Source organism: Cucurbita pepo, chromosome LG09 (genome assembly GCF_002806865.2).
Source record: "Cucurbita pepo subsp. pepo cultivar mu-cu-16 chromosome LG09, ASM280686v2, whole genome shotgun sequence".
In the NCBI taxonomy this organism is placed as follows: Eukaryota; Viridiplantae; Streptophyta; class Magnoliopsida; order Cucurbitales; family Cucurbitaceae; genus Cucurbita; species Cucurbita pepo.
In genome coordinates, this window is record NC_036646.1 from 8,106,577 (window position 1) to 8,175,991 (window position 69,415).

Consider the following 69,415-nt stretch of genomic DNA (forward strand, 5'->3'; position numbering starts at 1 on the left):
TGAACACAATCTTCCAAAACCAACCCTCGATGCTTTGTCTTGAACCACATAATCTTATATCCAACACTCGTCACCAACCCAACTCTCAAATCCACCTTCCCACACAACCCATTCACACCCAACTCAACCTCATGCACATCAATTCTCTTGCTTTCCAAATAAAATCCCGACATCGAGCTCGACCCGACACTCTCGTTCTTGCAACGTACCGTTACATTAAGCTCATCAAAGAACACACCAACCATTTTGTTGGGGTTTGAGATCGTCACATTCAATGCTAAGGAAGAGCTAGCGCTACCATTTTGATATGGCTTCAAATCCATGTTGGAGATCATGAAGATAGGCTTCTTGGGGATTAGGCTCGCCCATATGGCTAAAGAGGCTAACCCTAGAATTGTTAGAACTTGTAGGAACCATATGTATATAGAAAACTCGCATTTGGAGGCGTTTTTGGCTTCCATTTTGGAGAGAAGGGTAAGGATTATGATGGTATTATATAGAAAGCTTGCAATTTCTTTGTGAAGAAGAAAGGTAAGCCATTTTGGTGTCGTGTTTGAGTTGGTTGGAAAGAGGAGCTTTTAGCTACTTTTGTTTGCTTTATTCGTTTGTTCGTAGGAACATGATTTGTGGGTGTTGTGTTTTTTTAATTTTTACATATCATATGCACTTCATCTATGACATTTAAAGGGGATTTCTTAGGTGTAAAGTTGTAACTTTTGCGTCATTGATCATATTGGAAAAGCTTGAGGTCGGATTCCTTGCTTCAAACTACTAAGAATGTTCCCACTTATCTTGTTACAAAAACATTTTAATTGTATTTAGTTTGTTTTATTTCCTCGAGAAGTGGGCGTAAGTAAGCCGGATTCAACTGTAATGTCGAGGACGAAAGATGCTTTAACCTATAAATCTCGTTTAATTAGGTTCTGGATCATAATTTCGATAGTAGGGCTTTCACCCATCTCAATTGATCAGTTTTTGGTCAGTAATCTCGTACTTTAAATCTCGTTTAATTAGGTTCTGGATCATAATTTCGATAGTAGGGCTTTCACCCATCTCAATTGATCAGTTTTTGGTCAGTAATCTCGTACTTTCGACCAACTCGTTTAATTAGGTTCTGGATCATAATTTCGATAGTAGGGCTTNTATATATATATATATATATATATATATATATATATATTTGTAAAGGGAATATGAATGTCTTGGTTGGGAGTTTTTGAAGAGGAAAGAAAAGAATAAAAAGGTGGGATTGTTTTGGTTAGTTGAGTGGGAACGAAGAAGCAATCGATTTATTCTCGTGTTTGATTTTGAAAAAAGTTGGTGCTTTAAGACCGAGTTTGTGAGAATTAGAATCTCCGACCTTAAATTTGAGATGTGTGTGTGATGTCCCACATTGGTTGGAGAGGAGAACAAACCACCATTTATAAGGGTGTGGAAACCTTTCTCTAGCAGACCCGTTTTAAAGCCTTGAGGGGGAGCCCAAAGAAAACAATATCCGTTAGCGGTGGATCTGGGCTGTTACAAATCGTATTAGAGCCAAACACTGGACGATGTGCCAGCCTTCTCGCTCTTCTCCGAAGGGGGTAGACACGAGGCGGTGTGCCAGTAAGGACAGTAGGCCCCAAAGGAGGTGGATTTGGGGGTGGTCCCATCACATCGATTGGAGGAATGAGAGAGTGTCAGCGTCCCCGAACGGGGGTGGATTGTGATGTCCCACATTGGTTGGGAGGAGAACAANGTGGGATCTCACAATCCACCCACTTTGGAGCCCAGCGTCCTTGTTGGCACTCATCCCCCTCTCCAATCGATGTGGGATCCCCCAATTCACTCCCTTCAGGGCCCATCGTCCTTGCTGACACACTGCCTGGTGTCCACCCCCTTCGATGCTCAGCCTCCTCGCTGGCACATTGCCCGATGTGGGATCTCACAGTTAACTTTCCCCATAAGCAAGCAAGACGAGGTCGACCCTCCCTATCAGTCTCGCTGATTTTCCCCCTCCAAATTTTCAACATATCTACGCATTTGACTAAACCGCCAATACGGTTGATCTTCCAAAAATATAGATAGTTAGACATCAAGTCTTTTACGAGAGAAAAAAGAATATGTAGAAGTTCGTTGTGTTTTTTTTTTTTTTTTTTTTTTCNAAAGAAGGTTAATTTATAATTTTAATTCTCGAACATTTAATTTTTTGGTAATTCATTTATGTTCAATTTCACATCACAATCCGATCCAATAGTTTCAGCAATTTTCCTTCGACTTGAATAGTAAAAATATAAAATTACAATCCGATTTGTCGATGAAAATCATAAAATTATTGAACGTTTAAAATTCTCAAACACACCAACCAATAATTAATCCAACAAATTTACAATCCCAAACTCAAATTGAATAATTAAAATTTAAATAAATAAAAATTAAAAATTAAAAAAAAAAAACATTAAAGTGTTAGGTCAATCAATAGTAAATATGTTATGAAAATCAGGTAAAATAAACCGGGCATCTCACATCCCTGGAAGAAGGCAAAATCATCCCATCGGGGCCCACCGACACGTCACAATTAGCATGCATACCGTGGCGCTTACTATCCCACGTGGATATCCTAAACCGGATAGTGGACGTAATCTCCAACCGGAAAGCCACGGTCCCTTTAGACCGGTCATTATTAAACTCCATCCACCGTTCATTATTGATATTCAACGTCGCGCCGCTCAGCACCGCCGCCAACACCTTAGTAGTCTTCGGCGCCTCATAATACGAATCCAGCAACGGCGTCGACCCAATTTTCTGGTCTCTATAATAAACCGAACCGGTAATCGAACCGTAGTAGATCCCAATATTCAAATTCGAATTTCGAGCCGTGACATTGAACGCAATCTGGGCATTCTCGAACCCGGTCTCCAAACCCAAACCGGGAACCGAAAAGTCGTGGATAAAAAACCTGGGCCGGTGGGGTCGTAAACTGAGCCAGAGAATAAACGTAATGATGCCCACGATTAGCAACAAGCTTAAGAAGATGGCGCATATGAGCTTTGACAAGCGGGTGGTGAGGCTCTCCTTGACACGGTGAACGTAGTAGCGCGCTGTGTGGTGGCGCTTGATTGGGCGGTGTTCGGGCGTGTTGGTGTGGTGCACTGGCAATTGGCTGGGGCTATGCATTTTTTAGGATCAAAGGGTGGCAATTGGGTTGATGGGGATGAACAGAATCACTTCTTTGGGGGAGTTTTGGTGATATATATATATATATATATATATATATATATATATATATAAAGGGAATATGAATGTCTTGGTTGGGAGTTTTTGAAGAGGAAAGAAAAGAATAAAAAGGTGGGATTGTTTTGGTTAGTTGAGTGGGAACGAAGAAGCAATCGATTTATTCTCGTGTTTGATTTTGAAAAAAGTTGGTGCTTTAAGACCGAGTTTGTGAGAATTAGAATCTCCGACCTTAAATTTGAGATGTGTGTGTGATGTCCCACATTGGTTGGAGAGGAGAACAAACCACCATTTATAAGGGTGTGGAAACCTTTCTCTAGCAGACCCGTTTTAAAGCCTTGAGGGGGAGCCCAAAGAAAACAATATCCGTTAGCGGTGGATCTGGGCTGTTACAAATCGTATTAGAGCCAAACACTGGACGATGTGCCAGCCTTCTCGCTCTTCTCCGAAGGGGGTAGACACGAGGCGGTGTGCCAGTAAGGACAGTAGGCCCCAAAGGAGGTGGATTTGGGGGTGGTCCCATCACATCGATTGGAGGAATGAGAGAGTGTCAGCGTCCCCGAACGGGGGTGGATTGTGATGTCCCACATTGGTTGGGAGGAGAACAAACCACTCTTTTGGATGTCTGTAACAGCCCAAGTTCACTGTTAGCAACTATTGTCGTCTTTGTACTTTCACTTTTGGGCTTCGGCTCATGGTTTTTAAAGGGCGTTTGCTAAGAGAGGTTTTCACATTCTATAAAAAATGTTTTGTTTTCTTCTTTTAACTGATGTGAGATTTCACAATATCCAAGTTAATTGATGCACCAATTTTTGATATTTTGAGTATATCAAAGATTCGGGATGTATAAAGTGAGATGCGTCACTTTTGTCTCACTTTTTTCGAAGAGAAATAATGCGAGATTTTAGTTTCTAAAGAACCAGCTTTAGTCAATTGCTCGAAGGCAACTATCAATCATAAAAAATGTCATTGTTGTTATTTTGGTCCCTTATTAACGTGGAAAATGTGCTTGCCAAATGTCGGGTATTGAAGATTGCTAGACTCTTACATTGATTAATTAATGAAAAGGTCATAGATATATAATTTAGAGACATTATTTCTATTAGTATGAGTTTATTTTGAGAAAACTAAAAGTAAAATCATGATAAATTATATTCAAAATAAACAATATCATACGATTATGAAGGGTCATTGCTCCTGTTTTCTTTGACCTTCGGTAATTCACTTTTACTATATATTTTGAAAAATAATCTTCCAAATACTTAAAAATATTTATATTTTTTTAGAGTGGTCGGATAATTAATAATAAAAAAATTAATTATAAAATTCAATAAATTCAATAGTTTAATTCTACCAATCTAGTTTCGAGGTAACTCATAGACCAACTCAATCTACAAAAAATTTCATGTATTTGAATCCAACCCAACCCAACCCAACCCAAACCGTTCGAGTTGGGCTGGGTTGATCGAGGTTTCTGAGCCAAGTTCAAAACAGACTCCATTTAAAAAATCAAATGGTTATCAAACATAAACCAGATTTATGAACTAAAATTGAATTTAAACAAACAAAAAGTTCTATAATTATAACTAATAAGATTATGGACGTTGAAGTATATTCAAATGGTTCGCCATAAAGTTAACTTTTGTTGGATGATGGAAGTCCCACATCGACTAATTTAGGGAATGATCATGGGTTTATAAGTGAGGAATGCTAACTCCATTGACATGAGGCCTTTTGGGGAAGCCCAAAGCAAAGTGGACAATATCATACCATTGTGGAGAGTCGTGTTCGTCTAACAATTTTAACAGCTCAAACATTCAATTATTAATGGAAGAATTACTTGAAATCCACGTATTATAATTAATTTCTTGATTCCTAATCCCAAAATCAATTCAATTCACATTATCCAAATGACTCAAAAAGTCAAACCCATAGCAATGATTAACGTTATAAATCTTTAACTTGATAAATTGCTTGAATAATCAATTTAAAGTTAAATGGAAATTAGGGGATACGACGTCGTATAGTCCCAATACAAGAGAAAAAGGCTAATGAATCTCCATGACATGCGGCTTGATTTCCTACGTTCTCATCCATCATGTGCCCTTCCATGACAGCCTTTCAAATTATATGGGAATTCTCTTTAATCCTAGGTGGGTCGGAGAGGGAATGAAACATTTGTTATTAGATGTGTTTTAAAACTGTGAGGTTGACGACGATACGTAACAGATTAAAGCGAACAATATCTGTTAGTGATGGTATTGGACTATTACAAATGGTATCAAAGCCAAACACCGAGTAGTATGGCAATGAAGACGTTGAGCTTCCAAGGTGTGTGGATTGTGAGATCCCACATCGGTTGAAGAGAGAAACGAAATATTTCTCTGCAGTGGCCTCGACTTTTACAGAACTAGATCAACCCAACCAACTCAACTAATTCGTACCTGAGTTGAATTTAACTCAAATAAATGAAAAATTAGTTTGAATTGAGTATGTCATAACCGAACTCAACTCAACCCACAAACACCTCTAAATTTGAGTCGAAAAATATTTCTAACTCCATTCAACTTAATCCATGAACACTCCTAATTTCTTTCTTTTGTTTGTTTGTTTGAGCTTTCCCTTGCCCAAGTCCACCGCTAGCGTCTACTATGGACAGGGTCTAGCCCTACTTCGATTAGTGTCTCGCACTGTCCCCTGATTGACTCTATACCATTTGTAACAGCTCAAGCTCAACGATTTTATATAATAAAATAGGAATATAACTAAACCTCATGTCTAATTAACTAATTTTTTTTTTCTTAATTGTATTGTTCATTAGAATTATTCAAAGTCAAAACCAATTGCCAATTTTGTAATTCAATTGCAATTAAAGCAATCTCTCTTGAGGAAGCCTACCAAATAAAAGTCAAACTCTATTCCAATTGGACATCCAAGGGTTGACCTTTATGATTATAAGATATTATGAAATTATATATATATATATATATATATATATATATATATATATATATATATANGAATTCTTTTAGTCAATATAGAATTCAAGAACTATTCATTATTGAACCATAATATATTATTCAATCATTATTAAATAATATTAATAGAATATTAAATTTATACCAAATAAAATATTGTGTTTTGATGAACCATACAAAACTAATTTAATAAATACTTTTTTAATTCTAATAGTAATTAGCAATTTTTAAATATTTGTGAATAATTAAGTTATTCTTCTAAATAAATAAATAAATATATATATATATATATATATATATATATATATATATATATAATTATTTGGCATTTCTTGTTATAAATAATAAATTTGATTAATTATTGGAGTTATCATCGTAAGATAATCGAGTTTGTTAGATGTAATGACTCGACCTTTTGATGTCATGACGTTTTGATGGGAACGTTTAAGTCTATGACATTTTAATGCGAACGTTTAAATCTAGTAACTTGTAAAGCTCGATTAAAGTAACCCAAAAAAGCTAGTAACTCGTAAAACTCGTTCTATCGTTCTTTTGAAACTAACATTTTTTATTTTATTTTATCGAATAATTGAGTTAAGTCTAAAAATATCTCAACTCGGTTAAACTAAAACTTTTCTATGCACGGATAATATATATACACATGTCATCCACACATGTCTCTTTCTTTTTAATTATATAATTTAATAATGATTTCAAACTTGACAACTTTGTATTAAAAAAATGGGTGCCAATTGGATGCAAGCCATTATTCAACTTAATTGAATAATGATTATTACCAATAATCAATCGTTTAATCTCGTTTGATATTAATTAATCTCTCTTCGTCTATAAATATGAACAAATCAGTTCTCAAATTCGGCAGTTTCTGATAATTTTTCAACCAAATTCTGCAGTTCCAGGTTGGTTACTCTGTTCTTGTTTGATATTCAGCCATTCTTGTTTCTACCCTGAAACTGATACCCTGTTTTGAAATACCCAGCTGCGGAACTCTTCACGAAGAACAGAGCCTCTTTTTCTCGCCCAATTCGTTTTCTTTCCCGAGAAAGTGATGGAAAATTCCAAATTGGTGGGTGTTCTTCAGCTTTGATTTTGATATCTTTCTTCTTTCATTGACTTTGCTCTGTTTTTTGTTCTGTTTTTTGCTCTGTTTTTTCCCTCTGTTTTGCTTTCAATTTCGTGTCAGAATTCTTCTTCTTTCCTGGAAGTTAATCGATTGGAAGAAACGAAAAATCCCCACAAAAATTTCAGTTTTCTTTATAATTTTGATGAAATTTTTCGAATTCTGAAGAGGATTTTGATTCCCTGAAATGAATTAAAGTTGCAGAGTAATCTATCTCGAAAAGGGTCTCAGCGTGGCGGCGATATGATGATTGCTACCAGTTCCGCTCCTATGGCGGAAAAATCAGCGACGGCGGCGGCGGCGGAGGTGGCATTGGTAGTTGGGTCTGCAAAAGACCATCTGGGTGTTCAACAATTTCATCATCAAATCACTATAACCACCGGCACCACGGCGGCGCCGGATGAACATGCTCTGTTTCGAAGAAACAGTTTCAGGAGGTCTTCTTCTTCCTGGTTTTTGGATCCGAAGAAAGTTCTTCTCTTCTTTGCCACTGTGTAAGTTAAAATCTCCTCTTCAATTACAAACCCATGTCGTCCAAATTCAGGCTGTTAATGGTGTTCGTTCTGTTGCAGGTCATGTATAGGAAGTATGGTGCTGATATGCTTCACTCTGGCCATCGGAAAACCCACCGCCGGCGAACTGGAGTTCCATTAACGGCGAGGAAACCAAGAACTGCCATGGCAACACGATGAAAAATGTTTGTACAAAGCGATAGAAATAACGAGAAAGACAAAAGGGCAGCTTCAAAGTAAAGAGGTACATACAGCACTCATATGCGACAGAAGGAAGAAAGTGACTAACAAAAGGAATCTTTCTCGAGCCCCTCGTATCCTTCAACCGATAACTATATTTCAGCTAATCGAGCTTTTTCGTTTCTCCCAAAGGGTATTAAAAAAAAGTTGATATGAACCAAACTATCAACTTCGAACAAAATGTGAATAAAAATGTTGTTTAAATTATGAGAAGATATTCCAATTCCTTTTAGAGCTTTGTTTATTGTCGGATAATTACAAGTTTCTTTGCAATTTTATGTAATTTAGATGACATGTTTAAAATCATTTAAGCTTGACGTGATCGATCTTTTTTGTGAAGTAATTCGAATCTCAAACAAGTGTCCATTCGAGTAATTCATTATAAAAAAAAAATACTCACTCACTGTCTATTACCTACTAGCCATCGATTTCATTGTAGCGTTTGTTGCTCTGGCTAATTGTATTCCACTTCCCAACGAGATTTTAGAAAATAAAGTCGAGCTCGACCAAAATTTATCCCATAAAATAATTCACCTGTTTGATATAAGATTCTAATACTAATTAATATATATATATATATATATATATATATATATATAAGGGTAAAATTGTCATTAAAAGATGCTCTTACATAAGATTCTAATATATGGATAAATCCAACGTATGATATCATGGTCATGATTTTGACCGAAAATGACGATGTCGAGAAATTAAGTATTTTAAAAACGTGTGATAATTCTTAAGCATTTTAAAAACAATTAAGTTGTCTTAGTCGAGAAATTATGTTCGTGTTGTCTTTAGTTCAACAACACGTGAAGACAAGAATTCAAAAATTTGATATTTTGATCGATGATATATGTCTTAATCGGTTGAGTTATACTACAGTTAGCGAATTATGTTCATGTTAACTATTGTTTTTATTTTGTTAGCCAGTGGACGAACCTTCTAAAAAAATAAAATATATTATAATTATTGAATTATGTACATAATTTTTCAGTTCTTCTTTTGTCGATAATATATTTTAATTTATTGAATTATACTCGGGTAAATATATATTTGAATGGTTGATGAATTAAGAGAAATTAAATTAAAAATAAAAAATATTTGATATAATTAAATGAAATTAGTAAATGTTCCAAACCCTAATTTTGGGCATGGTGCGTGGAATGTCTTCTTAGATCCTATTTTCCCCAGCCGTACAAGCGACCAGATATAATAATGACTGGAAAAGTATGCAAATCGGACGGTTCAAAACGATGGGTTCCAATCCAACGGACCTCCCGTTGCGATGAGCAAATTTGCGCCAGCCTTTGTTCCTCGATCTGAAATTTAATGCTTGAATCATCTTCTACCACAGATCAGTTGACATTTTGTTTCTGTAACAGGAAGGTGATTCTGTAATTTTCAACGGAAACTCGACAATTTCAATTGCGCCAAATCCCTAGCTCGAATTCGGAGCTAGACGGCTGGAGATTATGGCGCCACCGGCAACGACACGGTGGCGCGCAATCGTATCAATTATGGTGATTTTGCTGTTGATCTCACCGTCGATGGCCATCTACTGCGACGAAGACGATTGTTACGATCTCCTCGGGTATGTTGGGGGTAATTTTGATTGTTGTTGCGACAATACCTAATTTTGGTTTTTCTAATCAATTCGATTTTCTACTGGTTTTATCAGAGTATCGCAGAGTGCAACGCAATCGGAGATCAAGAAAGCTTACTACAAATTGTCATTGAAACAGTCTGTATTTTATCTTCTTCTATTCCATTTTTTTTCTATTGTGATTCATTGTCACTCCATTTTAATTTCTATTTTTGGTGTTCGATGAAGCCATCCAGATAAGAATCCGGATCCGGAATCGAAGAAGCAATTTGTTAAGATTGCTAATGCTTACGAGGTACAAAAACATCAAGTTTCTCGATGCTGTTTTCTTAGCCATGCATTTGTTGTTACTTATTGTTGTTTAATTCCTCAATATGTGAACTTATCTATGAATTGCAGATTTTGAAAGATGAATCGACGAGAGAGCAATATGATTATGCAATCGCTCATCCAGAAGAGGTAGTCCATTGCCTTTGCTTTATAATATTGGTTTCACTATCAATCTTTTCATATCTTATGAAACTCAATGCCGGTTAAGACCTATTATTACTATACCTTGCCATTGCCATTATAGTTGGTTTTGTGTGTTTTTTTCTCTAGCTTAGGCTTCCACTGGAAGTGGCAGTGCGCTTCTAGTTTGGTTTGTTAAGCTTCTAATGTGATACCTATTTAACTGGTGTGAAGGGATTGAATTGCATTTCCTAGTACAATTCAGTCGCCTGGAGGCTGGTCGAAACAAAAATGTTAAGTTAAACGTTTGCCATTTGAATATTAGGAAGATAATGCTGAAAAAATGAACAAGATTATATAAGAGGATTACAAATAGATTGTTTGATAGTTTTATAAATGAACTGCAGATCTTCTCTTTTAACCTAGATTTATCGAAACAGTCCACTTTTTATGAAAATCATCCCAGAAAGAGACCTAAAATACTGCTAAATTTGCATCAGTGGACTGCCAAAAGTTCTCTCCCTTAGGATGGATGACATCTTTGTTTTGAAAATGTATGTCTTTGGGCTTGCCTTTAACATATGCGGCTGTACCATCTTGCTTTCAATAGAAAATCCGAAACTCAAGCAAAGAACAAATGATAATTGTGTCATTATTTTGCCAATTAGACGATGGATGCTTGCTGCGTTTTAATTGACTAAACTGTGATGTCTTCATTTTTTTAGGTATTTTACAACACAGCTCGGTACTATCATGCGTATTATGGTCATAAGACGGTAAGAATTTTTATACTTGTCTCATTATACATAATATGTGGTTTATAACTAGGTCTATTTATCACTCTTCATTGGTTTTAGTATTGATTTATTGATTTTCTCCTCTCATTTTAGGATGCCCGTGCTGTGCTGGTTGGCCTTCTCCTGATTGTATCTGGATTTCAGTATTTGAATCAGTGGACAAGATATCATCAGGTACTAGTACCTCTTAAGTTATTTGACCTTGAAAAAGTATGATGATAGGTTAAATTGTTTGATGGATGGTCTGATTAAAATTTTCATAAGACGTGAATTTTAGGTGCTGATATCATTCCTGGTTTTGTCTGAAAAATGAAGCCTTTGCTATTGATTCTAGTCCTGGCTGTTCTATATTTGAGTCATATGATGAGGGCAGTTTTGTCCATTTTTTTTTTCAACGTAATTTCGTGAACTTTGTATATTAAGATTCACTTTTCGTTATCCAAATCTGCAGATAGATGTAGATTTCTTTCTACTGAATCATTTACTTCATGCTATAGGCTATTGACATGGTCAAGAAAACCCCTGCTTACAAAAATAAATTACGGGCTCTTGAACTTGAACGAAGTGGAGGAGCAACAAACAAGAAGAAAGGTCACAAGCAGTTGGATAAGTAAGGAGTTGTTGGTTAATTACTAGAATTATTGTTCTTCTGTTCAGATTTCCCAGTCCTTTTATTACGCATAAATTTCTGGTTAAATTACAAAACTAGTCCTTGAACTTTGAGGCTCGTGTCTAGTAGATCCATTAATTTTACAAATTTTGAATTTGTCAAGCATTTATTAGACACAAAATTGAAGGTTTAGAGACTATTAGACACATAATTGAAAGTTTACTAACATATTAGACACTTTTAAATGTTTAGGGACCAAACACATACAATTCTCAAATCTCAGCGACTAAACTTGTAATATAACCTAAATTTATTTTCACTTATTCTGAATTCTTTTGATCTGTTATTAACTGTTTATTGCCTGTGTTTTTACATTTTCTCATATTGGATTCTCAATCTAACATATCTTTATTTTATCTTTTGTCTGTGTCAGAAAAGTGGATGAAGATCTTGGCAAAGAACTGGAATTGCAAATCAAAGGAGCAGAGAAACCATCTGTATGGGAAATACTTGCGATTCGTTTCATTCTTCTACCTTACACCATTGGCAAGGTTAGGTTTTGTGCTTGCAAGTTTTGGAAATTTTTAAGGAAACCTTTTTGTGCTTACCGAGCGGGGCTTTATCCATTTATCTCATATACCGAGCGGGGCTTTATCCATTTAGCTCATATACCGAGCGGGGATTAACTTTTTTTTTTTCCTTGATCCAGTTATCATTATGGACTGGTTGTTGGTTTTGGAGATACAAGGTTAAAAAAATACCTTACTCTTGGGAAGATGCGGCTTACCTGACGCAAAGATCACTTAGAGTCCCTATTGATGCCTGGAAAAACATCGGTGAGCAATGAACTCTTTAATTGCCCCATTGTTCGTTTCCTTCACCCTTCACTGCTCAATCCCTTTGTTACGCATAAACATCTATGAAGTTCCACATTAACGATGATAGAATTCCCATATTTGTTCAAAGGAATGATTAGCCATTTTGTTTCTTGCTCTCTCAACCTTCCAGAATGCCTAATCTACTCTTGCTTGAATTCTGTAAATCAGATGAATCAACAAAAGAAGACCTCATCCGGCGATGTCTATGGAAGAAATCCAACTTGGAGAGCTACATGTCGGAAATTCGAAAAGAATCGAAACGCCGGAGATAGGTCTATAAGGATTGCCCCACAACCCTGCAACATTTTTTTTGGTAAAACTCAATTCAACCAAAAGAGTTCATTCACCTTGTTTTACCATGCATGCTAGAAAACTAGTTAGATTTTACAGCAAACCATACCATAGCGATCAAATTACTACTGCCTTATAAGCTGATGAGACCATTTAACACCAGTTGAGCCTCCTCACTGTGATTGTCTCTGAAAAATACAAAATTTTGGATTGACCCCTGCGCAAATACTTTCTTTAGGTGGTGGTTACACGAGGTAATTTCATTATGGATCAATTGTATGTCTCTGGAGGAACCACCTTTTGTTTTGAAGTTACTACTCTGCATTGAAAGTTCTGTATGCATTTTCTTATTTTATGAGCTGAACATCCACGGCTGATAATTTATTTTCCTTCTTAACATCCCCTCTGAGATTAGTTCGACGTCGAATAATATATTTTCAATGATAGTTAAATATGAAGATTTGTATCTCTGACCCTTACCTGAGAATATTAGGTGTTAAGCAGTCGAACTGTGTTTAGAACGAACTGTGTTTAGAACGAACTGTGTTTAGAACGACGTTTGACTTTCAATAGTAAACCATGACAAGAATGAAGTTACTCTGCATGAACGACGTTTGACTTTGAATAGTAAACCATGACAAGAATGAAATTATTATGCATGGAAATTATTGTTTTTTTTTTCTAGGGTTTGGCTTGCCTCTAGTTCAACCCTTTAATTTTCATATCATATTTAATAGAAAAAAGATGACATGTAAAAATGGATTTTTTTTTTTTTTTTTTTTTTTTTTTTTTTTTTTTTTTTTTTTTTTNATCTCATTTGATGAAATTGAAAGTTTAAAGGGAAAGTTATAGTTATAAAAATTATTTTTACCCTAAAAAGTATCTTTTAGAAAAAAAATTCACAACTAAAATAAATAATTTGTGTATTTATAGATTAAAAGATATAAATATAAAAATATAGAGTACAAATAATTAGGAAAATCTTATTATGTATATATATATACGATCACTTTCGTTGTATTATAAATAATTAGGAAATTTAACTAAATAATAATTTATTTAATTAAAAAGTTAATGAACTCGACTAAAATAATTTTTTTTAAAAAAAGTCAAAAGATTCCCACATTATTAGAAAATAAAAATAAACATAACTGAGGCATGCCAAGAAAAAAAAAAATTGAAAATATAAATACTAAATTAAAATATATCAAATTGAGTAGTTGAACTTAAAAGAAAAAGTAAAATAAAGTTGTATGGAATAAAATAAAAATCTGTCTAAATTTATAATTTAACAAACAAATAAATTAGGGAAAAGTCTAAATACATTGTACAATAATAAATGATAATATTGCGACGTGTCCGAAATCCAAGTTTGTTCACCCACAAACGGCGCTCATGTGTGCATGTTCAATCATCTACAACTCTAGTCGACTTCCCACTATAGTAGTTTAAGCCATTTGATTCGACCTTGCATCTACTCTAGGCCAAGGTTTCTTATGTGCAACGTTACATTTCGGTTATCATCTTAGTTCCCAACAACATAACTCATGCATCAGGATGCCATTCCATGTCTTAGGACAAGTCAACCATCTTGACTTGCTTGAACATGTCTATCAAGATCAATCTATGTGTCACTCATCTCATTGTGACATCCTAAACATCCATTCATCATGTCATTCATACCTATCAGGGTCATCCAACACTATTTTTGATAGACCCATTTCAAAGAAAGTTGTCCGAGACACTCGTCCACACCGCGACACACATATGTGCCACAAGATAGCCCGCTTAGGCTACATGGCCCAGGAGGAGAAGAGAGCTAACACCATGCCTCTCCTATAATACATTTTGAGCCATTTCTAATCTTTCTGGAGTAGACGTTATTTTGACAAGTAGTCATATTGTAGCATTGAGCGTTGTCGGATATCCAATTGACACAAATTTTGGTGAGTTTCATCTTTTATATAAATGAACTTAACTCTAGAGCCGTATCCCGAAAACTCATATAGAAATTCTGACTTCTAAGGTTATGACCCAGGGATCTACTCGACCCTCTTCGAGATTGTCTTCGACGCTCGTGGTTCTCTCCAACCTTCCTAATTTTTCAATTTGACTTTAATGTATACCCTTGGTATATTAGATGATGCATCGTCCTCTTTTCGTATCATAACGCGTATTGGCCCGGGAAACATAATTTAAAAGTCTCCCCAAGCCTATCTTTGAGTGTGGGGTCACAGCCCATCTAGAGAAAGAAGAATAGTAGATTCAACTCAAAGACGCGCAAAACGTCTAGAATTTTCTTGAGAACCACTAGAACCTAACTCCGTTATAACGACGTTAGTTGTTGTTTTGCGTGCTATTATTGAGTCGGCTTATTGCTTTGAATTTTGGTCCACAGATTCCATTTCTGCCTTCGCCTGCAAGTAACGGCGATTGACAGATAATAAATGCTTACGTGGCGGAAATGTGTGGATAATTCATCGCCTGCCATGACCTAATTCTCCTTACAATTTCCTATAAATTCACCCCTTCCGCCCTGGGTTTCTCCGCAATTGAATCTCTCTTCTTTCATCGACCAATCTACAGCGAATTCTTCCAAGGTATTTTTCTGCTTTCTTTTCTTTTTCGCTTTGATTCTGTTCATCTGTTTCGAGAGTTCTGGATCGGTGTTGTTTTTTTCCCCTTTTGTTGTGGAAATTTTTGAATCGTTTATTCTTCTCGGAGATCTGATGCTTTGTGGTTGGATCCGCTTGGATCGTTTGAAGTTTTATGATATGTATTCGGATTGTAGTGTGTTTTGTGAGAGATTGGCTTGAAACATTGGGATTTTACTGATTTTATCGAAGTGAAATTTAGAATTTAGGTTTTTGACTTGTTCGTGTTATCGTTTTGATAGAAATTGTCCTGATTTTTGTGTTTCCTTCTGTATAGATGCAAATTTTCGTCAAGACACTCACAGGCAAGACCATCACCCTTGAGGTGGAGTCTTCCGATACCATCGACAACGTTAAGGCCAAGATCCAGGATAAGGAAGGTATCCCTCCGGATCAGCAACGTTTGATCTTCGCCGGGAAACAACTTGAGGATGGCCGAACTCTTGCCGACTACAACATCCAGAAGGAGTCTACTCTTCACCTGGTGCTTCGGCTCCGTGGTGGCATGCAAATCTTCGTCAAGACCCTTACAGGAAAGACAATCACCCTTGAGGTGGAGTCTTCCGACACCATCGACAACGTGAAGGCCAAGATTCAGGACAAGGAGGGAATCCCTCCGGACCAGCAACGTTTGATCTTCGCCGGGAAACAACTTGAGGACGGCCGAACTCTTGCCGACTACAACATCCAGAAGGAATCAACTCTCCACCTTGTGCTTCGGCTCCGTGGTGGCATGCAAATCTTCGTCAAGACCCTTACAGGAAAGACCATCACCCTCGAGGTGGAGTCTTCCGACACTATCGATAACGTTAAGGCCAAGATCCAGGATAAGGAAGGTATTCCTCCAGACCAGCAGAGGTTGATTTTCGCTGGAAAGCAGTTGGAAGATGGGCGAACCCTTGCTGACTACAACATCCAGAAGGAATCCACTCTTCATCTTGTCCTCCGTCTCCGTGGTGGAATGCAGATTTTTGTCAAAACTCTCACCGGTAAGACCATCACTCTGGAGGTTGAGTCTTCAGACACCATCGACAACGTGAAGGCCAAGATTCAGGACAAGGAAGGTATCCCCCCAGATCAGCAGAGGCTGATCTTCGCTGGGAAACAATTGGAGGATGGCCGAACTCTTGCTGACTACAACATTCAGAAGGAGTCGACTCTCCATCTTGTCCTGCGTCTACGTGGTGGTATGCAGATCTTCGTGAAGACTTTGACTGGGAAGACCATCACCCTGGAGGTCGAGAGCTCTGATACCATTGACAACGTGAAGGCCAAAATCCAAGACAAGGAGGGCATCCCCCCAGACCAGCAGAGGTTGATTTTTGCTGGAAAACAACTCGAGGATGGAAGGACTCTGGCTGATTACAACATCCAGAAGGAGTCAACCCTTCACCTTGTCCTTCGTTTGAGGGGAGGTATGCAGATCTTCGTTAAGACCCTCACCGGGAAGACCATCACTTTGGAGGTGGAGAGCTCCGACACAATTGACAATGTGAAGGCGAAAATCCAGGACAAGGAGGGAATTCCTCCAGACCAGCAGAGGTTGATCTTTGCTGGTAAGCAGCTGGAGGATGGCAGGACACTGGCTGATTACAACATCCAGAAGGAGTCTACCCTTCACCTTGTCCTTCGTCTCCGTGGTGGCTTCTAAATTGTTCTTCTGAAGATGGATAAATCAGCATGCGGGGTGGGGTGGCCTTGTTGCGGCCATTTGTTATTTTCTTCTGTTCTCTACTTCTGGTGTTATGTTTTTAAATGCTCCCTGAGGGTTACAGTATGGGGAGAATATTAATATAAGATGTCATATTTCAAATAAAAATTTCGTTTCTTGTTTAAGAATCGTGTCCAGACTTCTCTTATCCAGATTCTCCTGGTTGTTTGTCATTGGGGATGATGATGACTAAACATGGTTGAAGCTTTGTCCTTTCTGGATAATTCTTAATTCATGATGGGACGAACACAATCCCCTGGTCGTCCAGAGAATTGAATAGCTAAGGAACTCTTTAGTGGAGTCGAATCAGATCTGAATCAGATATGGCTGCCCTCTCCTTTTCCCCCAAGAACCCGAAATCTAGTTCATCTCCCCCAGGTCCATCCCCGTTCCCTGTGCCTATCTCCAAAAGTCCTCCAGTCTTGGCTACAGCTTAAATTATCATCAGTGCTAGCCATTTTGATCATATCTGCAAAAAGTTGATTTCGGCGGCCATGAGTGCATCTGTTAAAACAAGAATGTGTATTGGGGAAACTCACTTCATCTCCATCTTGGGAAAGTGGGAAGATTTATGGGGTTTCTAGGATACCTAACTTAGAAGACATAATTGAAGACAACATATTATTAGTTTAACGGTGAATTGGAAAGGCTTTCATATTTCTTGTGAGAGGCTTTCATATTTCTTGTGAGATCCCATTTTAGTCAACTCTCTCTAACCAATACAACTTCTCCTTAACCAATTCATTTTAAAATGTGAGACCGACGACAATAACTGTTCAAGCAGCAGCAATGGTGGTATGCAGGTAGGAAGGAACTCTATTATCTTTGACTCTGAGTTTCAACTATTAAGTGCTTTATCTGCTACTCAATCACGGAATCGATTCTGTCTAAGTGGAAAGAAAAAGAAGAGGAAGTTAGTGAGCCCACACCCTCCTTTTATCAAAGTCTTCTGGTTAAAAGTTAAAAGCTTATTTCACTTGCAATTTCAAGCTAACATGTTAAAAACGGGTTGCCACTGTTTGTCCATTGAACTTTGGTTGCTCTGAGTAAACAGTTATTTGACGATAATGCCCAAAAGAAGATCATTGCATAAGGAGGCAGAAGCTAAGCCGACATGGGTATCAATGGAATTCAGAGGAAGCAACTCAGCTGAGTAAAAACCAAAGCATAGGGAACAGAGAGGGTGCAGCCAGGCTGCCACCCATTGGGGGTGCTCTGCATCTCTTTTTCACTTCCTTTTTGGATTTTAGTAATGTTTACCTTGTTCCTTTTGTTCTCTTTGACAGATCAAAGCTGTTCAAGAATTTGAGGAAGATTTTGCGCCATTGATAATCGACCCGTATTCATCTCGACTATAATATTTGTGTATTGATCATTCAAAATGAATTTGAAGTATGCTATTAATGGTTGTATTGAATTAGGTATATGAAGTCAAAGTGGTTTATTTGGCGGAAGCAAAGAATAAATTGCAGACATGAAATGGTTGGAAAGGTGATGGTGTTTATTTTCATACTCTTTTTACTGTCGCCTTTATTCCTCTCTTTGCGTACAGATACAGCGGCTTCGATTTTCCCTATTTCGTCGCTGACCCTTCTTCTCTATTCATTTGTGAAGCGGATGCGATAGGGCATGCCACTGCCTCACTCCTCCATGCACTGATAGCACTCAGCGTTAGCTTACACAAGTAGATAAAGAGATGGAAGAAGATGAGAGGCTGATATAGGAACACGTTTGTGGAACATTATCACCAGATCGAGGATAGTTGGGAGGAAGTTTCACATTGACTAATTAAGTATGGTATGTTTTTTAGAAAAATCAAAAGTAAGATCACGAGGGCTTATGCTGAAAGTGGACAGTTATTATATCATTAGGAGAATCGTGGTCTTTAACAATAATAGATGAGCCTCTATTTCTTGTTTGTACCGACTTGTCTATTCACTTTCGAGGGCCAACAAATCCTAGTCCTTGATCACATCTTTGCAAAGTCTCAACAATTGCCATTTCAACGTTGCTGACGATATGTCAGGAATGTCGATATGCACTCTCCACTGTCTTTAGTTCCATCTTTACCTTCATCACCGCATCCTTGAGTTGCCCCGACAAAGAACAACTCTCTAAGTTAGAGGTATTAAAAAAAAAAAATATATTAGTTGAGTTATAAATTTATTTGAGATAGTTAAATCTAAATAAATGATTTTTTTTTGAATTGATTAGTTCATAGTTCTCCTTACAAAAGTTGAATTGAACCAAATCAGTCTGAACAATTGAGTTGGATCTAAAAGGAATATCTCAACCGAATCGATTCAATACACGAACACTCCTAATAAAAATATAGTCATTGATTTTAATCTCGTTTTATTATGTTTGAGCTTGGGACATTAGTCGATTTGCATGAACCAATCTTTCGCATTAAAGAGCCTCACAAATGGTTAAAAAGGATAGTTGTTTGAGAGGTAGAGATCATGTTGTTTAAGTTCAACAACCATAAGAGTGCAAGATCAATTTGAGATATTAATTGATTTCTTACCTACAAAACTAGCTCACCACAGCGGATACTATTCCTTTTAACATGTTAGGTGTTGCTGTCATTCTTAAGGTTTTAAAACGCGTCTATGTCCATCGCTGACCGATACTATCCATTTTAACCTGTTAGGTATTGTCGTCATCCTCATGGTTTTAAAATGCGTATACTAGGAAGAGGTTTTGGTGGCCTAGCATCCTCGCTAGCACACCATTCGATAACCTGACTCTGATATCACTTGCAACAGCCCAAACCCGTTAGAAGATATTGTCCACCTTGACCCGTTAAATATCGCCGTCAGCCTCATAGTTTTAAAACGCATCTATTATAGAGAAGTTTCCACACTCTCATAAAAAATGCTTCGTTCTCTTCACCAACTATAATGGGATCTCACACTCTATTCCTTACTCGATATTAAATAACATGTGATTCTAGACGTACAAAAATTTAGAATTAAGATTGAAAATAGAAAAGAAAGTGCATGAGAGGAAATGGGTTTGTTTGAAATCAAGAGAGCATTGTGTTGAAGCAAAGGCCAAGACGTTCCTCCAACTACCATCACCTAAATCTAAGCATTAAAAGCAGCTCTGAACCAATTTCACTTCACCAAAACTCATAACCCCACAAAATAAAATTAAAAAAAATTTGATTTTTATAAATTTACAATAAATAAATACGATTCTCTACAATAGTATGATAATGCGATATGGTTCGATCTTGACCTTCCACCCAATTTTATTGGTATTTTGTGTAGGCTTGGTTCCTTGTCCTGTCTTTCAATTACCCTTCATTTTGGAAGCCTTTTCATTCTCAATTTACCCTCTCTCCACCGTCGTCTCTCACTACAATCAATCTGTTCCTCACTCTTTTGGATTTTAATCATTTCTTTTCATTGCTCCCTTTGTTCTTAGCTGTTTTTCCTTAATGGGTTTTCACTTTTAACCTTTTTGAACCCCCAAATGAATGCTTTGGATCGTTCATCATCCATTTGAAGGAATCGAATCCAAGTGCAGAAGCAGAGGAAGAACAGATTGCTGAATCCAACCCCCCCTTCTTTCTGCCATTTTAAGCACCGTCTTTAGGTATCGTATCCTTTAAATTTGGCTTTTACTCGCTTCTCTGTTTAGTTTTCTATGTTTGTTTGAACTTTGTATGAACATAAAGTAATATGGGTTTTGATCTTCGAACCCTTTATTGCATCTGTAGATCATGTTTTCGTCATTATTAGATACCATTCTTCATCCACCGGAAAAAGAGGGGGAAAAAGTTGGTTCTAAATCACATGCAATCAGCCTTCTCTGATACTCTAAGCATTGTTTGATCTTAATATGCATAAAAAATACACGCAATGCTTGTCTGTGCTGAGAATGCCTACTTTTCTGGCAGGATTCAGAGGAAAAAACCATTAATTCCCAACTTATTGGGAGGTTTTTTTGTTTGTCGATTCCCAATCTTATTGTTTGAAGGGGTTGGTTGTCTCAGCTGTTCTTGATTTTGAAACCATGTCAAACAAATTGAAAGGGATCTACAAGAGTTTCAAGTACATTTCCCAAATCTTCGGTAATGCTTCTATTTCTTGTCTCTTAACTTTTCATTTGGTTCTTGATTTTTGGGACTGATGTGAAAACGTTGGGACTGTGTTAGTGATGAAAGAGCGAGAGATGGAGATTGGATACCCAACGGATGTGAAGCATGTAGCACATATTGGATGGGATGGCCCTTCAGCCACAGCTCCCAGTTGGGTATGGTCCATTTTTTTTCACTTTCTATTCAGTTTTGGAGTGATTCTTGCTTCTTTTCACAATTTTATCATCTGGGTTTCTAAAATTTTCCCTACTTTGTTAGATGAATGAGTTCAAATCAGCACCGGAGCATTTCTCGGCGGCGGCCGCGGCGGCGTTCGGCGATATCAGTGATAGAAGAGATTCAAGTTCTACTGCTGTAACAGCTCCTACAACATGGTCTTCTATTGGTACTTTTTGCTACCCTCCATTCTAGCTTCTTGTTTTTCTTAATAGGATTACTTCTTTTTGCAATAAGAACAACAAATTCAGGATTAGAAATGGAACTTTGAACATGTGGTGGACGAGTGAAAACAACAGGGGCTTCTCACGGGTTAACCTCTATGATATGAACAGATTTAGAAGATTCTTTACCTCAATAGAGAGGTTTTGGCTTTTATGTCACGAGACCACTACTCCTTAGAAAGGAACAAAGTTGTTATATTTTATTATACGTGTGGTCCATCACCAGATTGATTGTTTATATTGAAAGCCATTCGAAAAATAAGATGTCATCGATCTGTTCTATAGAAAATGGTTGAATTCACTTAAACCATGATGATATACCAATTTACTCGTTGATTTTATTCGGTTAAGCTCGAAATCGTAGTCTAAATCTGATGTTAGCGGCCTACTGCATCAGAAAATGTTTGGTTCTGGTTGAGATGGCAGTATTATGTTTGACTTTGTACATTTGATTTTCTACGTTTGTTAGGCGTCGTTCGCGTAGTTCTTGGATTTTTGTTGAATGATTGAACTAAATGCTAAATTTCGATAGTTTGTCATCCCAGTTCTGAGTAGTCTTTGTGACTTACTGGATTGTGAAATCTCATATTGGTTGTAGAGGAGAATGAAACATTCCTTATAAGGGTGTGGAAACCTCTCTCTAGTAGATGTGTTTTAAAACTGTAAGGCTGGCTGTGATACGTAACGGGCCAAAGCGGACAATATCAACTAGCGGTGGGTTTGGGCTGTTACAAATGGTATCAGAGCCAGACATCGGGTAGTGTGCCAGCAAGGACGCTGGCCCCCAAGGGGGGTGGATTGTGAGATCCCACATTGGTTGGGGAGGGGAACCAAGTATTCCTTAAAAGGGNTGCGTTTTAAAATCACGAGGCTGACGGCNTAACGGGCCAAAGTGGACAATATCTAATAGCGGTGGGCTTGAGCTGTTACAAATGATGTTAGAGCTAGACACCACCAGCAGGCGGTGTGCTAGTGTCCTCGCTGACCCCAATTGGGGTGGATTGTTAGATCTCACATTGGTTGGAGAGAGGAACGAAATTTTCCTTATAAGGGTGTGGAAACCTCTCCCTAGTAGACGCGTTTTAAAACCGTGAGGTGGACGGGCCAAAGCGGACAATATCTACTAGCGGTGGGCTTGAGCTGTTACAAATGGTATCAGAACCAGATATTAGACGGTATGTCAGCGAGGACGCTGGCCCCCAAGGGGGGTACATTGGTTGGAGAGGGGAACGAAGCATTCCTTATAAGGGTGTGAAAACCTCTTCCTAGTAGACGCGTTTTAAAACTGTGAGGCTGACGGCGATACGTAACGGGCCAAAGCGGACATATCTACTAGGTGAGCTTGGACTGTTACAGTTACTCAGACTTTTGTTTTTTTGTAACTTTTTTTCTTCTTTTTTCGGGTCTCCTGGCTCGATGTTGATAGGTAGTTTATAGCTTTCTGTGAACAATTGATGGTAGTTGCACATGGTCTGTGATTGTTTGATTGCTGTGGTGTGTCTACATCTTCTTCTGGACATCATTGCTTATCAAGGATTCTTAAACTCTTGTGTATCTGCTAACAGATTTTGATCAAGCAATGTTACGCCAACAATCATCGGACTTCTTCGGCGAACTTCCACGTTCCGAACCCAACCTTACAACAAAACCAAAGAAAAAAAGCAGAAACTTCTCTCCAAAATCATCGTCGTCCTCAAAATCATCACGAGCATCAAAGACGAAGCCATCGTCCTTCGGTGAAATCAAGATGATACCAACTTTACGAGCTTAGAACTGCCATCATAACTCTCATACTCGTGCAAAGGAATAGAACAACGAGTCTATATGTGTAGAGAAAAAATTGTGATAGCAGTATCTTTTTTATCATATCAGGAGTGGTGTAATTTTTTTCGACTCGAGTGTAAATCAGCTACTTTTCGCCCCGCGAAGGAAATCTCGATGTATAAAAAGAATGATCTTGATGAAATATCTATGTTGGGTAAAAAAGGCAAGCTGAAAATGGAGGTATTCGTCTATTGATACATCATAGATTATCTACAAACGTTTTAATGTTATTTTAGAGAGTTCATGAGTATTTTTGAAATTTTAAAAAACGTTTAAAGGTATTAATGAAACTTTTGAGACGTAAAACACATTGTCGAGATTTAAATCCCAAATCCGACCTTTATGAACTCACAAATGGATCAAATACAACCCAAAGTTTGTGTGGGCTTAAAAGAATGAGAGTGTTATACAAATTGGGGTAGGTGGGCTTACAATTTGAACGCCAAAGCTGCGGATTGTAATTGAAAGAGCGTTTTGTAGGCACTGTCTTCTCTTCTTCTCTTAACATCTTTCTCTTCATCTCAGTTTGGAGAGGATGGTAACCAGCTTCTGCACCGGGGTTGGCGCTTCTTCTGCTCACATCTGGACCACGTTATCGGCCATTGGCTCCGACGACGTTCGAGTCATGGCTCGAAAGAGTCTCGATGACCCAGGCAGCCCCTCCCTGGTATGTTAATCTCCTTAACAATAAGGTTAAATATATGTTAGTAAAAATGTTCATTTGCTTTCTTCTAAGCTATGACCCCCACACGTTAAGAGCCAAGATTGAGAAGTGTTATGATGTGACTGAGGAAGACGGTGAACGAGATGTCATGTTGCATTATGATGAAGAGTTTTCTAATACACAACCCTAAATGATGTTATTGATGATAAATGTATGAAGACTTATGCATGCATGTTACCTAGGTAACACGTGAAGGATGTATGGGGTTGTGTTACATGAATGATTTAAGATGAAAATTATAGGGACCTCATGCATATTGTATATTCATTTACATCGGGTTACTTCCTATTTTATGATGATGAGTATGATGCATGCACTGTGATGATGATGATCATCATCATGCCTTGCATGATATTTGAGGGTTTGTTGTACCTTTAGACGTCCAACTAAAGCCAACTAGCTCGATTATGATTGCAAACTTCCTGGTGGGCTCATGCTCGCACGTGTGAGTCGTGTGTAGGAAAGTACTACACATTCAATTTTTTCGGACTGGTGGCCAACTCTGTGATGGTTTTAAATGATAGGTCACTAATCATGATTCCATGTGTTTGCATACTCTGACTCCAATAGTATGATCATTTATTGAGTATTTTTTAAAGTACTAAAACAATGTGCTACTTTTATATTCCAAGTAAAGGCAAGACAATCAAGTACGGTTCAAGCAACATCACGACTAAAAATTAAGGCACATGCATAGTGCAGTTGTATTTAATTTAGTAGATCATAGATTAGCATAGGGCATTACTATTCTTGTCATTACTTATATTTATTTTTAATATTGTACTGTTGTAAGACGTTTTCTTAAACATTTAAGTCCATGACATTGTTTTATGAAGACATTTTAATGAATATTTTCGCATAAGAAGTTACGTCATGCAAACGGTAGCAACTTTAGGTTAGTAGAAAACTAGGGCCGTTATATATACCAACAAGTTGCACCTTCCATTTCAGTGGCTCAATCATAGGAACTCCATAGTTAAACATGTTTTGTTTTGAGCAATTCTATGTTAGGTGATTTCTTGGAAATTTTCCTAGGATGCATGTGAGTGAGGACAAAACATGTTGGAAGAACTAATTTTGGTTTGTGGGGTTAGTCTTCACTCTTAGAATCGAGTAGTAAGCAATATGACCATGTCGCAGGGGATGCAGACAAATACCAGGTCCATTAGGTGTTGAATTCAGATTCTGAATACTGGATCCATCAGGAGAATGAGAGAAGTAATACAAATCAAATTACCATTTATCTTTAATTCATCGAGCTATCAATCATATTATAGTGCCGCCTTCAAATAACATAGTGTTGAGATGATAGGACCAAACCTCTATTTGTTGCGTATCTCATATGTTTTTCTTTCTTTCGCATTAAGATCAATCAATTCAGCTGCCACTTTCGCTCTATATAAATAACATATAGTCTCCCAGAACTATTAAGATATAATATTTGTGTTGGATCGGTATGACAACCCTAGAGGGGGGGTGAATAGGGTTTTAACGATAAAAGTGTTTAAACGTGATTAATTTTTCTAATGATGAAACTTTTTACAAATAAGTAGAAGATGATAATTACTATAACAAAGTAATTCAAGTCAAAACAATAATCAAGTAGAACATGCAATAAATCACAATAATAATTTTGAAATTAAATAGAAAAGAGTTAGAGAAAATGACACCGTAGTTTTATAGTGGTTCGGTCAAACTCGACCTACTCCACTCCCCAAGCGCCTCTTGGGAATTTGAATAAAGAACTTTCTCGACTCTTTCCACGGATCTGAGCCAAACCGCTACACCGCTCTTTTTACGAGTTCAAGAGCAAACTCAATCCTTTCCACGGCGCAGGATCAAACCGATACAAGTATTTGAGTTTGATAATAACACACCACAACTCTCTCAAAGAGTAGATTTACAATTTGGGATACTCACAACTATTTCCTCACAATACAATAATAATCCCTCTCAAGAATAAGATGAAAAGAAATAAACTTGTAAGCTTGGAGAGAGCAACAAACAATGGAGACTTTGAACAAATGAGGATTGAAGAATGTATGTAAGTTGTGTATTTTAAAATGTGGGGAAGATGAGTTTATATAGAGGAGAAAAGTGGCAAAATGTAGGATTGAATATTGACCATTGGATTGTGTTAGGAATAATGGAAGGTGGAGATTAAAAGTAAATAAATAAGAAAATTTTCTAAATTCATTTATTTCAAAATTTTAATATAATAGTAATATAATATAATAATAATAAAAAGTTATGTGAGTAACGGTCAAATGAAATTCAAAATTTATTATAAATATAATAATATAATAATAATAAAAATTGTTGTGAGTAACGGTTAGATTCAAATTTATATTTTGTAAAAATAACTTTATTTAAAAATATAGTAATAAGAAAAACTCCACCATTTGTTACTCTCCCAAAATCATAAATGTCATACTTTGATATATTTTGATTTGCCCATCATTTTGATTTTGCTGCCACATCATCACGTCGGGTATGTTGTCTCGACTGTACTTTCTTCGTTTTAGCTCTAATTTGAGTAATTGAAAAGTCGTTAAAATTGTTATTCCCGACCTTATACTGTGGACAGTTCAAAATACTGAAAATAATTAATAATTAAAAAGTAGGTTTGTTATCATCAAAACATCAATTAATTGATTGAGACTAATTGAAGTGAGATCAAGGCCAAAAAGCCAACAATTTGAAGGATATAATATAATAATTAGTTATGAAATATATCTTAGATATCCGTAATCAATTATAAGTGGTATATTTTATATTATTATATATATTTTTTTTATTTTTAGGTATTAATTGACTGAGGGTATAATTTTTAAACATTAAGTTGGGAACATTAACCAAGATAGCATCCCACTTCTGTGTTCCTCGTTCTTAACAACAACATACCTAAAATTGACACGAACACCACTAAGAGTGCTAGATATTTTTAAATAATTAACATTAATATATTAAAAATGAAATAAAAATGATGAAAATTATTACTAGTTTTCCACCAATAATCAATTATTTTCCATCCTAAATAGGAAAGCTAGGCTTTTGTTAAACTTTCTATTTGAAGATGATTGGGTGTAGAAAGAGGAAAAAGAAAAGTAAAAGGAATGGTTTATGTGGGGGAGAGTGAAAGAAGAATCTAATTAAGGTCAAAAAGTCTCGTAATCTTTTGAGTATCGAGATGGTTGATAACTGGTTATAGAAGCTCCGTGTGATTTAGAACGAGTATCTACATGCTCAAGACTACGTGGGTCTTCACTCTATATCAAAGAACAAAGTGCGGGCGAAGGAGGAATTTTTTTGTCATGTCATAAGCAATAATTAACTAACTTTGCTATCTACAGAGACAACATAGATGGATTGGATAGGATGTGAAAAAATGGATTGGAGAAGCTGCGAGATTTCTGGCGAGGCGGTAGAGATCTTGCAAAACTGTCATCTGGCTTTGCCATACACTTAGATGGACGTATTTATTTGTTAGATCGCACATCATGAAAAGAGGAACAAAACATTCCTTCTAAAGATGTGGAAACCTCTCCATAACATATATGTTTTAAAATTGTGAGGCTAACGTTGATACGTAACAGGTCAAAGGGAACAAGTGGGTTGGGCTATTATAAATGGTATCAAAACCAGACATCGGGTGGTGTGCCAATGAGGACGGTGGACCCTCAAGGGGTCAGTTAGAGAGGGGAGCGTCCTCACTAACACCCAAAAGAGTGGATCGTGAAATCTCGCATCGATCGAAGAGGAGAACGAAACATTCTTTTACCTATTTGGGTCCAATTGAACTTAAAAAAAGTGCAATAATTTATATATTACCATAGACTTTCATTTCAAACACTAAATAAAGAAAGTATCTTTAATTTGTAGTTCTGACATGTTCTTCACCACTCACTCAAAAGCAAACAAACAAGATAGCGTGTCCCTTCAAATTTTTCTTTGTACGATGGAAATATGTTTCTGCCCCGTTGATTTCAAACCTTATCCATTCTCATCACCACATTTCTTAATCTAAAAGTTATGCTATAAACTACTTTTGCATAGATCCACATGTTTAATGCCTTCAACATGTGGTGTCTTTTTCTTTGGTGTAGCCTTCTAATTATATTTCATACCCACTTTTTGTAATCCTCTAACAAACTTTTGTTTTTAACGATCATCGAGTCATATTGGTCGAGCCTATTCGTAGTCTAAAATGTGCAATCTTCAATGAGAGGTTGAGGCCTATGCAATCTTTTACAACAATGTTCACTCGTTCAACTTTGTTCCCGACTATCGTCATCAACACCTAGAACCACTGCACAATGCTTCCTTTGACTTGCATGATTTGTGATATGTTAAGGGTACTTATGGATTAAGTTGAGTTGGGGTTGAGACATTTTTTTAGATACAACCAACGACCCTAATTTTTTTATTGAAATAGGGTAATTACCATATGCATGCCATAATCTGTTTAAAATAAATTCATAATCTAACCCAAATCAGATGAGTTAAGATAAGTTGATGAATTTTTTGTGAATTGTGATGTCCCACATTGGTTGGGGAGGAGAACAAACCACCAAGGGTGGGTGTGGAAACCTTCCCCTAACGCGTTTTAAAGCCTTGAGGGGAAGCCCAAAGAGAACAATATCTACTAGCGGTGGATTTAGAACAAACCACCCTTTGTAAGGGTGGGTGTGGAAACCTTCCCCTAGCAGCGCCCGAAAGGGAAAGCCCAAAGCCACCTTCCCCTAGCAGTGCCCGAAAGGGAAAGCCCAAAGCCACCTTCCCCTAGCAGTGCCCGAAAGGGAAAGCCCAAAGAGATTCCCCTAGCAGACGCGCCCGAAAGGAAAAGCCCAAAGATAACACTCGAAAGGGAAAGCCCAAAGAGAACAATATCTACCTTTATAAGGGTGGGTGTGGAAACCTTCCTCTAGCGCGTTTTAAATCCTTGAGGGGAAGCACGAAAGGGAAAGCCCAAAACAATATCTACCTGCTGGGTGTGGAAACCTTCCCCTAGCGCGTTTTAAAGCCTTGAGGGGAAGCACGAAAGGGAAAGCTCTTGTGGATCTAGAACAAACCACCCTTTATAAGGGTGGGTGTGGAAACCTTCCCCTAGCAGACGCGTTTTAAAGCCTTGAGGGGAAGCCCGTAAGGGAAAACTCTTGTGGATCTAGAACAAACCACCCTTTATAAGGGTGGGTGTGGAAGTCTTCCCCTACCAGACGCGTTTTAAAGCCTTGAGGGGAAGCCCGAAAGGGAAAGCCCAAAGAGGACAATATCTACTAGCGGTGGATGTAGAACAAACCACCCCTTATAAGGGTGGGTGTGGAAACCTTCCCCTCGCGTTTTAAAAGCCTTGAGGGGAAGCTCGAAAGGGAAAGCCCAAAGAGAACAATATCTACTAGCGGTGTATCTAGAACAAACCACCCCTTATAAGGGTGGGTGTGGANGAGCCTATTCGTAGTCTAAAATGTGCAATCTTCAATGAGAGGTTGAGGCCTATGCAATCTTTTACAACAATGTTCACTCGTTCAACTTTGTTCCCGACTATCGTCATCAACACCTAGAACCACTGCACAATGCTTCCTTTGACTTGCATGATTTGTGATATGTTAAGGGTACTTATGGATTAAGTTGAGTTGGGGTTGAGACATTTTTTTAGATACAACCAACGACCCTAATTTTTTTATTGAAATAGGGTAATTACCATATGCATGCCATAATCTGTTTAAAATAAATTCATAATCTAACCCAAATCAGATGAGTTAAGATAAGTTGATGAATTTTTTGTGAATTGTGATGTCCCACATTGGTTGGGGAGGAGAACAAACCACCAAGGGTGGGTGTGGAAACCTTCCCCTAACGCGTTTTAAAGCCTTGAGGGGAAGCCCAAAGAGAACAATATCTACTAGCGGTGGATTTAGAACAAACCACCCTTTGTAAGGGTGGGTGTGGAAACCTTCCCCTAGCAGCGCCCGAAAGGGAAAGCCCAAAGCCACCTTCCCCTAGCAGTGCCCGAAAGGGAAAGCCCAAAGCCACCTTCCCCTAGCAGTGCCCGAAAGGGAAAGCCCAAAGAGATTCCCCTAGCAGACGCGCCCGAAAGGAAAAGCCCAAAGATAACACTCGAAAGGGAAAGCCCAAAGAGAACAATATCTACCTTTATAAGGGTGGGTGTGGAAACCTTCCTCTAGCGCGTTTTAAATCCTTGAGGGGAAGCACGAAAGGGAAAGCCCAAAACAATATCTACCTGCTGGGTGTGGAAACCTTCCCCTAGCGCGTTTTAAAGCCTTGAGGGGAAGCACGAAAGGGAAAGCTCTTGTGGATCTAGAACAAACCACCCTTTATAAGGGTGGGTGTGGAAACCTTCCCCTAGCAGACGCGTTTTAAAGCCTTGAGGGGAAGCCCGTAAGGGAAAACTCTTGTGGATCTAGAACAAACCACCCTTTATAAGGGTGGGTGTGGAAGTCTTCCCCTACCAGACGCGTTTTAAAGCCTTGAGGGGAAGCCCGAAAGGGAAAGCCCAAAGAGGACAATATCTACTAGCGGTGGATGTAGAACAAACCACCCCTTATAAGGGTGGGTGTGGAAACCTTCCCCTAGCAGACGCGTTTTAAAGCCTTGAGGGGAAGCCCGAGAGGGAAAGCCCAAAGAGGACAATATCTACTAGCGGTGGATCTAGGTCGTTACAAATGGTATCAGAGCCAGACACCGGACGATGTGTCAGCCTTCTCGCTGTTCTCCGAAGGGGGTAGACACGAGGCGGTGTGCCAGTAAGGACACTGGGCCCCGAAAGGGGATAGATTGTGATGTCCCACATTGATTGGGGAGGAGAACAAACCACCATTTATAAGAGTGTGGAAACCTTCTACAAACAGACTCGTTTTAAAGTTTTGAGGAGAAGCTCAAATAGGACAATATCTGCTAACAGTAAATCTGAGTGAGTTTTTTTCTAACACAATCTTCAAAACATTTGGTATCTTTGGTTGAAAACATTATAAATATATACACCAACTCTTTCAAAAAATGAGAAATTGTAAAACATTCGAGAAAAACGTGGTCCTTCCAAAAATATAGTACGAAAACGTAGGCCCCTTAGGTGGCGAAAGGCTCGACAAGCTGAAAAACTAGCCATGTGATCGTCTTGTCAAGTCATTACCCCACAAGCCCAGCTCAATTATGCACGTCTTTATTTCTTGATGCTAAATTTTGTTAGAATGTTTTGCAGTATATAACATATCTTACTAATTTGGAGCATACATGTTACACATGGGACCAAAATCTCATATATTATTTACCTAATTTCTACGTTGACCCACATGGTTTTAAAGCTAGAGGTGGAATGGCCGAGTCCTGTGTAGGGATTCGGTTTGCCCTCACCGGTTTCTGGTGAGGATTGTTGAGAGGGAGTCCGACATGGGTTAATTTAGGGAATGATGATTTGTTTATAAGTAAAGAATACATCTCTACTGGTACGAGGCCTTTTGGAAAGACATGAGAGAGCTTATGCTCAGGGTGGACAATATCATACCATTGCGGAAAGTCATGATTTCTAACCGTTTCCATTCGTCTGAAAAGACACAAAGGACATGGATTAATATGTGAGTACAAATTATTCAATAAAAATGTCAGAATGGAGCTGTAATCCAAAAATATATTTATACTTTGAAATATTTTTACCATTTATGGATCTATCAATCATATTATAGTGTCGCCTTCAAACAACATTATGCCAAGATGGTATTCATAATGGACCAAACCTCTATTTGTTGCGTCTATTACTTTTCCTTCTATTTTTTGCCTTGCTAAACATGTGGAATAAGATCAATCAATTCAGCCACTTTCACTCTCTATATAAACAACCCTTGTGTGCTTCTCTTAACACAAACCACTCAAAGCCCTCTCTCTCTCTCTCTCAATTGTTAATACTCAAAGGGAAGAACATACCTAAAAATGGCATCCAATATTGTGCACAACATTGCTGCTGCTGTCACTAACCAATTAGATGCAACCAGAGGCATAGCCAGGTCGCATGTAAAGCTTGGCAACGGAATTGGGTCACCCACTTTCACGCCAACAAGGAAGCCTACGCCAGCATTAAAGATGCAGCCTGTAATTGATGATCACCCCAAGAACTCTAAACAAACAATTCATGAAGGAAAGTTTGGGAAATTTGGTGGGAAGTTTGTGCCCGAGTCTCTAATCACTTGCTTGGCCAAATTGGAAGCCGAGTTCAACTTGGTTTTGAACGATTCTAAATTTCAGGTATGTGTTCTTTTCGTAAATTATGTTGAGGATTGTTGGGGGAGGAGTCCTATATCAACTAATTAAGGGGTTGATCATGGTACGAGGCCTTTTGGGAAACAAAAAGTAAAGCCACGAGAGCTTATGCTCAAAGTGGATAATATCATACCATTGTAGAGATCGTGATTTCTAACATGGTATTACAGTCATGCCCTTAACTTAGTCATGTCAATAGAATCCTCAAATGTCGAACAAAAAAGTTGTGAGCCTCAAATGTCGAACAAAAAAGTTGTGAGCCTCAAATGTGTAGTCAAAAGTGACTCCAATGTCGAACAAAGGATGTACTTTGTTCGAAGGCTCCATAAAACGAGTCAAGTCTTGATTAAGGAGAGGCTGTTTGAAGGCTCCATAGGCCTCAGGGGAGGCTCTATGGTGTATTTTGTTCGAGAGAAAGATTGTGCTCAAAATGGACATTATCATATCATTATGAAGAGTCGTATTAGTGAATTAATTTCGGGTGTTGTGGTTGTGCAGGAGGAGCTGGAGGTGGCGCTGAGGGACTTTGTTGGGCGAGAGACGCCGCTGTATCACGCTGAGAGGCTGACAAAGTACTACAAAGACGAGGAAGGAAAAGGCCCAGAGATTTACATAAAAAGAGAGGATCTGAACCATTGCGGTGCACACAAGATGAACAACGCAATAGCGCAGGTTATGATTGCCAAGCGCATGGGGCGGAGGCGTGTGGTTGCCGCCACTGGGGCTGGCCAGCATGGTGTTGCCACCGCAGCTGCCTGCGCCAAACATGATTTAGAGTGCACTATTTTCATGGGCTCTGAAGATATCAAGAAACAATCCTCCAATGTTGTCTTAATCAAGCTGCTCGGTGCTCAGGTACTCCATTAATTTGTCGAGTATTGTTGGGAGAGAATTCAAATCGACTAATTTAGAAAATGATCATGAGTTTATAAACAAAGAATATATGTCGATCGGTATGAGGTCTTTTGGGAAGTTCAAAGCCCATGAGAGCTTATGCTCAAAATGGACAATATCATGTCATTGTGGAGATTCGTGATTCCTAACAGATTTAATATCTCAGGTGAAATCTGTAGAAGGAAACTTCAAGGATGCGTCGTCGGAGGCGATAAGAGAGTGGGTCGGGAACTTGGAAATGAGCTATTACTTGACGGGGACAGTGGTAGGGCCGCACCCATGTCCAGCAATGGTGAGGGAGTTTCAGTCAGTGATAGGAAAAGAGACGAGAAAACAAGCCATGGAGAAATGGGGAGGCTTACCAGAGGTGCTTGTGGCATGCATAGGGAGTGGCTCAAACGCGTTGGGACTGTTCAATGAGTTCATGAACGAAGAAGATGTGCGGTTGATTGGAGTTGAGGCTGCTGGGTTTGGATTGGATAGTGGAAAGCACTCAGCTACTTTGTCTAAAGGACATGTTGGGGTTTACCATGGAGCTTTGAGNCATTGCTGCTGCTGTCACTAACCAATTAGATGCAACCAGAGGCATAGCCAGGTCGCATGTAAAGCTTGGCAACGGAATTGGGTCACCCACTTTCACGCCAACAAGGAAGCCTACGCCAGCATTAAAGATGCAGCCTGTAATTGATGATCACCCCAAGAACTCTAAACAAACAATTCATGAAGGAAAGTTTGGGAAATTTGGTGGGAAGTTTGTGCCCGAGTCTCTAATCACTTGCTTGGCCAAATTGGAAGCCGAGTTCAACTTGGTTTTGAACGATTCTAAATTTCAGGTATGTGTTCTTTTCGTAAATTATGTTGAGGATTGTTGGGGGAGGAGTCCTATATCAACTAATTAAGGGGTTGATCATGGTACGAGGCCTTTTGGGAAACAAAAAGTAAAGCCACGAGAGCTTATGCTCAAAGTGGATAATATCATACCATTGTAGAGATCGTGATTTCTAACATGGTATTACAGTCATGCCCTTAACTTAGTCATGTCAATAGAATCCTCAAATGTCGAACAAAAAAGTTGTGAGCCTCAAATGTCGAACAAAAAAGTTGTGAGCCTCAAATGTGTAGTCAAAAGTGACTCCAATGTCGAACAAAGGATGTACTTTGTTCGAAGGCTCCATAAAACGAGTCAAGTCTTGATTAAGGAGAGGCTGTTTGAAGGCTCCATAGGCCTCAGGGGAGGCTCTATGGTGTATTTTGTTCGAGAGAAAGATTGTGCTCAAAATGGACATTATCATATCATTATGAAGAGTCGTATTAGTGAATTAATTTCGGGTGTTGTGGTTGTGCAGGAGGAGCTGGAGGTGGCGCTGAGGGACTTTGTTGGGCGAGAGACGCCGCTGTATCACGCTGAGAGGCTGACAAAGTACTACAAAGACGAGGAAGGAAAAGGCCCAGAGATTTACATAAAAAGAGAGGATCTGAACCATTGCGGTGCACACAAGATGAACAACGCAATAGCGCAGGTTATGATTGCCAAGCGCATGGGGCGGAGGCGTGTGGTTGCCGCCACTGGGGCTGGCCAGCATGGTGTTGCCACCGCAGCTGCCTGCGCCAAACATGATTTAGAGTGCACTATTTTCATGGGCTCTGAAGATATCAAGAAACAATCCTCCAATGTTGTCTTAATCAAGCTGCTCGGTGCTCAGGTACTCCATTAATTTGTCGAGTATTGTTGGGAGAGAATTCAAATCGACTAATTTAGAAAATGATCATGAGTTTATAAACAAAGAATATATGTCGATCGGTATGAGGTCTTTTGGGAAGTTCAAAGCCCATGAGAGCTTATGCTCAAAATGGACAATATCATGTCATTGTGGAGATTCGTGATTCCTAACAGATTTAATATCTCAGGTGAAATCTGTAGAAGGAAACTTCAAGGATGCGTCGTCGGAGGCGATAAGAGAGTGGGTCGGGAACTTGGAAATGAGCTATTACTTGACGGGGACAGTGGTAGGGCCGCACCCATGTCCAGCAATGGTGAGGGAGTTTCAGTCAGTGATAGGAAAAGAGACGAGAAAACAAGCCATGGAGAAATGGGGAGGCTTACCAGAGGTGCTTGTGGCATGCATAGGGAGTGGCTCAAACGCGTTGGGACTGTTCAATGAGTTCATGAACGAAGAAGATGTGCGGTTGATTGGAGTTGAGGCTGCTGGGTTTGGATTGGATAGTGGAAAGCACTCAGCTACTTTGTCTAAAGGACATGTTGGGGTTTACCATGGAGCTTTGAGTTACCTTTTGCAAGATGACGAAGGCCAAATCCTTGTTCCTCATTCCGTTGGTGTAGGGTAAGTATGTTAGAAAGCCTCGTACTAATAGATGTGTATTCCTTATAAACTCATTATCAACCTCTTAATAATTAGTCGATGTAGGACTTATCTCCCAACAATCCTCAATAATCTTCCCCTCAGATAAAGTACACCATAGAGCCTCCACTGGTTCCTATGGAACCCATGAACAGCCTCCTCATCTGGAGCTCTCAACAATCCTTCTCTCAAATAAAGTACACTATAGAGCCTTCTCTGAGTTCTATGGAATCCTCAAACAACCTCCCTTTAATTCTCCCCTCAAATAAAGTACACCATAGACCCTCCTCTGAGGCCTATGTAACCGGCGAACAAGCTCTCCTTAATCCTCCCCTCCAATAAACTACACCATAGAGCCTCCTCTGAAGCCTATGGAACCCTCGAACAATCTCCCCTTAATCCTCCCCTCAAATAAACTACACCATAGAGCCTCCTCTGAGGCCATATGGAACCCTCGAACAACCTCTCCTTAATCGAGGCTCGACTTTTTCTCTAGAGCCCCTCAAAGATCCTCTCCTCGAATAAAGTAAACCATAGAGATTCCCCTGAGGCTTATGGAGCCCTCGAACAGCCTCCCCTTAATCGAGGCTCGACTCCTCTGAAGACCTCGAACAAAGTACACCATTTGTTCTAACACTTGAGTCACTTTTGACTTAGCACTTGAGTCACTTTTGACTATACTTTTGAGGCTCACAACTTCTTTGTTCGACATTTGAGAACTCTATTGACATGGCCAAGTTAAGAGCATGACTCTAATACTATGTTAGAAATCACGAAACTCTAAAATGGTATAATATTGTCCCACTTTGAATATTAGCTCTCATGGCTTTTCTTTTAGTTTCCCCGGAAGGATTCATATCAATGGAGATATACTCTTTACTTATAAACTCATAAACAATTCATATCATTGGAGATGTACTCTTTACTTATAAACCCATGAACAACCCCTTAATTAGTCGATCTGTGACTCCTCTTCCAACAATCCTCGACAAACTATTTCAAATTTTGTTTTTAACTCGAAGAAACATGCAAATTTTGAATTGCAGACTGGAATACCCAGGAGTAGGACCAGAGCTGAGCTTCTTAAAAGAGAGTGGCAGAGCTGAATTTCACACAGCAATAGACAAAGAAGCAGTGGAAGCTTACAAACGGGTATGCAAATTGGAAGGCATTTTTCCATCATTGGAAGCTTCTCATGCCTTTGCTTATCTTGACAAGCTTTGCCCCACCCTAACTGACGGTTGCAAAGTGGTGGTCAACTGTAGCGGTCGTGGTGATAAAGATGCTGCCATTGTTTTCAACTATGGACACCACCAAGAGTGCTAGATATTTTTAAATAATTTTTTTTACTTAATTTAATTTAAAGTCTTCGTGTATATTATGATTATTGGAGGCAGAAATACTTCATTTAAACTTTCATAAAATGTCACCTTCATCTTAAAACGTAGTCATGGACTTACGTGTTTTGAAAACACTTTTAAAAACCACACAATAAAATAAATAAACGTTTAAATTTAAAATATCTTAATCTAGCCTAAGTCTAAGAAAATAAATATGACTACTCTATGCATGTGTCATGGTTTGAGTTGCGATGCCGTCGTCAACCTTACAGAAATGTCTTGCCTTAACTTGAAATAGAAGTAGCACATGGTTTGAGTATTTAAAAAAATACTCAGTAAGTGACCCCACAATTAGGGGTTAAATGCAAGAACATGTGAATGCAATGACGGGACCTATCATATCAGTTCATTTTTCTCTGACACTATCCTAACGGGCAGCTTAAATGTGTACCATATACTCTAGCCAAGACGTGCGAGTATGGACTCACTAACGAGTTCGCTCACCACTGGACCCCTTTCCTTGTCGGACGTGCATGTTTTGGTAGCTCTTTGGGTCGGACACCCGTTAGAATTAGTAACCGTCATGACAACATTATGTAAAACATAATGATAGTTCTTCTGTCCATTGGTGTACGCGTCCGTACCATCGTGAAGGAATACGGGTATCCCCCAATGCATGAGCACACAATATATCATATCATAAACATGTCAATTTATCACATGTCGTATCATAATTATAGCATATTGTAAACACTCCGTGGTCATATCTTTTTTTAACTTATCATAGTCTTAACGTTCTTATACATATCATAGTCATATCGTTACATGAACGTACATTAGTTATATTGTTGCAGGAACGTATCTTAACGTTCATAATCCTATCCGTTTCTACCCATAACCTAATCGTATTCTTTTATCAACCGATCGTGACCATATCATTTTTATCAATCTCTCATATCCATAGCACTTTGATACGTAACCTAACCTTAACGTTTCATGAATATATCTTACTCCTATCGTTAATTACGTTTATTGCATACTTCTCGTATCTTATCTCAAACATATCATTGAATCCATCGTATCATAAGTATTATCATACAATCACATATTATAACATATACATAATACATCATAAAAATATCCATTCACAAACAATTCACACATATCAATATATATGACACGTGTCAACATCAAATATAACCATATCGATAGTAAGATCACTTACTTGGATGACATTAGCCAAAGTTCTATCTAGTAACTCCAATTTAGCTTCCTTTCGTCACACGAATTTGTTCCCACTTATGTCAAGTCGCTTCACCTTATATGTTCACCAAATTCATTCCGTAATTCTAATTCCTAAATTGTATTAAGTATTTAACAAATCCTTAATCTTTCCATTTAGATTCAATGTTTCTTCAGATATAAATATGTCTAACGGTTAACATATAATTTATTAGATACTATCATTTCGTAATATATTTGAGAATTACCTGCTACAATTTCATAATATATTTGAGAATTTTCTTATAAATGAGAATATATTTGTTATTATATTTAGTAGTATAACACTTCAATACTTTTAAGATCTTCCTCTTTTCTTTCTATGTGTTCTCGGTGTTCTTCCTTCTATTCTTTTTGTGTTTTTATTAGGTTGATGATGGCCAATTTTGTATCATTATTAACCCAAATCTTCTCTTTTATTTTCTCTATTTCCTTTTTTTTTTCTTCTTTGGATTAAATTAGTGTTATTTCTATTCTTTTTGTGTTTTTATTATGTTGATATTGATCAAGACTCAACTGGAGACTGAACGAGACTGAACTACTGAATCTCGTAAACTTGGATTTCACTATTCGAGAACTCTGTCTTCGTCTTTGCTGAATTCATACAAAATTATTAACATTTAATTCTAACTCAAATCTAAACCATTTCAATCATCTAGAAATGATCTAACTTATAATTGGGGTTAATTTCTAAAAATAAAAATGAAATTAAGATTGAAAAGGAAGATTCATATATACCTTAACAACTAATGAGATCTCCCGTGAATGTCATTTTAGTTTTTCTCAAATCTGACATCTTTATTGTTGGGCGAAATAAATGTGGAGTTGTTGGAGAATGATTACTAATATGATTATTGAAATTTCATATTGGATAGCCATTGGATGAACAAGAACATGAAGATGAATATTTGGAGGACATGTTCGAGTAAAAAACTTAGGCTTCACTCATGAACAAAGCCATGCTTTCTCTTTGTTAGGAATCCTGTGGGAAATGATATTACGGTAAATCCGAATCAGAAATAATTGCATTAATCTCTAAGTTGATAGTATATGAGGGCACGAAGTAGAGAGTACTTCAAACATGAGTTTGAATCTCGATACGTGCAAATATCATGTTTAATTTTACATTATTATTCGATTTTAGATAATTAAACTGTTAACTATTTTGCTTTTATAATTTAATTTTAATTGGATTTTCATACGTTTTTAATTTATTTTGTAATGAATTTTAATAAATAAATAAATTGTTTTAAAAATTAGTACAATCATCAACTTGAATAATTAATTATACTAGCTCCAAAATCAAATATGTAATCAAGGAAAATAATAATAATAATAATAATAATAATAAAAACCTGTAAATTTGAAATGGTCCATTAAATTAATTTATGAGCCACTTATTCATAAAAGAGTTTTTTTTTTCTTTTAATATTTTTGAATATCCATCATTAATGTCTTATTTATTTATTTATATATATATATATAATACATGCAATTTGCTTACTATTTTTTAGACTTATAACTAGTCTTATAAGCCGTACGGGTTGGGAGAGGAACATATTATTTATTAAAACTATATTTTTTTTAACCATTAAAAATATTTAAATTTAATAAACTATTGAAACTATTTAATATCTGTTAGTTGAAAACATTATAAATATATATATACATTGACCATTTTTTAAAATAGATAAGTGGTCGAAGCTATTATCCCAATTTTAACATTAATTTTGATGAAAACGTCTTTTCGATGTAGGACAGCAAAATAACGATACCGTTCTTTCTTTTGTTATTGTTATTATTATTATTATTTAGAAGTAGGATTTTCTTGTTTTTGTCTTCGTCTTTTATTTCAGTCTTCAATTTTACGAAATTATTTATTTAATTTTACTAAGATTGGAATGGGGATTCTCGGACGAAAATTCACAAAGATGGAGCGTCTGCATAAATAATTTTTATATATTTTATAAAAAATTATTCGTTTCAAAATCTTTTAAATGAATAATTTTTATTTACTATTAAAAAATATATAGAATATAAGCAAAAACGTATAGTATAATATTGAACATAATTTTTTAAAACTCAAATTTCAATAATAAAAATATATATGTGCGCCTTAATTTAATTATATATATATATATATATATATATTCCGCCCTTACCTTCATTAAGCTAATAGAGAAAAATCTATCTCCGCTCTTTCCTGCATCTTCGGTTTAAACAGGAAATTCTCACCTCATTTAGGGATGGTCTCTCACCCGAAAAATGGACATCCATAATTTGTAATTCAAATTTTTTTCTCATAAAATTTGATAAATTTTGAAACATTTTTATAAGACGTTAGTCATTTGTGAACCAGTTGAAATTTATTTTGAAATTATAATTTTTGTTTTAGGTGCAAGTGGACATTTATTTTGAAATTATAATTTATTTAGTAATTTAATTGATAGAGGTAATTATAAACTAATTTATACAAAAATACAAATTTGATAAAAATTTATTAAAGACTTTAATCTAAATTTTCTTTTTATAGTGGAAGTCGTCAATGTAACACCCAAATTTAAAAAAAAATGATCTTTAATTATTAATAGAAACAAAATTGAAATAGTAAAAGCGATTACGCTAGAATAGACACAAATTATTCAATAATATTGTCACATCGTGACCGTTTCTCAATAACTATTAGATGTTAGTTTTATTATAATTTCAAATAACTTGGAGCAAACATGGTAGACTCTATATAAACAACCTTTGTGTGTCGGTTAAGAATCACGACTCAAATTCCTAGTGTAGGTCGGTTAAGAATCACGACTCAAATTCCTATTGTTTTACACAGGAAGGAAGAACATACCTAAAAATGGCATCCAATATTGTGTCAAAGAATGCCGCATTGACTAACCAATTAGATGCAGGTAGAGCCATAGCCAGATCGCAGGTAAAGCTTGGAAGGGGAATTGGGTTACTCAGTTTCAGGGCTACAAAGAAGCCTATGCCATCAATAAAGATGCAGCTTGGTGATGAGAAGAACTCCATAAAACCCGGTGGGCACTTGGTGAAGGATGTTCTAGGCTCTCAATTCAAAGTATTGGGAGACCGGTTCAACTCGGCTCTGAACGATCCCAAATTTCAGGTTTGTGTTCTTCTCTCTTGAAATTCATGAATTAATTTAGATGAGCACAACTCTCCACAATGGTATGATTTGTCCATTTTGAGCATAATCTCTCGTGGCTTTGATTTGAGCTTCTAAAAAAGGCTCGTACTAATGGAGAGAGTATTTTTTGTTCATAAACTCATGATCATTCTCTAAATTAGCCGATATCGGACTTTCATCATCCAACATCGTGGTTGTGTAGGAGGAGCTGGAGGTGGCACGGAGGGACTTTGTTGTGGGAGAGACGCTGCTGTATTATGCTGAGAGCCTCACAAAGCACTACAAAGACAAGAAAGGAAAAGGCCCCGAGATTTACATAAAAAGAGAGGATCTGAACCACTGCGGAGCACACATGATGAACAACGCAATAGCGCAGGTTATGATTGCCAAGCGCATGGGGCGGAGGAGTGTGGTTGCCGCCACTGGGGGTGGCCAGCACGGCGTTGCCACAGCAACTGCCTGCGTCAAACATAAATTAGAGTGCACATTTTCATGGGCTCTGAAGATATCAAGAAGCAATCTTCCAATGTTGAGTTAATGGAGCAGCTTGGAGCTCAGGTACTTCAGTTATACTTTACCATATATATCATATCTAGGTATTTGCGGAGAATTCTCGAAGCTCTTTCTTTCTTTTTCAATTCCTTTGAGATTTTCTTTTAAAAGGCTCCTATGAGCCTTGATCTTGTGTTCGAGTCATAGTAAAGAAGATCTTGTGGAATATTGAAGAACTTTTGCATTGTTGGAATACTCCGAACAATCTTGCATGCTGGGGTTTCTACAAAAGTAGAGTTCTTACTCTCGTATTTATTGCTTTTGTTTTAATTTATAATAAAATCAAAACGGTACCCAATGCTTCCGCTACTTAGATGAAGAGTTCATTCCCTTCGATTCCATTCACACTTATCATAGATATCTTTCTATATATTACCATTTTCATATCTTTACAATTTTTTTATATTATAAATAGAGAACTTTTAAATTAAATAGAATGATTTTAGCACATATTCTCAATAATAATTGATATCATATCTATCCTTGGTGGAGGAAAGCATTATTGGAGGTCATAAAAGTGTATGCTGACAACCATGAAACAATCTATTATCTGGCGGGGACAGTGGTAGGGCCGCACCCATGTCCAGAAATGGTGAGGGGGTTTCAGTCAGTGATCGGAAAAGAGACGAGAAGACAAGCCATGGAGAAATGGGGAGGCTTACCAGAGGTGCTTGTGGCATGCATAGGGAGTGGCTCAAACGCGTTGGGACTGTTCAATGAGTTCAAAGAAGAAGATGTGAGGTTGATTGGAGTTGAGGCTGCTGGGATTGGGTCAGAAAGACATGATGATGTTAACCATGGAAATTTGAGCGATATCTTAAAACATGCCGAAGGCTCAATCTTTAACCGTCCTTCCATCTCTGCAGCGTAAGCATTTCATCAGAATATTTGCTAAAACTCCCGCACCTTTTTTGTACTTAATAAAGTAAGACTATAACATTTTTAATTTTAATTCGGTGCGAAATTGAGCTGCAGATTGGAAGATCTCGACCATCTCAAAGTATTGATAGATTTGAAGCACCTAAATGAGACCCACAGAGTTGAAGTTCACACTGTACAAGACGAGGAAGCTATGGAAGCTCATAAACGGGTGTACGAATTGGAAGGCATTAATCCACCATTTGAAGCTGCTCATGCCTTTGCTTATCTTGACAAGCTTTCCCCGACTTTGTCCGACGGCTGGAAGGTAGTGGTCAACTGCAGTGGCCGTGGTGATTAAGATGCTGCCATTGTCTTTAACTATTAAAACTATCAAGAACACTACATATTTTAAAATAATTCCCATTTCTAACAAAAAAAAAAAAAAAAAAAAAAAAAAAAAAAAAAAAAAAAAAAAANCACCGTTTCGTTATAATATTATGTTAATTTTGGTATTTATAAATTAATATGACGTGAGCTACAACAAAATTAATCAACTTGCTTACGACTCTAGCTTTCTATTTACCTAAATTCGGTACCATCATCGTAGTGTATTCGTTTCTATGCGGAAATTAGCCTTTAAACTTCTTCACAAAACATAAGCTTCATCTGAAAACACTGTTATTGGCTTACGTTTTTTAAATCTTCTTTAAAACAACACAATGAAAGACTATATAAAAATAAATAAACATTTAAATTTAAAAAGTTCATATCCTAGCTTTAAGTCTAAGAAGATAAATGCATCTACCTTATGCATGTGTCATGGTCTCGAGTCGTGTGTCGTGGTGATCCGTATAGGGATGTCTTGGCTTTAAGTAGTATATGACTTGAATATTTTAAGAAATACTCTCCAAGTGACTCCATTACTAGGGTTAAATGTAAACACATGCAATTTCATGAATGAGATTTATCCGTCTATTTTCGTAGTGTAACTATCCTAAGAGAGAGTTGGATGTGTACTTAATTTTCCTACACACGGTCCACACGTGCGAGTATGGACCCACTAATCGATTCGCACACCTCTTGGGCTTCTTTCTGGTGAAGCGAGCATTTTCTGGTAGTTGTTGATGTCGGATACCTATTAGAAATAGCGATCATCACAGCAGCATTATGGTAAGCATAATGATCGTTTCTCCGCCTCATAGCTTACACGTTCGTACTATTGTGAAGGAGAAGGAGTATCCACCGATGCATTAACACACAATAATGTATGAGGGTCCCGATATTTTTCCATTTTCATTATCATAAAATCAACCCTGCTAGCGCCTTCCTTCATATCATATCATTTCTCATATAATTTATCATATCATTTCATGCGTGGGTTGGGGTTGTATTTCATGCTAGTTCTTCGTTTTGCATGTCACTCATATCACGTATCATTCATGTTGCACGTAAACTATAATATTACTTATCATATCTTTGCACGTGTCAATTCACATCAAGTGATCATACCATATCAGACATGATAACAGTCATATAATATAATTCGTGTATGCCTCCCACATGTCACACCTTAACTATCATATTACAATATATTATATCATAAACGTATTAATTGGTCACATATATCATGTCATATCATCATATCACAAAAGATAATAATCTCATTAAAGAAAAAGACAAAATGTACTTAAATCAACGGGTATCTTCGATGAGAGGTCAAGGCCGTAGATTGAACGCCATCTCCTCAACCAATCTTTACAGCAAAAATAGTGCTTTATCTCTTTAAAATTGGTTTCTTAAAAAACGTCACGTACGTAAGAAGATATACTTATAAAAGGTAGTCATAGTGTCGACATGTTATAGAGACAATATCTTGACACTCACCAAATCAGGAAACATGCACGTTTGAAAAAACAGTGTCTCAACTCTACGAACAGAAAGACGGGCATGTCTACTTATAGTGTCTAGATATCTAAATGTATGTTGTCATTCACAATATGATATATGGTAAACTATAATTTAGTACTAAATGTTATTAACAGTCATCGAGTTGTAGATCAACAAATTGCATACCGATGACTCTGATCTCAACTAGTTAAATAACAATTTGTTGAAAGTATAAGACCACAAATCGCTCGGGTTTCAGTATTGCATATAAAATGGGTCGGGTCTATATTCCACCAAATATTTATTTTCAATTATTTATTAAAAATGAAATACTAAACATATTATCTGTTAAAATTAGGAGAGAGATGTTCACATTTGAAGAAATGGCCACGAAACCTTCAAACTATTGCCCCACAAGCTCAACCCAAGACTCACGACACATGTGTTTCTTAAACCTTAATTTAATGGAAACGTCCTTTTGATGTGGGACAACATGAATGCCTCCCTTCTTCTTTCTTTCTTTTAATTTTTGAAAAGTCCGTTCAACGACTTTATTTAGAGATGTCTATGTGGCGAGAACGAAAAAAGTAGGATGTTTGATCTGTTCGACGTTCTTTTCATCTCTCATCTAATCATTTATTTAGACATGTTCACGTGGCTAGGACAGGAAGTCTTCTCGGTCCCCATCTTATATTACAATCATCATCCCCGCAAAAATTTTCATTTATTCTTGTGGAGATCGAGGTAGAGATTTTTTCCATTTTAAAATATTTAGTACACAATTTCTATTTTTTAATATAATTTTTATTCAAAAAAAAATGTAAAACATTCTAATTAATTCAATAATATTTCAAAATATAATGTTTCATTTCTAGAATCTCAAATTAAAATATATTTCACACTTCTATATACATACATACAATACATATATAGATATATTCATATTTATATATAGAACCTGAGAAGGATAGACGGGGCGGAGAATTGGCAGGATCGGGATTCGAGATTACCTTGTCCTCCATCCCTATTTAGCTAACGGGAAGAAATTTCATCTCGCTTCCACTCTCATTTCCCATTTAAACAGGGATTCTCTACCTCGTTCGGGATAGATTCTTGCGAAATCCCGACCTCGTAAGTTAAATATATTTCTCTAACTTCATCATCTTCGTTTGTTACTTTCTTTTTTCCTTTTTCTTTTTTCAATTCAAATTTTTCCTCCCAAAATTTTTTTAATAAATTTTTTAAACGTTTTAAACATTAGTGGGGAGATGACAAGGAATGTATGGTCCGTGTTCACGTTCCCATGAAATTGACATCTACTCTTCTTTGCCAACCCTAATTTTCTAGGGAAAATGAATTAAGTGGATTTGGTACTAATTTATTAAAGACTTCAATATCAACGTTAGCCAAACTAAGAACGAAATTGATTATTAAAAAAAATTATTTAATTTCAGTGAGTACGAATTGTTTAATAAGAACGTCATAATGTAACTGTCTCTTAATAATCGTCGGAGGTAGATCCAAAAATATATTTATTATTTAATAATTATTAGTTATAAAAGTGAAATATTTTTACCATTTATCTTTTATTCATCGAGCTATCAATCATATAATAGCTTTGCTTTCGAATAACCTTGAGCCATATTGGACCAAACAACTATTTGTTGCGTATCTAATTTCTATAGCTATTACTTTTCCCTTTTTTTTTCCTTGCAAAACATGTGCAATAAGATGAATCAATTCACTCTCTATATAAACAACCCTTGTGTGCCTCTCTTAACACAAACCACTCAACTCCCTCCCTCTCTCTCTCTCTCAATTGTTAATACTCAAAGGGAAGAACATACCTAGAAATGGCATCCAATATTGTGCACAACATTGCTGCTGCTGTCACTAACCAATTAGATGCAACCACAGGCATAGCCAGGTCGCATGTAAAGCTTGGCAACGGAATTGGGTCACCCACTTTCACGCCAACAAGGAAGCCTACGCCAGCATTAAAGATGCAGCCTGTAATTGATGATCACCCCAAGAACTCTAAACAAACAATTCATGAAGGAAAGTTTGGGAAATTTGGTGGGAAGTTTGTGCCCGAGTCTCTAATCACTTGCTTGGCCAAATTGGAAGCCGAGTTCAACTTGGTTTTGAACGATTCCAAATTTCAGGTATGCGTTCTTTTCATAAATTATGTTGAGGATTGTTGGGGGAGGAGTCCTATATCGACTAATTAAGGGGTTGATCATGGTACGAGGCCTTTCGGGAAACAAAAAGTAAAGCCACGAGAGCTTATGCTCAAAGTGGATAATATCATACCATTGTAGAGATCGTGATTTCTAACATGGTATTACAGTCATGCCCTTAACTTAGTCATGTCAATAGAATCCTCAAATGTCGAACAAAAAAGTTGTGAGCCTCAAATGTCGAACAAAAAAGTTATGAGCCTCAAATGTGTAGTCAAAAGTGACTCCAGTGTCGAACAAAGGATGTATTTTGTTCGAGAGCTCCATAGAACGAGTCAAGATTTGATTAAGGAGAGGCTGTTTGAAGGTTCCATAGGCCTCAGGGGAGGCTCTATGGTGTATTTTATTCGAGAGAAGGATTGTGCTCAAAATGGACATTATCATACTATTACGAAGAGTCGTGATTCCTAATAAAGTATTAGTGAATTAATTTTGGGTGTTGTGGTTGTGCAGGAGGAGCTGGAGGTGGCGCTGAGGGACTTTGTTGGGCGAGAGACGCCGCTGTATCACGCTGAGAGGCTGACAAGGCACTACAAAGACGAGGAAGGAAAAGGTCCAGAGATTTACATAAAAAGAGAGGATTTGAACCACTGCGGTGCACACAAGATGAACAACGCAATAGCGCAGGTTATGATTGCCAAGCGCATGGGGCGGAGGCGTGTGGTTGCCGCCACTGGGGCTGGCCAGCATGGTGTTGCCACCGCAGCTGCCTGCGCCAAACATGATTTAGAGTGCACTATTTTCATGGGCTCTGAAGATATCAAGAAACAATCCTCCAATGTTGTCTTAATCAAGCTGCTCGGTGCTCAGGTACTCCATTAATTTGTCGAGTATTGTTGTGAGGGAACTAATTTAGGGAATGATCATGAGTTTATAAGTAAAGAAGGGAAGCCCAAAGCTCACGAGAGCTTATGCTGAAAATGGACAATATCATGTCATTGTGGAGATTCGTGATTCCTAACAGATTTAATATCTCAGGTGAAATCTGTAGAAGGAAACTTCAAGGATGCGTCGTCGGAGGCGATAAGAGAGTGGGTCGGGAACTTGGAAATGAGCTATTACTTGACGGGGACAGTGGTAGGGCCGCACCCATGTCCAGCAATGGTGAGGGAGTTTCAGTCAGTGATAGGAAAAGAGACGAGAAAACAAGCCATGGAGAAATGGGGAGGCTTACCAGAGGTGCTTGTGGCATGCATAGGGAGTGGCTCAAACGCGTTGGGACTGTTCAATGAGTTCATGAACGAAGAAGATGTGCGGTTGATTGGAGTTGAGGCTGCTGGGTTTGGATTGGATAGTGGAAAGCACTCAGCTACTTTGTCTAAAGGACATGTTGGGGTTTACCATGGAGCTTTGAGCTATCTTCTCCAAGATGATGAAGGCCAAATCCTTGTCCCTCATTCCGTCGGTGTAGGGTAAGTATGTTAGAAATCACGAACTTCCATAATATTTTCATATTATCCACTTTAGGTGGAGATTTCTCGACGCGCATCATACCATACCAATGTAGATGTATTCCTTATTTATAAACTCATTATTAATCCCTTAATTAATCGACGTAGAACTCCTCTCTCAACAATCCTCAACCATCCTCCCTTCGAATAAAGTACACTATAGAGCCTCCCCTAAATCCTATGGAGCCTTCGAACAGTCTCCCCTTAATCGAGACTTGACTTCTTCTCTAGAGCCCTTAACAATCCTCCCTTCGAATAAAGTACACCATAGAGCCTCCCCTGATATCTATGGAGCCCTTGAACAACTTCTCGCCTTAATCGAGGCTCGATTCCTTCTCTGAAACACTCAAATAAAGTACACCCTTTATTCGATATTTCAGTCACTTTTGACTACACTTTCGAGAGTCACAAGTTCTTTATTCAACATTTGAGGATTCTATTGACATGACTAAGTTCAGGGCATGACTCCAATACCATGTTAGAAATAACGAACCTCCATAATTGTATGATATTGTCCACTTTGAGCATTAGCTCTCGTGACTCTACTTTTGGTTTCTCCAAAAGACTTCATAATACCAATGCATATGTATTCCTTGCTTATAAACTTATGATCAACCCTTTAATTAGTCGACGACGCGAGACTACTCTCCCACCAATCCTCACTAGAGTATTTTAAATTTCGAACTTTTTTGAATTGCAGGCTGGAATACCCAGGAGTAGGACCAGAGCTGAGCTTCTTAAAAGAGAGTGGCAGAGCTGAATTTCACACAGCAATAGACAAAGAAGCAGTGGAAGTGTTGAGATATATTATTTATGGAATATATCCTAGATATTATATCTTAATATTCTTCCATCTATGGTTAGATTTATAGTATATTTTATTTTATTCTAGTATTTAATTATTTTATATTTTCCTCATTTGTACCGGCTTGTATCCTATTTAAAGGATATCAATATCAATGATAATATACACCTTCCCAATTATATTTTCTATCTCATTCTTAACATGGTATCAGAGCACCGATCTTGATATTCCTAATATCAAAGCATCGATCGTGGTATTCCTAATACCCCCTTGGACTCTGAGTCCAAGGGGAGTATTACCTAAAGCCAAACCCTAACCAATCAGTGAAGTCTTTACCATCGTCAATCATCCAATATCAAGAATACGTTATAAGCATCTTCAAATTTCTCACCAAGCTCTAAGGTGACANATCGATCATTTGCAAATATGGCCGATGTTTCTCAGTTGAATACAGAAGAACAGTCGCCTAATTCCATCCCAAATTTTTCTTCTGGGCAATTACAACAGATTGTACAAGCCTTATCTGCACTCAATCATCGTCCTTTTAGTAATTCTGATAATAACATCAATGTTGCAGGTTTGTTTCCAGTATCTGCATTATCTATTAACTCTACGAGTTCTAATCCATGGATTCTTGATAGTGGAGCTACAGATCATATAGTATCCAAAGCTTCTGTTATCACTGAACCAAAGGCTACCACCATATCTACAATAAATTTGCCTAATGGAGGGACAGCACATGTGTCACATACCGGCAATGTTTCTTTTAATCCTGACCTTAAATTAAACAATGTTTTATGTGTGCCTTCATTCAACTTAAACCTAATGTCTGTCAGCAAACTTACCAATGACTTGAAATGTTATGTGACCTTTTATCCTGATTCTTGTGTTATGCAGGACTTGGCTACGGGGAAGATGATTGGCTCGGGTAAACAATCCGGAGGTCTCTATCATATTTCTTCATCTCCAATCAAGCCTTCAGCAAATCAAGTATCTCAGTCATCTGATTTGTGGCATTTACGCCTAGGTCATCCTTCTCCTTCTCGTTTTAAATTTCTAGCTGATCAATTGCATCTTACAAACGGGTATGCAAATTGGAAGGCATTTTTCCATCATTGGAAGCTTCTCATGCCTTTGCTTATCTCGACAAGCTTTGCCCCACTTTGCGCGACGGCTGCAAGGTGGTGGTCAACTGCAGTGGCCGTGGTGACAAAGACGCTGCCATAGTCTTCAATTATCAACCCTATCAAGAACACAACATATTTTAAAATAATTACTATTTATAGCCAAAAAAAAATACCATATAGTTTATGGTAAGGAACAAAAGAAGATAACAAAATGATTCATATTAATGATGTATTTAGTTGGAAATTAAACAAATTCACGCCTTATAGGTTAGAAATTACGAGTCATCATAATAGTATGGTCTTATCTACTCTGAGTATGAACCCTCGTGGCTCTGTTTTTTTTGCTGTCCCATTATATAATAGAAATAATAAGATATTAATAATGTATTGAAATTATAAAGCGTTTAAATTGAAGTATTAATTTTTTATATTATTAAGTTTAGAAATAATAAGATCTCAATAATATATTAAAATTATAAAACGATTAAATTGAGAATTATTTTACATATTAATTGCATTATCCATTGACTTTTGGTCTCTTTTTAATCTTATTTTAAATAGAGAATTATTTTACGTATTAATTGCAACATTATCCATTGACTTTTTTTCACTTAAAAAATGGTCCATGGTCTCTTTTTAATCTATTTATATATATATAAATTAAGTTAAGAGCTTTTCTAATTCAAATTTAAGATTTTGTGAAATGTATTTGAAATTTTTTAAACTTAACTAATCAACTAAATAAAAAGAAAAAAAAAATTATTGGACCTAATAAATCCTAAATTTTCAATTTTATATATACTCGAGAGAAGGGCACATTCTAGGTGAGTGGTTCTAAAACTTACTTTTCTCTGGAATTTTCGATCTCTCCTATCTTAGCAAAAAAAAATACATATACATATCCTTTCAGAAATCGATCTAGACTATCTGCCATACGGCTCATAGGGTCGATGTCCCGAAGCATGGAAATAATAATTCGGTTGAAAACTAATAAACAAACAAAAGATCGACCCACTACACCCAACCGGTCCATAATATTCAATAATAGTTTTGTTGGAAACTAATAAACAAACAAATTAAGATCCTTCAGCTGCAGTGGAAACATTAGATATCAACCATTGGGGATTTCACACAAGCCTTTCTATCCTGAAACCAAAATTGGGATCTTCAGCATAAAAAGAAAAGGCTAAGATAAAATAGAAGTAAACTGAATCCACACGGTCGTTAAACAGAGCCAAGTCCTCCCAATATTTGCTCATTAAGTAAGATATCAAGGCATACACTGTTGAACAGACTCTTGTTCATAAACTGTTGCAATGAAAAACAGAGACAAAATAGGTAAAAACAGAGACAAGAGAGTCGTCCATGGTCCATCCCATGAATCTTGGCTTCCATTTGAATGGGAGCAATAGACATCGAGCAAGATCTGATAGCCGCAGCTACAGCTACAGCTCCATTTTCATTGCCCTGCAGATGTCAAGTCAAACAGCATAATAGATGTAACAGGCAGCAGCTAGGACTCCCAACTCAAATTATTGATCTATATGAAGAATCACAAGTTAATGATCGTGATTCTTGAATCCATTCAATGGGAAAAGTTCTTTGGAACGTACAATTATTGACCCTTGTTTAAAATAAGGATTTTTCATCTAAATCTTGAAGGACATTTCACAGCAAAGAAGATGGGGTTGCCCCTTTAAGATTGCAATATATTGCGCATGAAATTTTCCATTTTAAATATACAATTTTCAAGCATTAGCCAAGTAATTCTAGCTACACTACTGTGAGAACAAGAGATCATGGGGAAAAACTTGTATAAGCTACAACGAGAGTATAGAAATCCATCAAGGCTAGCTCCGCAATCGTTTTCTTCGATTACCCTCTTCACTAACTCCCTGCAGTCAAAAAGTAACAATGTGAGCTTAAAGAAAACATAAAACTTGCAGCTAACAAGCACCTTGGTACATCCATAAGAGACCAAGAAAAATTGTAGACTTCTTGTGAATTACTATCTTTTCATAATTATCTTGTAGTTACATTATTATATACACTTCTAGAGAAATTCACAGTGTGAAACTTTTTTATATTTCCAATGACATAAAAGGAAAGAAAAGGAAAGAAAAGGAAAGAACAGATGACATGTAGATAAGCATATTGGTCGAGGGGAGAAAAACAGAAAAGAGATGAAGCATACCCCTTGTTCATCTTGGTCCAAATTTTCGGAGGGGGCAGCACTAGATTCAGTCCTGCATTTAGCATGCACTATGGGCCCTAACTGAGATTTATCAATGCCTGCTGTTTGTCCATCGGGTGCGTTCATGTAGACAGCACCCCTATACATCCATTCCTCTGTTTCATCACTGTAAAAATCATCAAAAGATTCTCCACATAGTGCACACGTTTTTTGATCTTCATCAGCGGGAACAGCTAGTTCTTCATCATCCTTTTTCTCTACGATGACCTCAGCAGGCAAAAATCCTGGAACTGGCTCAGTTCCCAAGGCTTCTGCACCACTAAGCCACATGGTTGTACTTACAAACCACTTACGAGAAGGCTTTTGCTTCCTACTTTTCGACATACGATTTCTAGTGACATGCCAATCCATATGATTACTATGCTCTTCCTGGGACTTGAACCGAAGGCCACAGGTCATGCATTGTCTAGGAAGATCAGCATACAGAGAAGTTATTGCATATTCATGCCGCACCTTGAGTAGATCTGGATTGAATTCCAACCCAACAGAGTCCTAAACATTTAACTCCCTTAGTGAAAAAAAAAAATATAACAGAAAAAAAAAAATGACTGAACCTACTAAGCGGGATATTACTCGAACGTATACCTGTACAGAAGCTTGATGGTTCAATGAGATTAAACCCTGGGCCATAAGAGAATTTATCAGGCCAGAAAATGCAGTTCCTGGTTGCTGACCAGGAACAAGGGATCCTGCATTTTGAGAGATAGGATGAGGACCAGTTGGTAGAGGTGGCAGCGGCCCCCCTTGTAAATGCAAAGTGCTGGGTCTATTATGAACAGGTAAGTTCCATTGCCCAATAGGGGCAGAACTTGACAAACAATCACTAACAACAGGGCGATGTCCTTGTGAACTGTATCCCTGATTCGAGGATGGTGCCATTAAATGTGGTAACGCTGGAGGTACTGCTGATGCACTAAAATTATCCTGCATGTCTGGAGATGGTAGAAATTTAGGTTTTAAAGAGGTGGCCTGCAATTGGTTTCCCTGAGTCAAAGGAATATGCCCAGTATGTTGATTACCAACTTGTGGCAAATTAGTCGCAAGACTTGGCTCTTTATTTCTCAAATTATTCATCTGCTGCTCAGGCAAAAAGGACCTATTTGCACGATTGATGACAGAATTGCTACCGTTTAAAGACTCAAACTGACTCTTATGGTGTCTTGGTACGGGAAATATTGAAGACCTAGAAGGTGGGCAAGAGTCAGGAACATTCACAGGATGCCTTGGGCCCATAGATTGTACAACTGATTGTGACTCCATGCTAGAGTCAAAACCAGAAGAACCCAAGCTTGAAACAATAGTAGGGGGCCTATGTACAGCACCATTGGTCAGAAGCTTATCGACAAAATGAGACATCTTCTCACCACCAGATGAAGCGATGCCTCTTCTCGACACAGGCATCTGGAAATTCCTTCCTGTTCCTTTAGTGTTCATGAGGTTCTGGGATGACTGAGAAAGGGGATTGTGCATATTCCAAATATCCTGATGATAGGAAAAAAAAATCCTACTATAATTAACTTTTGGAATGCAGAGTTCCTACTACACACCATATAATTTATTGGGGAATAAAATTACTAAATGCTTGATCTCAAAACTGAATACAGATATGGGACTTACCCCTCTAAAAAGTGATGGTGGTGATTAAAAAAAAACTAGTGGAAGAAAACGGAAATGTATCACAAATTACAAAGCTCTTACACATGGGATCTAACAGGTTAACTCTACTACCGTATATGATAGGAACCCAATGTTATAGTAAGTGAAACCATGAGAGATTGAAAACGTGAAATATACTAATTACTTTGATCCAAAGCTAAAATAAGTCCAGAATTATGCACAAAAATGAGAACTATCGAACTTCAGTGTTATGCTTGATAATGAACTTAAAAAACATGACATGAACAAAGATGCTACAATAACTTTCGGTAAACTCCAAGCAAAAAATGAATTCAATTTCTTTACTTAAAAAAAATTAAAAGANATGTGAATGAGATGGCTGAAGTTATGGAAACATACAGATGTTGATGGGACCCCATCTTCAATCACTATGGAGGAGTCAATAGAAGTAGGTAGCTGAACCTGACTAGACCAATTGTTTCTCATTCCAAGCTCCATAGACATAGCATTTCTTCTGTCGAATCCTAATCTTGTCCTAAATCTTGAAGGTGGGACAGATGGTTTCAATGCATCATTACTTCTGCCTCTGTCAGCTAATGTGGGACTCATATCTTCCCAATCAAACTCTTCTTCTTCAGTGTTCTGCCAAGTAACTGGAGTCACCTTGTTGTCCATACCAGAAATAGAAAAATGTTCAACCTGTGGTGGATTGTCATTTAAATAACCTTTTCCTTTATCACTTCCATATGCTTCAATTAACGCTCTTGGTCCGTCAAGGTCACGTCCATTTCTAATATCATACGAAGAAGTACTTTCAAGTCCATTCAAATTCTCCTCAGGATATTGTGTTCTCCTCCTTTTATATGCATCCTCATTTCTATCCATCATTCTAGAACCTTCATATTCATATACATTCTGCAATGGTGAGGCTCTAACTGCTTCAAGCTCATCACCAACTGATTGTAGAGGTCTATTGTGTCCAATTCTTGAAGAAAAAGACGATTTCCCTATCTTTATATTTGCTTTATTTGTTCCAAGAGCAAAAGAATCGTGACCCACGCTTCCCATTGAATTAAATGCTTGAGCTCCACTATGTTCAAGAACATCTGTATGGTCATAGTCATACTCTTCGTATCCAGGAGCAAGCTTTTTACCATTAACTTTTAGAGCTGAGGTCCCTCTCGCATCCTGGATATGCTGCAGAGCTAAAAGCTAGTTACATATTTGGATGTTATGTCTTTGCCATGTATGCTAGGTATTCAAAACAAAACAGAAATTAATAGTCCTAATTGCATTCAATTAAGTCGAAGGAATAATGCTGGGAGGTGCATATGTTGTGCGTGTATTTTACATACACGTTTGAAGATATATATGATGATGAAAGATAAATGTACAAAATATAAATTTCATTTATTTTAGCATATTTGCCTCTGCACAGAATCACCAAAATTGAGGAATATGGTTCTATTTCCTCCTTTTTACTGACATTAAACAAATGTAAATGGTAAATAAGTATACAAAAAAGGAAAACACCCAAAATAAGCCAAAGAATTATATAAAAGGGCTCTCCTATTGGCAATAATCACTGAAATAGGGAAGTTACATGATAATTGAGAAAGCAAAACCCAATTAGGAACAAAGGAGATAACAGAATCTCGTAACTTCTGAAAGCTTTAATGCTACCATCAACCTCGGCTTTCATAAGCAATCAACTAAAGCAATCCATAATCAAAATAAATAGAAGAGGTGAAAGAAGGTACCATTTCTTAAGTCCCCAAAAAGCCACAATTTTTTGTCTTGGGAGCTCATTAATAATGATGGAGAAATTTGCAAAGGAATGCACCTTTGAATCCAAGTTCTCCATTTGAGACCAAAACCTTTGACCTCTAGAATGTGACCATAAAGTCTCAATCCACTTTTTCAAATGGCTTCTCAATATCAAGCTTCTTTTTAAACAAGAAACGAAACTTTTCATTCAAAAAATGAAAAGAGACTAATACTCAAAGGATGAAAGGTCCAAAATGTGTCGAGGAGATGCACTCTAAAGACCATATTTGAGGGATTGATTTTCCAAAAACCCACCCACTTATCCAGTCCAAATTATATTGATTTCTTCAATCAAATTTTGTTTTTGGTCAAAACACATCCAAAAATTGTCTGACCAAGTACACCATACACAATAGAATCCCCACCATTTTCACTGAAGAGTTGAGGAAATTAAGAAAGAAACCCAATCTCTAAGCTGAAAAGAACACTAGCTAATGATTCAACATTTTTTTCAATGAACAATCAAACAATTCGCATTCTCCTGGAAATGTCTGAGACACTATATCATAAGAACGGGTGGAAGAGACAAAGAGATGGAGCAACTGATATGAAAAGTTGCAGATGTAATCCTACCCAATCTTCTGAGTTCCCACCCTAGCATCGTGAAATATTTCAAATAGACCACCAAATCCCTCATGTTAGACTAGGAAAAGGGGGGGAAGATTACCAAAAAGAACCCACATTTGAGAAAAGGGTATCAAGAACCTCAATTTCTCTCCAAAAAAGGCATGACCAATTGATAGAAAAAATCCTTCTAATATTATCTTTTTCACCTTCACTACACAAATCAACCTAATCCAACCCCCAACACAAATATTATACGGCTGGAATGGATAAGCCAATTCAAATATTAAAAATAAAAAAACAACAAAAGGTATATTTTCATCCACTTGAGTTGGTTGCATCCACAAAATGGAGGAGGAAAAGAACAAATAACCAACAAAAGGATGCAGGATGTTAAATACTTGAATTGATAGTGTCAACCGTAAATGCAGATGAAGCAAACCCAATATTGTATTCTAAATAGCAAAAGAGATAGATGCTCACTTTATCCACCACTGAGTGTTCCAGTTGACGCAAGTATTTTGGATTGACATGAATGCTATGAGTTGGCCGAGGAGACCCAGAAGCCCTTGAGGATGTCAAACCTGAGGATTCTTGTGTTGTTAGCTGAGAAAGTTGAGCTTCAATCTTCCGAAGGACGGATGGTGGAAATACATTTGACCATGTCCCAAAGAGGTGACGCATCGCATTGTGCTGATTAGGATGAACTTGCCTGTAAGCCTCAAAAAATACCTAAGTAACAAAAAAAATAAGAACAGGGGATTGATGAGAACTCAATGAGACTCAACATAAGAAACATACATGTACACCAGAAACCAAAATTTGCACACCTCAGGTAAACGAGACGAGAAATAACTAACGTATCCGTGCCCAACATTCTTAACAATACTGTCCAATAGATACAATGAAGGAAGTTTTTGGTCAACCGGTACCTGCACGAAAATTTGAAGTGATGAACAAGAACACCCGCGTGGTCTCGGGAAATATAAGCATCAAAGAGGACAAAAGCCTAAATTACTATAGCCCAAATCCCCATCAAATCGATAATAAAAAAAGACGTAATAGACAAATAACATCAAAAGAAAAAACAAAAAGCCCATTGAAACTATTAGAACATACTTCCTTGATATACTACCAGAAATTGAAACGTTCGAAAGAGTCTTCTCAACTCAAATTAGAGGAAAACATAATTACAGAATCGAACCTCGAGAATACGCGTACAAATTAAGTCAGCAATGCCCTTCCCATGTTCTCTCTGCTCATCCGCAAGAACAGTGAGATCCGTAATGATGGGCTTGGAATTAAAGGTGAGCTCCGACAACATAAGCTCGTATAACTGCACGATAAACTCGGTGGAAGGAGGGGGCACAGAATCATGACCAGAAACCCTGAATTCGTCATCCCGCTGCTTTAACTGAACTCGAAACCGGTGCGCAATTGAAGAGGGAGGCTTTTGTGACAACTCATTGGGCATATCCCTACCGCTGGTGGTGGGGAGTTGGCGGTCGGATGAATATGCTGCAGCTCTAGGGTTTCCACGTGAAATCAAGAGCTTTTCCAATTCCATGAAACGGTTCATGAATTGCGAAGTGTGTGGATTGAGTTCAGAAATTTATCCCGCCAAGGAGGGAAGAGAATTGAATTAGGGTTTCTTCCCACCATAGAAGAAGAAGAAGCTAGAGAGAGAAACCGAGAGAGAAAGAGTCACGGCGTATTTTAGTTTAATTCTTCGCCGGCGTAAAGTATCAATTTCCAGGCATTATTTTTGGGTTTTGTTTTCAAATAAGTAATTTTGGAATTTCCAGTTTTTATCTTTTTTATTTCCCACCATAATTTTGCTTTTATTAACATAACTATTATTTAATTTGTTTTAAACAAATGTCTAAATTTAATTTTTTTTTTTTAAATAAATCTTAAAATATTTTTTATTCTTAGCTTAAAGTTGATTTTCTTTAAACTTTTATAGAATAAAAGTAATGATTTTTATTAAAGAAGATAAATATTTTTTTAAATATAGGAAGAATATTATCTAGATCGTTTTTAAATAAATAATTATAGAGAATATAGACTAACTTTAAAATTTATTAATAGAATATAGTTTAACCACGTGTCTGGGTCACAATCGCACTCTTGCATCAACAGGACAGCGATTGTGCAGCATTTGTTCTAACCTAGTAAATAAGTCAACCATATGAAAGTCAAACTTTGCAAACAACCGAGTCTTGGATCATGTTTGTGAGAAATATTTTAGAAAATATAAGCGATGAAATGTGTTGAAAACAATTTGAAAGAAATCAATGTTATAAATTAGTGAATAAACAACGACCATAACTTTTATAGCATATAACCTGGATAGGAAGAATTGACAACTAGACAGATCTCTTTATAAAACATTTTGGGGTATTTCAGTCGTGACGAGTATAAGCATAATTTTAATAACCGGTCATACATCCCATATTCACACAACAAGAATAGTAAAAGCCAAATAACGAGGGAGTGAGAGCCAATGTGAATGGATCATGAGAACAAGCACAAAGAACGGGAAAATCAATGACCAAATGAAACTATATAGTACGCGGGCTAAACATGAACGAAGTAACAGCTACTGCTAATCAAAAGAAAGAAGAGAAACTTGGGTTACGATCGGCCTTAGATGGGCCCGCACCAAGCATTCCATGCATGTGGATTCTGTTCCCGCCCAATTTTGGTCCTTACCCTAAAAGAAATCGACAAAATCCTCAACTTATAAATGTTATTGATCAACAAGAAAAACATCATAAGCCAATTCCATATATTAATTTTTTATACAAGCATAGCTCGTAAGACACAACTTTCTTTTCTTGAGTAAGTCAAGAACTTGACATGCAAGATGGGCCTAGGTTAAATCAGAACCTACGTCGACTCGACTAACTTAAAGAACGGCTCAAGTCCTAGGCCCGACGCATATAGTCTAAAGGCATGAGAGCATATACAGAACCAATTCCGGGTTGATCAAATCGATTCAAATTCAAGAGAGACTCGACCTAGCAACTCTAGGTCAAATTCACGTACTAGATATACAAGCATCATACCAGTGTGCATTTATTCGTTCTTCCACAAATGAAAATACAGCAAAAACAACATCCTACTTGGATAGATATTCTTGAGTAATTTTTTACTCTTTTGAGTGTCATTCTCATACATATCAACTTGCTCACCAGCCATCATAACTAGCCGCAGGACAACATTAAATGTTCATCATTTGGACATTATAAACAAGACATTAAACAGTGGTCTGAAAGGACCCCAATTGGTTTCCCATGACATCAAACCAATAATGTGTCCTAGACTGCTCTGATTCGTTAACATTACCTCATTTTGGTGTGGTGGGGTACCGTAGGTTGCCATCAACAAGAAACTTAGCCCAGCTGAGCTATCACCACGCAGAAAGTCCATTCCAATCTCATTATTGTATGGGGCTCATAATACAAACTGTGCCTAATTTGTTATGTATTTCATTGGCCAAAAGCCTGTGGGGAGAGCTTTATTTCCAGTAATGGAGTTTTCTTTAGCTTTTTTAGCCATTCTTCTCCTGATTTCGGTGTTCTTTTCGACTGTCACGGCGTCGAGTAGCCACGTTCCAATTGAAGAAACTACAAATTCAAAGCCTCTCCCAAACAATTTCCTTTTTGGAACTGCTTCTTCTGCATATCAGGTGACTCTGTTTTTCTTCTGTTCCTTTTACTGTTCTTACTTGATTTTGAGCCAATTTTGAGCCATTTCACTTCAGTTTGAAGGAGCTTTCTTGAGTGATGGTAAAGGTCTCAGCAACTGGGATGTTTTTACTCATAAGCCTGGTTAGATTGGTTAAACTGCAAGAATCTGATGCTTCTTTTCCTCTGTTTTTCCTCATAAAAGTGACAGACTTTGAGCTTTGTTGCAGGCAATATTGAGGATGAAACTAATGGAGATATTGCTGTTGATCACTATCATCGCTATCTGGTTAGTCTCTGAAATCATTCTCCTCAAGCTTCTTAAGCTCAGTTATCGTTATCCGTTGGCATTTTTATGGAAAATGAGCAAATAACAGGAGGATCTTGATCTTATGGCTTTTATTGGAGTCAACAGCTACCGCTTCTCTATTTCTTGGGCAAGAATACTACCGAGTAAGCTTTCATGCGTCTTTATGGGCGTTCGTTCTTCGAGTTTATTGTAATTATCAACTTGGTATCGTTCATTTGGATTGGGTCGTTTCTTGTAGTTGGACTCTTTTTGTGGGCATCTTTCTTGCTTGTTTATGTGTACTCTTACATTTTTCTTGATGAACTCGTATCCTGGTGGGGATTGTTGGGAGAGGAGTCCTACATCAGCTAATTAAGGGGTTGATCATGAGTTTTGTAAGGAATACATTTTCATTGGTATGAGTCCTTTTGGGGAAACCAAAAACATAGTGGACAATATCATACAATTGTGGAGATTTGTAATTCCTAATATAGTATCAGAGTCATGTCCTTAACTTAGTCATGTCAGTAGAATCCTCAAATATCTAACAAAGAAGTTGTGAGCCTCGAAGGTGTAGTCAAAAGTTACTCAAGTGTCGAACAAAGGGTGTTCGAGGGTCGAACCTCGATTAAGGGGAGGCTCTATGGTGTACTTTATTCGAGGGGAGGATTGTCGAGTACAGGCTCTGTGTCCGTATCATATGTTATCTATATTCATACTTCTTAGATCTCTAGTACCTTTTGAAACTATGAACTTGCAGAAGGAAGATTTGGGGAGATGAACAAGGCTGGGATTGATCATTACAACAAGCTCATCGATTCTCTTCTCGAACGAGGTTTTTAATGTCCTCACAAGCTGAAAGACACTTAAAATCATCACTTACAGTTTATCTGTCCTTCCCATAAGTCATACAAACATCCATGTGTTCTGCTTTCAGGGATAGAACCATTTGTGACATTGACTCACTATGACATCCCTCAGGAACTTGAAGATAGATATGGAGCCTGGCTGAGTCCCCAAGTCCAGTATGATACAAACTAGCAATACTCCATCAACTCCACTCCAGTTTTGAACACATTTTGCCCATCAGTCCTGCAGAAACTGAACAAAGAACTTCACATATTCATATTTTCAGGGAGGACTTCAGATATTATGCTGATATCTGCTTTAAATCATTTGGAGATCGAGTCAAGTACTGGGTCACCTTCAACGAGCCAAATGTTCAGGTTATTCGTGGCTACAGGAAAGGGACATTTCCTCCGTCACACTGTTCGAGCTCATTTGGCAAATGCAAGCATGGAGACTCAGCAAGAGAACCCTTAGTAGCTGCTCACAACATTATTCTATCACATGCTGCTGCTGTCAACACTTACAGGTCTAAATACCAGGTAATCAGTTTAACACTATACCGTCTGGTCTCTTAACCTCTGAGAGAATCTGTCAAATTAGATTGATCTTGTTTGCAGGCCAAACAAGGAGGTGTTATAGGAGTAGTTATCAATGCTGTGTGGCACGAGCCGATAAGCGACTCATTCGAAGACATATCAGCAGCTGAGAGAGCTCACTCTTTTTATATGAATTGGTAACACTCAAGGCTCACAATCAACATCATTCCATTGACCCTGCTAAATATACATCACTAAACTACAATGTTTAAAACTCAAATGCAGGTTCCTTGACCCAATTATATTTGGGTACTATCCAGCAGAAATGGAGGAAATTCTAGGCTTTGATTTGCCTCGCTTTTCAACAGAAGATCAAAAGAAGCTGAAAAATGGAGCAGATTTCATTGGCATCAATCACTATACAAGCTTCTATGTAAAAGACTGCCTATATTCGACCTGTGAACCGAAATGGGGGTCGTCTAAGATCGAAGGTTTTGCTCTCTGTACACCAATGAAGGAAGAAACCTCAATAGGAGAACCAGTAAGTCATTTCGAAATGTTCTTGCCTCCATCGACCAGCATCGATATCAGGCAAAATGACTAGAATGTTTTTCGTATTCGTGTAGACTGAAATTTCTTGGATATACGTCTATCCTCAAGGAATGAACAAAATTGTTACGTACATAAAGGAGAGATACAACAATATACCAATATTTGTGACAGAAAATGGTAAGTGATGGCAGGACAAAATTTTAAGTTTTGGCAATACATTTTTTCACATTTCCTCACGAACTATTGTGTTTTTCATGCAGGTTATGGGGAGAAGGATAAGCCCAATACACAAACAGAAGATTTACTCAATGATACCAGAAGAGCAGATTATATGAGCAGTTACCTTGGTGCCTTGGAAACATCAATGAGGTATAAGCAATGCTACAATACTGTCAACATACTTCATGTACTTCTTTAATTTCTTCCATCCATATTCTCCCTTCATGTTGTTTCTCTTCATCCAACGCTCCCACCATAGTTTAGATATAGAAGAGGAGTAGTCCCGTATTGGCTAATTAAGAGGAAGATTCATGGGTTTCTAAGTAAAGAACACTATCTCCATTGGCAAGAGGCCTTTCGGGGAAACCAAAAGCAAAGCTATGAGAGCCTATGCTCAAAGTGGGCAATATCTACTATTGTGGAGATTCGTGATTCCTAACATGGTATTAGAGTCATACTCTTAACTTAGTCATGCCAATAGAATCCTCAAGTGTCGAATAAAGAGTGTACTTTGTTCGAGGGTCCCCAGAGAAGAAGTCAAGCCTTGATTAAAGGGAGGCTATTTGAGAGCTCCAAAGAAGGAGGTCTCAGGGGAGACTCTATGGTGTACTTTGTTCGAAGGGAGGATTGTTAAAGATTATTAAAAGAAGTAGTCCCACATTGACTAATTAAGAGGAAGATCATGGGTTTATAAGTAAGGAACACTATCTCCATTAGCATGAGGCCTTTTGGAGAAACCAAAAGCAAAGTCATGAGAGCTTATACTCAAAGTGGACAATATCATACCATTGTAGAGATTCGTGATTCCTAACAAAGTCATCCTTTAGAACGGAAGGACACAATTGTACAACCTAGACACAGTACAAACTCTGGTCCATGAAATCAGGAATCAGTGTCAAGAACATCTAAGACTGAGAAATCTATTCAAGGTTTTCTTAAGCTCATCTCAAATGGTCCAAGGAATCTCTCCATAAACTTTCTCTACTCTTCTTCTTTGGTTCAAAATCTAATCATCCAGCTCAAAAAAACATTATATCTTTCAAATAAATAGTAAACATAAAACTAGTTTCAGGAGAATGATTTCACTCGGGCAACTAACTACTTTGAGGAGGGGTAAATTAGTCGATAAATGGACATTTAAACCGATAATTTATATGAGGACCATAAGAAAGTGCCTTTAGCCAAAAAAATACTGAATTTGCACCATGTCACACCATGATCGGGAACAGACAAGAGATCTAATGCTTCGCGGAGCACCACCTATAGACTATATACTTCTGAATTCATGCATATAACATCAAACTTGATTACAACCACTGAGAGTACAGAATGAAAAGCTTGAATTAAACTATATCCATTCAAGTGTCCAATAGAAAAGAAGAGTTTCACTTTGTGCACCCATGATTGAATTGAAGCTTGTCCGGATTGTATTTAATGTGGTGCTTGTTCAGGGAAGGAGCAGATGTGAGAGGATACTTCGCCTGGTCTTTGCTGGATAACTTCGAATGGATAAGTGGATTTACTGAAAGGTTTGGGCTTTACCATGTAGATTATGCAACTCTGAAGAGAACTCCAAAGTTTTCAGCCTTTTGGTACAAAAATTTCATTGCCCAAAATTTGATGGGCAACAATGTCAGTGCAGTTGCATCCAGGAAAGTGACCTAAGCAAGCAGAGCCCCATCAACTATATGAAAATTGCTTACGTAATTGCCTGTGCAAAACGGATTTGATTACCGAATGCTGTTAGTTTCATTCGTTAATCGTCTATAATGCTGGTTATAGATGGTATCTTTGTAAGTAGAAGACTTCATTTCAGAGCAAATAAAAGAGTAACTTTCTCAACTCTTTTCTGTGTGTGCTGTGGATAATGGAATAAACTTACAGATTTGGAGAATGTTGGCCAATGCAAAACGACGGCTTCGAGTCAATATCCGGCTATAATTGTTCCTGCTTCCACCAAGGAGTCCCAGCATTGTAAATGTGTTCCATCGAATCCCATGATATCTCATAAGCCTGCAGTCCAATAGCCATGGCTGGTTCTTTTCCATGCCTGGAAATCCACTCTGTCACTGCAATTTCTTTATCTTCTTCACTTGCATACTCTTTCTTACATTTTCCAAATGGATTCAACCCAGGATTAGCCATCTCTGCAACTGCTGCGGGCATGTACATGGAATCACCAACCAATGGTGCTCCACAATTGGCCAGTTGTGCTCGAATCTGCATCACCGGAAAACGTCAAATTTATTTTAAGAACAATTTTCAAAGGTGTCCCAACGCTGAGTGCAAGAATTTATGAAGATGGTTTTCAAATAATAATAGTAACTATAGCAACATAATGACTAGCTAACAAAGAACCTGATGTGTCCGACCAGTCAAGAGGTTGATTTTGCATTCATATGCTTTCGTTTTGGAGGGCCACCCACATTCTTCAATACAGTATTTTTCTTCAATATCAGCATCCGGCCATGCAACCTCTCTGCATTCCAATCCCTCAAGCTGACACAAGTTGTATCCATCAATACAATCTGCAAGCAGAAGATGTATCAAACCACCAAAGGATTAAACTGCCAATCACATCTTAGAGCTGGGGGCGACACTGCTGTAGATGTTGGGTTGGGAGGGAGTTTAAATGTTAATATGATTAGGACACTCATTTGCATATTGAATTCTTGGCAGAACACTAGATTCATTTTCTAATTGCTTGAGTTTATGCTACAAAATAATTATCAAACGGGTATACGTATACGTATGTTCTTCAAGATATCAAAGTGCAACAAACTCTACAAAGAAATATTCTATTCTTATTCGAATGCTTGATCGAGAGACTTGCCTTCTGAAACAAGCCTTGGAGCAATATTAATTGGCCGCATATAGTGTGTTATTATTCCTATTGGCACTGGAGCAGCAGCAAGAGCAAGATAAAGCTTCTTAACCTTTTTCTCCTGTTAATCAAAAATTGTAAAGCATTCCTATCAAATTAAGAAATCAAACGCGTTGAGACAAATAAAGTAACTTAACCGCTATGTTCAAACTCAAGAAATAAGTTCACGAAACTCACCCTGATTTTACGATGGAAGACGGAGCAATATTCTTTTGTCCGTGCTAGAATGACACTGCAAAAGTGTAAATGAATCAAAACAAGTACTCCCTATGGAGGCAGTAGACATAAAAATATCTATAAGAAACATCATTACCAGCCTTCAGTACAGTTGTCAATCTGATGGGTCGTCCACAACGGAGATGTTAATCCTAGAGCACGGGTTGCAAAGGTTGCACAACTTTCTTCAATGTTGTCAGTAGTGCCTCCAACCTGACAGGATATTTGTCATGCTTAATAGCTAAAAGTTAATGTTCAGCTAGATGGAATGGATGTAAATAAATTGTCATCGTCTACAAAGTTTCACTTAGATCAGAGGTGCCATGTTGAAAGTTCTATAAACTTATCCATATCACCAAACTACCTACACCAATCTTGATCAAATCTTGAAGAATGTTACAATAAGAAATAATGCATGAACAGTCATCACAAATAGAAGGCAATAATTCTTGATTAATGGTTCGAGCGTTCAACAACAGACCGATGTACCAGCAGGTTTGTCCAAAACCACATAGGACTCTGTCACAGCAATAATTCTTGATTTCCAGTCAATTTCATAGCACCTGATTGATTGTAAAGTTCAACTAGCATTATTCCATTATGAACATCATTTTGTTTCTTAAAAGAAAAACAGGCAGTTCATGTCACCTTGGAAAGCGTTTGGGATGCACATGAATACGCAAGTATGTTCCAACCTCCACAAACTCATCAATGCGAGTTATCCTGAAAGTCTTCTGTGCTTCCCTCACTGTTTTCCCTTTGATAGATTTTCGCCCTTTCAAAAATGATGGTTCTGTGAACTTTTTGAATAGTCTAATTTGCTCGGGGGTTGCCGTTGGAGGAGGCTGGGGGCATACTAAGGCATAATATACCGCACCAAAATGAATGAGGTCTGCAACATACCTTCAAACACCAAAACTATTAGTTCATTGATTCATCTTAATTTGATTTCAATTTTATGTTGTAGCATCAATTGTTAATGAACAACTAAAATATAGTACAACTTACAGAGGAGGAAGATCCAAGGATTTAGAGATGTACTCCATAACAGGCCCCCCTTCCAAAACAACCAGATGTTCAACTCGTGGTGGTCCACTGAATGAGGGGCATGGAAGCAAACGATGATACTGGGAATACCTGAAATTAATTTCATCCTGAGCATGCTAAATACTAAAGGAATCACAGAAAGGGAATTCAATCCCAGAAATTGGGAGATTAAAAGATCCAACAACAAATCAAGATTACAGCAAGTTCATTGAGCATATAAGAGAGTAATCAGCAAAGGTGCCAGGAAACATTATTTCTTTCCTTTATCTGACAGCATGAAGCAAAATTGAAGTTTGGAGCTACTAACAGGTAATTCAGTTTTGACCACAAGTTTCCAGTGCCAGCGAGTGGAGAGAGGCTCAATGCTCATTATTCATAGTCCATATATATTGTTAGACATCACGAATCTCCACAATGGTATGATATTGTCCACTTTGAGCATAAACTCTCGTGGTTTTGCTTTTGGTTCCCTAAAAGACCTCATACCAATATAGATGTATTCCTTACTTATAAACTCATGATCGTCCTCTTAATTAGCCAATGTGGAACTCCCTCCCAACAATCCTCAATAATCATCCCCTCGAACAAAGTACACCATATAGCCTCTCTTGAGGCCTATAGAGCCCTCAAACAGCCTCCGCTTAATTGAAGTTCAACTCTTTTCTCTGAAGACCTCAGACAAAGTACACTCTTTGTTCAACACTTGAGTCACTTTTTTACTACACGTTTAAGGCTCACAATTTCTCTGTTCAACAGTTGAGGATTCTATCGACATAACTAAGTTAAGGGCATGACTTTGATATCATGTTAGTCACCACGAATCTCCATAATGGTATAATATTGTCCACTTTGAGCATAAGCTCTCATAGTTTTGCTTTTGGTTTCCCCAAAGGGCCTCATACCAATGGAGATGTATTCTTTACTTATAAACCCATGATCGTCCTCTTAATTAGCCAATATTGGATTGTCTCCCAACAATCCTCAACATGTACTACATATGGTTTGAGCCATCAGCCACGGAATTTCTTTAAACTGAAAAAATCTTCCATTTCAATTTTCATTCTGCAACTTTCGCCACAAGACAAGCAATACCCAAATCAACGAGTTACATAAACTACAAATCTTCTCCCACAGCCATTAAAATAAACATACAAACAATTGAATTTGGCAAGGAAGGAAGAATTACATAAACCAATTAAGACTCGTAATGTCACATTTATATGATTTCCTCAGTTCACCGATGAGTAAACAAAATGAAAACACAACTAAACAACAGTCCACCCATTCAAACTATCCATCCAACAAATAAACAAGAAGCTGCAGAAAAAAAAAAAAAAAATTCAGCGTTACCCATTCTCAGCAAAAGTAGTAGCAGTTTGTGTAACTGCAACATCTGTAACAGAGGATTCGCAAGGGAATGCGCTGCTCTTCGAACTCAGAGAACGCCGAGCAGCAAAGTAATTGCCGCAAACAGTAGCACTGAAATTAGCACGAGTTCTGGCCAAAGTGCGCTGCAGGGCTAGTGACGTACCGAGGCCACGGCAACCGTTGGCGGCCACCAGAGCTATATTCATGGAAGCCAGCATCCTTCGGAGGTTTGGGAGCTGGAATGGGCCGGCGAGAGCACGATTATGCTTGTTATCCTCCCTTCCCGGATAGGATAATTTCGGTCTCTCTCACAATTTTACCATAAATTAATAACTTGGATAAATAAAAATAACTTAAAAAATAATTTTTTTTAAATACTCTTAAACAAATAATAATAATAATCAAAATACCATTAAAAAAAAATTAAATTATTTTTATGATTATAATGAAAATAGTAACAATTTTTCTAGTTTATAAATAATTTTTATTTTAATTCACTTTTTTTTGTTTCTTAATCTTTATAAAAAAAAAAAAAATCAAATTTTTTTCCTTTTTAAATATCAAAATTGTAAATAAAAATTTATTATTCAATGACATTCCTATATGAGATACAATAAATATATATATATATATATATATTTTTTTATTATTATTATTATTATTATTATTATTTTTTTACCTTCTTTTTTATGAAACAAATAAAAAAAAGTCAAATAATTGATATAAATGTAAATTTTCAACTCTTATTATTTTGTTAAATTTTAATTTTGGAAGGTCTAAAATGTTAGGTTAATCTTACCATATAGATATTATTAGCAACTTTCCTCATATTTTTGGATAATTAAAAAAGAATTATAAATTGGTATTAACATTTATGAAATACTGTATTTAATTTTTTTTACTCTTATGGATGACAATGTAACATTATCAATAATCAACAGGATAATTAAAATATTAGGTTAAGTCGAAGATTTACCTATTATTTAAATAATATTTTTACTTTAATTTTTTAAATATTTCAAAATTTTTATTGATTAAGAAATTTATTAGAATGTTTTATATACTTTGTTTAATAATTTTAAAATTTTAGTCAAATTTTAAAAT

The 69,415-nt window shown here is 37.3% G+C and overlaps 9 protein-coding genes and 2 pseudogenes across 13 annotated transcripts; 8 read left to right on the plus strand and 3 right to left on the minus strand.

Moving 5' to 3' along the window:
• Window positions 1–2,307: 2,307 nt before the first annotated feature.
• LOC111802577 (NDR1/HIN1-like protein 26) lies at window positions 2,308–3,203 on the minus strand. The gene has a single exon (XM_023687001.1). The coding sequence runs from the start codon at window positions 3,154–3,156 to the stop codon at window positions 2,479–2,481; it is 678 nt and encodes a 225-aa protein (XP_023542769.1). The 5' UTR covers window positions 3,157–3,203; the 3' UTR covers window positions 2,308–2,478.
• A 3,821-nt stretch (window positions 3,204–7,024) lies between these two features.
• Window positions 7,025–8,279, plus strand: LOC111802598. 2 transcript variants are annotated; one of them, XM_023687025.1, is made up of 4 exons: window positions 7,025–7,111; window positions 7,192–7,278; window positions 7,531–7,826; window positions 7,905–8,279. In XM_023687025.1, the coding sequence occupies exons 2-4, from the start codon at window positions 7,261–7,263 to the stop codon at window positions 7,984–7,986; spliced, it is 396 nt and encodes a 131-aa protein (XP_023542793.1). In that variant the 5' UTR covers window positions 7,025–7,111; window positions 7,192–7,260; the 3' UTR covers window positions 7,987–8,279. The 2 variants fall into 2 exon arrangements, with proteins under 2 accessions (XP_023542793.1, XP_023542794.1); XM_023687026.1 differs by having other exon boundaries at window positions 7,537–7,826.
• A 1,039-nt stretch (window positions 8,280–9,318) lies between these two features.
• On the plus strand, window positions 9,319–13,113 carry LOC111802550 (chaperone protein dnaJ 50-like). Its single transcript, XM_023686958.1, has 10 exons — window positions 9,319–9,678; window positions 9,766–9,828; window positions 9,919–9,985; window positions 10,090–10,149; window positions 10,866–10,916; window positions 11,031–11,111; window positions 11,435–11,547; window positions 11,981–12,098; window positions 12,257–12,383; window positions 12,594–13,113. Exons 1-10 carry the CDS (start codon window positions 9,560–9,562, stop codon window positions 12,695–12,697), a joined length of 903 nt encoding a protein of 300 aa, XP_023542726.1. The 5' UTR covers window positions 9,319–9,559; the 3' UTR covers window positions 12,698–13,113.
• A 2,096-nt stretch (window positions 13,114–15,209) lies between these two features.
• LOC111802502 (polyubiquitin) lies at window positions 15,210–17,206 on the plus strand. The gene is made up of 2 exons (XM_023686898.1): window positions 15,210–15,316; window positions 15,648–17,206. The coding sequence occupies exon 2, from the start codon at window positions 15,648–15,650 to the stop codon at window positions 17,019–17,021; it is 1,374 nt and encodes a 457-aa protein (XP_023542666.1). The 5' UTR covers window positions 15,210–15,316; the 3' UTR covers window positions 17,022–17,206.
• Window positions 17,207–20,338: 3,132 nt separating this feature from the next.
• LOC111802595 (CRIB domain-containing protein RIC10-like) lies at window positions 20,339–23,628 on the plus strand. Its single transcript, XM_023687022.1, has 5 exons — window positions 20,339–20,684; window positions 20,989–21,162; window positions 21,247–21,344; window positions 21,448–21,574; window positions 23,195–23,628. The coding sequence occupies exons 2-5, from the start codon at window positions 21,105–21,107 to the stop codon at window positions 23,398–23,400; spliced, it is 489 nt and encodes a 162-aa protein (XP_023542790.1). The 5' UTR covers window positions 20,339–20,684; window positions 20,989–21,104; the 3' UTR covers window positions 23,401–23,628.
• An 8,444-nt stretch (window positions 23,629–32,072) lies between these two features.
• LOC111802501 (tryptophan synthase beta chain 1-like) lies at window positions 32,073–37,140 on the plus strand. The gene is made up of 5 exons (XM_023686897.1): window positions 32,073–32,173; window positions 33,916–34,175; window positions 34,689–35,045; window positions 35,251–35,684; window positions 36,749–37,140. Exons 1-5 carry the CDS (start codon window positions 32,122–32,124, stop codon window positions 37,026–37,028), a joined length of 1,383 nt encoding a protein of 460 aa, XP_023542665.1. The 5' UTR covers window positions 32,073–32,121; the 3' UTR covers window positions 37,029–37,140.
• A 4,040-nt stretch (window positions 37,141–41,180) lies between these two features.
• Window positions 41,181–43,272, plus strand: LOC111802151 (annotated as a pseudogene).
• Window positions 43,273–46,569: 3,297 nt separating this feature from the next.
• Window positions 46,570–50,557, plus strand: LOC111802608 (annotated as a pseudogene).
• A 1,381-nt stretch (window positions 50,558–51,938) lies between these two features.
• Window positions 51,939–58,389, minus strand: LOC111802440 (polyadenylation and cleavage factor homolog 4-like). The gene is made up of 7 exons (XM_023686805.1): window positions 57,864–58,389; window positions 57,490–57,591; window positions 57,143–57,391; window positions 54,668–55,465; window positions 53,237–54,133; window positions 52,592–53,143; window positions 51,939–52,292 (listed from the first exon to the last, which is right to left on the minus strand). Exons 1-7 carry the CDS (start codon window positions 58,236–58,238, stop codon window positions 52,248–52,250), a joined length of 3,018 nt encoding a protein of 1,005 aa, XP_023542573.1. The 5' UTR covers window positions 58,239–58,389; the 3' UTR covers window positions 51,939–52,247.
• Window positions 58,390–59,156: 767 nt separating this feature from the next.
• LOC111802496 (RNA pseudouridine synthase 6, chloroplastic-like) lies at window positions 59,157–68,607 on the minus strand. Of its 4 annotated transcripts, none has more exons than XM_023686891.1 (10): window positions 68,294–68,607; window positions 66,905–67,033; window positions 66,545–66,799; window positions 66,378–66,459; window positions 65,994–66,109; window positions 65,858–65,912; window positions 65,630–65,741; window positions 65,155–65,324; window positions 64,679–65,016; window positions 59,157–59,375 (listed from the first exon to the last, which is right to left on the minus strand). In XM_023686891.1, exons 1-9 carry the CDS (start codon window positions 68,527–68,529, stop codon window positions 64,732–64,734), a joined length of 1,440 nt encoding a protein of 479 aa, XP_023542659.1. In that variant the 5' UTR covers window positions 68,530–68,607; the 3' UTR covers window positions 59,157–59,375; window positions 64,679–64,731. The 4 variants fall into 4 exon arrangements, with proteins under 4 accessions (XP_023542659.1, XP_023542660.1, XP_023542658.1 ...); XM_023686892.1 differs by lacking the exon at window positions 59,157–59,375 and adding an exon at window positions 61,679–61,741; XM_023686890.1 differs by lacking the exon at window positions 59,157–59,375 and adding an exon at window positions 63,954–64,457.
• Window positions 59,762–64,638, plus strand: LOC111802482 (beta-glucosidase 46-like). Its single transcript, XM_023686869.1, has 12 exons — window positions 59,762–60,353; window positions 60,429–60,495; window positions 60,582–60,640; window positions 60,729–60,804; window positions 61,401–61,475; window positions 61,578–61,665; window positions 61,776–62,028; window positions 62,107–62,222; window positions 62,311–62,566; window positions 62,652–62,754; window positions 62,838–62,946; window positions 64,248–64,638. The coding sequence occupies exons 1-12, from the start codon at window positions 60,147–60,149 to the stop codon at window positions 64,459–64,461; spliced, it is 1,623 nt and encodes a 540-aa protein (XP_023542637.1). The 5' UTR covers window positions 59,762–60,146; the 3' UTR covers window positions 64,462–64,638.
• Window positions 68,608–69,415: the final 808 nt, after the last annotated feature.

Coding starts and splice junctions, on each gene's coding strand:
- LOC111802577 (XM_023687001.1), bottom strand. CDS start 3,156: ATGCATAGCCCCAGCCAATTGCCAGTGCACCACACCAACACGCCCGAA.
- LOC111802598 (XM_023687025.1), top strand. Junction 7,827..7,904: donor CTTCTCTTCTTTGCCACTGT/GTAAGTTAAAAT, acceptor GTTCTGTTGCAG/GTCATGTATAGGAAGTATGG.
- LOC111802550 (XM_023686958.1), top strand. CDS start 9,560: ATGGCGCCACCGGCAACGACACGGTGGCGCGCAATCGTATCAATTATG. Junction 9,679..9,765: donor GATTGTTACGATCTCCTCGG/GTATGTTGGGGG, acceptor TGGTTTTATCAG/AGTATCGCAGAGTGCAACGC. Junction 11,112..11,434: donor AGTGGACAAGATATCATCAG/GTACTAGTACCT, acceptor TTCATGCTATAG/GCTATTGACATGGTCAAGAA.
- LOC111802502 (XM_023686898.1), top strand. CDS start 15,648: ATGCAAATTTTCGTCAAGACACTCACAGGCAAGACCATCACCCTTGAG.
- LOC111802595 (XM_023687022.1), top strand. CDS start 21,105: ATGTCAAACAAATTGAAAGGGATCTACAAGAGTTTCAAGTACATTTCC. Junction 21,345..21,447: donor CAGCCACAGCTCCCAGTTGG/GTATGGTCCATT, acceptor CTACTTTGTTAG/ATGAATGAGTTCAAATCAGC. Junction 21,575..23,194: donor TACAACATGGTCTTCTATTG/GTACTTTTTGCT, acceptor ATCTGCTAACAG/ATTTTGATCAAGCAATGTTA.
- LOC111802501 (XM_023686897.1), top strand. CDS start 32,122: ATGGCATCCAATATTGTGCACAACATTGCTGCTGCTGTCACTAACCAA. Junction 34,176..34,688: donor TGAACGATTCTAAATTTCAG/GTATGTGTTCTT, acceptor GTGGTTGTGCAG/GAGGAGCTGGAGGTGGCGCT. Junction 35,685..36,748: donor CCTCATTCCGTTGGTGTAGG/GTAAGTATGTTA, acceptor TTTGAATTGCAG/ACTGGAATACCCAGGAGTAG.
- LOC111802440 (XM_023686805.1), bottom strand. CDS start 58,238: ATGAACCGTTTCATGGAATTGGAAAAGCTCTTGATTTCACGTGGAAAC. Junction 55,466..57,142: donor AACACTCAGTGGTGGATAAA/GTGAGCATCTAT, acceptor TTAGCTCTGCAG/CATATCCAGGATGCGAGAGG. Junction 53,144..53,236: donor ACCATCAAGCTTCTGTACAG/GTATACGTTCGA, acceptor TTAAATGTTTAG/GACTCTGTTGGGTTGGAATT.
- LOC111802482 (XM_023686869.1), top strand. CDS start 60,147: ATGTATTTCATTGGCCAAAAGCCTGTGGGGAGAGCTTTATTTCCAGTA. Junction 60,805..61,400: donor TTGGGCAAGAATACTACCGA/GTAAGCTTTCAT, acceptor ATGAACTTGCAG/AAGGAAGATTTGGGGAGATG. Junction 62,223..62,310: donor CACTCTTTTTATATGAATTG/GTAACACTCAAG, acceptor ACTCAAATGCAG/GTTCCTTGACCCAATTATAT.
- LOC111802496 (XM_023686891.1), bottom strand. CDS start 68,529: ATGCTGGCTTCCATGAATATAGCTCTGGTGGCCGCCAACGGTTGCCGT. Junction 66,110..66,377: donor ACAAACCTGCTGGTACATCG/GTCTGTTGTTGA, acceptor ATATCCTGTCAG/GTTGGAGGCACTACTGACAA. Junction 65,742..65,857: donor TCTTCCATCGTAAAATCAGG/GTGAGTTTCGTG, acceptor TTTGATTAACAG/GAGAAAAAGGTTAAGAAGCT.